The sequence below is a fragment of the Bidens hawaiensis genome, unplaced genomic scaffold, assembly GCF_021521415.1.
Source record: "Bidens hawaiensis isolate Kalapana, Puna unplaced genomic scaffold, B.hawaiensis_p1.1 tig00005142_1, whole genome shotgun sequence".
NCBI classification, from domain to species: Eukaryota; Viridiplantae; Streptophyta; class Magnoliopsida; order Asterales; family Asteraceae; genus Bidens; species Bidens hawaiensis.
In genome coordinates, this window is record NW_027491327.1 from 1043121 (window position 1) to 1115209 (window position 72089).

Consider the following 72089-nt stretch of genomic DNA (forward strand, 5'->3'; position numbering starts at 1 on the left):
GCAATAGTGAATTGTGGCAGAAATGAAAATAGGATGTTTGCAACCATATGGCAAGTAGAAGATGTAAACAAGGTGATGAAGCTTATCCCTATATGGTTAACATGCATCCTCTTTTGGGCGGTTTTACGCTACCGTGCATAGTTTCACCATGGCGCAAGAAACCACCATGAATCGCATATGGCACACCCATGACGCGACCTAATTTTCTGCTTTCCTATATCCTTTACTCTCCTATTTTCATCTCTTTATGAACATGTATTTGCTTGTATAGCACGTGATCGAAAAGGAATCACGAGCCTTCAAAAAACTGGAATTGCGCTTGTATTCTAAGTGGTAGAAATAGTGGTGGTTGCTCTATGTGAGAAGAAAAGAAGGAAAATGGCTTTGGATCACAGTGCCAAAATGAGTACTTTTGGTTTAGCATCCACTATAAACACAAAAACTCATGGAAAGCGGCCATAAAGACGTTGCCTGTGACGTGTAAGCCAGCGGGACGATAATTTTGTAAGTGAATGAGATCATGACACGTGTAAACAAATCACTGCGAGGCACCAATTTTACGGCATTTTCCTGGCAAAGCCGCCGGATTGCCAACCTAATCCCATCGCCGGCAACTATTTTTCATAAAAACACATTGGACATCGTTTCTCTTGTCTCCTCCTCCAGCCACTAGAGCCATCGTCTACCGCACCTCCAACAATTGATTACTAGTGTACCGTGCCGGCGTCATGGACACGGATGAAAGCTGTGAATATTGCAGCCATTGAGGTTTTGACGTTTTGTCATGTTTCCAGTGGTTTTTTCTCTTACAGATCTGAGCTTGCTTATGCTTTGGTTTTATCTATTTTTTTCCCATAATTTTTCCAAGATCTGAATCTTCTTAAGTCATCTTTTTGGTCTTGATTTTACATATCTGAGCTTAGTCTTGTTGGTTTCCCCTTTTTTGTTCACACAGATTTTACAAAACACCATTATTTTTTAATCAGATCTAGAAGGGTTGCACTTTCTTTTTTAGAGTGCATCGTTATTAAAAAATGTGTGAACTAGAACTAACAAAAAATTTATGTTTATGCTTATCTTTCACTTTCTTTTTTAGAGTGCATTGTTATTAAAAAACAAACAAACAAACAAACAAACACATGAATTTACATCGGAACAAATTTTAGAGAAGATTAAACAAGAACAAAAGATGAGTAAGTTGTTTTTTCGTTTTTGGATTTTTGATCTAGGATATATAGCAGATCTTCACTCCACTGAAGCTAAAAAAAAATAATAACAAAAAAAAAAGTAAAAAGAAAAAAAGAAGATAAATTACCTAATGGAGTGAGTAAGAAGGCAATTATGAATCAAAATCCCATCTGCTGCTGTGAAGGTAGCCAATGTGTGGAGTGGGGAAAAAAGGGTTGGTACGGTAGAATGGTGGTTGGGACAGAGAATAAACAAGTTAAATATGCTTTTAAATAATGTTACATTTGGGATACATAGCAGAAGTTCACTAATGCTTAGAAATTACATTAATTTTTCAAATAATGCTTTTAAATTTTAAAAGTATAACGATTTTTTTATTTAAAGAAAAGAAAACTTAAGCATTTTATTTTTTTAATGGTTTTTGTAAGGCATACTAGTTCGTGTGAGAAAATGGTTTCATTCTACGTCTTTCTTTATAATAGAGAAACGTGCTAAGGTGGGAGTAATATCAGGATGGTTGACCTCCAGTGAAGTCTCTACCTGGACAACCGAAAGCAAATCCGTGAGGCAATAGTGGTTCGTCCCAGCCAAAACAGACAATATTATGGTGCGGTGGCAGGCGACTTGTTACAATAAATAAATTCAGTATGATATAAAGGGAAAAAAAATCTTTGTAAGAGAGAAAAATTTATAGATGATTTACATTAATTAAGCAATGAGATTCGAAGTGTTACGAGTCGTTAGTGCTATTTTAACGAATCCTCTCAATTTCTTGAATCATTATTCAATGCAATTTCACTCTTAGTTTTAGAGAACACACTTTATAAACATCTATACTACTTTAAAAATAGTTTTAAGTATAAAAAATAGCTTTTACGAGTGCTAAGTGTCGCGCAGGATTGGGATAAAGAAGATGAGACCATTTTCTCGTTGTGAACATCGTTCCATCTAATCAAGAACATGGAAATGAGAAGTGGGGCCTGGAAGTTAAGCCAAAGAAGTTGTTACCAAACGGCTATTTCTCAATTAAGAAAATGTAATAATATATAAGTTAGATTTTAAATCATTATGAATAGCAATTATAAAAACCATTTTTACACATATTTTACATATAGTTCCTACACATTTCTCCCTATAAACATGGATACACGATAGCATGTAACAATCAAGAAGAAGTGAAACTGAAAGGTTTTGATTCATGTTTCTAAAGACGAGATGCCGAAAACCAACAAAGATCCGATAGTTCTTAGAAACAAGATGTTCAGTTGTTTGTGCAACAAAGTGGAGTAAGAAATCGCATCATCCGCCAAGTGATTAAGTGGAAAGATATGTTGAGGGATATTAACATATACAATCATACTAATGAAGATATACTACAATTTATATATGAAATCATAGGATGTTGGAAGTGGTAGTAGTATGTGTGTGTGTTTTTCATTTCTCGTGTATTTTTCACTATTGTTTTGTATGTTTAACTGCTGTAATTTTTATAAATAATAAAATGCCTTTTTTTAGTTACATTTTCAATTATTAAATAAATATATTTTTTTTCAATAAGTAAAATTGACTAATATCATATGGTAGAGAAGTTAACTAGTTAAGCACGACATGATTTAGGAAAGAGAAAGTGACAAAATATAGACGATGTTGTGATGATGTTGATATAAATAAGAAAAAAGATGCATGAAGTTAGGGAAGTGTAGGACGACACAATCCACCCCAATAAAAATTAGTTACATAAAAAAAATAATGAAATTATATTTCTATCCTCCCACCTTTTTTTTTTCCTGAATTGGAGTTTAATAGTGTACAAAATGCGTAGGCAACTAGGCATTGCATTTACAATGTTTAAAACACGAGCTGGATTTAATCAATTAATTTGTCTTTTCTTGAATTTAGACTACATGAAGTACATGGTTTCTGTTCGTTTTTTTACATGTATAGAGTAACATGATTTTCTCATGCAGTCATACTAAGTTACCTTTTTACAAGCATAATTTAGATGAAAAATTTAATTACTTACAAACAAGAATAATCTTGAAAGCGAATGCTTTGAGCTAATCCAAATTCACCCAAACCCCTTCCATTTCACCACATCTGCTAGAAAACTAATTAACATTTTCACAAACAAATTCTAGAAACAAGTAAAGATACATTAAGACATTAAGTTAACCACATATGTAACTAGAGCCCGCCAACCTTCATTTCCTAACTATTACGTAGTTCTTCAGCACAAGTTGGTTGCTAATTGGTAAGTGGGTTGCTCGTGCTACCTCCTCATCGTATATTATGCTTCTACACTATTTTGTCTTCAAATGAAGATACAAGTTGTCTCCTCTCCGTCATATTCAAATGGTTCTTCAAACATAAGCACATTTCCACTGAATTTGAAGTTTCATTTTGAAGATATATTTCTTAGGGGCGTCAATTTCTGACACGGCCCGAAATTCAACACGAAAAATATAGGTTTTGGGTCGCTGAAATCGATGGGCTTGATACCAACCTGTCACACCCCGACTTAGGGCCCTGGCATGTGGGTGATTGATGTCGAAAGGTCAATCAAAAACATTTATAAAATACCTTCACTAGCAAGGGCAAGTAAGGTGTCGAATCCACAGGGAATCAGTGGAAAGTGTCAATCAAGTCTAATACTTAATCAGTAATTATGCTAAGCGGACAAACGATATCAAGCGGTTTATAAGATTTGCTTAAACGAAACAACTATTTGATTTGTAATCAATGATGAAAAGAGTAACCAATCTCCAGGGTTCAGGTCTTGAAGTAAATTAGATTGATGATTAAACCTATTGAGTTATAACCTTTGTTTGAATCAATAAACCAAAAGACTAAATGTTTGACTATGTTGATCGTTAGAACCTAATCCAATTGATTGACACGGTTAAACAATGATATAATTGATTGTTAATTTTAGGTATTGATGAATTATTAGTTCTATGGTTAAAGATAGTTAGGTCAATGACACTGAGAACTTAATCCTAATTGTTGATGACCACAAATCGTTTAACTGATAAACTGTAAATCAATCAATAACCAAAAACACTTTCAAACACACAAACAAAATCCAAAAGTTAGGTTTAGAGTACCAACAATCCAATAAACAACTTAACCCTACACCCGGAGATGATCACGAATGGATTAGCCTTGCATCGTCATCTTCAGAGCTCTCTCGATTCTTCAATGGATGATGGCATGGAGGATTATGATGATTGAGATGTGTTAGAATGGTGAAGAATGGCCCCAAAATCGCCCCAATAGGTTAGGGTATGAAGCATAGGCGGCATAGGGTTGAACCGGGCTTGAATACGGAAGATAAAACCTAAAAATCGTGTTTTTTCACCCAGAAGACCGTAGCCTACGGTCTCCCCACTGTAAGCTACGGTGGGACCGTAGCCTACGGTCATCAGCCACTGCCTTACGGTGACTGCCCCTCCGCACTGTTTTACCCATAACTTCTTCGTTATAGCTCCGTTTTACGCACCGTTTTCGGCCACGTCTTCGTCTTCAAATTCTCTATCATTCCATGCAATAAAATCTCTATTTCCACTCCATCTCATATGCGCCAATTTAGCTCCTTTAAGCTCCGCTCACCTGTAAACATAAAACCACTCAAAGTAATCATGTCCAAGACATATAAACACATAAAATACACGATATAACTTACTTAACACACATTATTTCACCCACACATCAGTGGGCAGTAGTTACGGGTTTGTTTTAGCAGAAGTCTTTAATTTACTAAAATATTAATTTATATTGAAAATTTATTCGAGAGTTAAATACCCAAGTATTTGAATTTCAAAACACTATTTCAAATGATTACAAGGATTTAATAAAAACGAGTCATCCTCATATCGCGAGTGTCTAACTCCATAAGTGACTCTAATTCCTTGCTACTGCTGCTTAGCTTAATTGTCTGAAATGTGAGGAAAAATATGTCAGCGATATATTGGTGAAACGTTAACTGACTCTGCAACATTTAATAGATTATTTTAAATGACAAGAAGTTTTCTTGAACAAACTCAACAGGAACGTCTTTTATTCCTGGGATTGTGTCAATGCTATACACACACAATTCAAAAGTTCTCCGATCCACGTAGCTCGTTTGGAGAACTGGTTATGACCTATATTTAGCTTGCCTGCTTGGTCAGTTATGTTTGGATCCAAACACATGTGTAATCGATACGAGTTGCTTTTATTTTCTATCTTGTAAGTTAGAGATCAGATAATCTCTTATAGACATTTGATTAACTCTTTAAGATAGATAACCCGTTTATCTTATCGAGTATAAATCTGTTTGATTGATTGTAAAAGGTTTAACATATTCATCCGTGATTGTCTGCTCTGTATGATGTGGTGATTCCGTTTGAAAATATTTATGAATGAATGATGCTTTGTAACATCCGTATTTTAAGAATTAATAAATAATGGAAAGTTTTATTATTATCGGTGTGTCGTTAGTTTGGTTGTGTGCGTGTTTGTATTTGGATAAGATTGGAATGGAGGTGGATGGTGGGGCCCATGGCTCCCTATATAAGGTCATTCCCCATCCTTTCACCATTTCTTTACACAACACACACTCTCTCTCTAGCAATTCGGATTCGGATCCAAGCAAAATGAAGGAAGAATCTTGGGTGTAAACACCATAAAACAACAAGAAACACCACCAAGCTCCACGGATCTGTCCAAATCCGAACCCGATACCAGCAAAAGGTGAGTTTTGGTTTTAAAGGTTAAGTTTTAGGTCGGATTCGACATGCAAACCGATAGAAGGATAGATCGAGGTATATGATGGAAGAAAAACATGAACTTGATAAGTTATAACCCGACGAGGATGTTATATGGTAAAAATGTGATGTTCGGGCCTTATAAAACGCAAGTATACAAAGTTGGTGCAACCCAAAACCTTTAAAAAGGGTAAAATCGGGTCCTAAGGAAGAGTCACGAAGTAAAATGGCCATTAAATGGTAAAAACGAAGAAAAAGAAGAATTTCGCATCGCATTAGCCATGCGAAGCGAAAAAGGCTATTTCGCATCGCATGACCATGCGAAGCGAAAAAGGTAATTTCGCATCGCACAGTTTCATGCGAAGCGAAACGTTCCATGCGAAGCGAAACGGTTCTATGCGATATTTGACACTGCCCCTTGGACCCTACTAGGGGCTGCCGCCCCTAGACCCCGCTACCAGGGGCGCTGCCCCCGGACCCCCGTTAGTTGAGGGTGTCATTGACTTAGATGTAAGAAGTAGTAGTAATGGATATTTGACACTCGTAATGCGTTATACAGTTAGCCGTGCACCGCTAAAGAAGGGCATTACTATTAACGGCGAGAGAAACCGACTTCAGGTGAGTTTCTAGCCCCTTTATCTGTTATGTTTTTAGGGCTGTGTGCATACTCCTTTGTGATAGTTGTTAATATACTTAACTTAAGTGGTAAGTGTATGATATGTGTATGATATATGTATGACTAAGTATTGAATGTTATTATGGAATGTTTATATAAATGAATATGTACATATACGTATATACATGACCAGAAGATACGTAAAGTATGCATGAATGAAAATAAATGTATGATCGAGTGACGTGACAGGTATGGTTATTGGAGACAAAGGGACCAGACCCTAATAATATCTGAGACAGAAGGGACCAGATCCTGATAATATATGAGACAGAAGGGACCAAACCCTAATAATATCTGAGACAGAAGGGACCAGACCCTAATAATATCTGTGATGGTAGAGATAGAATAGCCTATGGTAAATCATAAAGCCTTATGAAAGAAAGTATGTAAACGCGTGTGCATGTATATAAAGTTTGTATGAAAGAAGTAAGAGTAAATAAGGTATGAATACGTATCTTCGGATGTGTATGAGTAAGGATATGAATGTATTGTATGTTAAATGATTAACTAGAACTCACTCAGTGTAGCTGACTTTTAGTATGCACGCATGCAAATAGATTGAGGCAGCTGGCTTGAGGAGGGACACATGGCATGGACAGAAGAGATTGGCATCTACAAAGAAGTGTCAAGATTGTTTTAATTAATCACGATTTGTATGTTAAGACAAGAATGAATGTTTTGTAATGTGATGTATGAAGTTTTAAATTATTACGTGAAAGTTTTAATTAACTCTGATTTTAGAACTGTGTTTATGAGTAAATCCAACACCAAAGTAGAGTTACCGGGAACGGGGCCTTACATGCTTAACCTATAATAAAATAGGTTTACATAAATACCCGGATCGTCGCTTGATCCAACTACATACCTTTAGTATGGTTTTGATAGTTTTAACCTTGATAAATCATTTGTTTGAATAAAATATTTAGACTTGTCTTTTTGTTTTTTTTACCAATTACATGCTATGTTTCTTCTTCATGAAGAAATGTCTATGTTAGGTTTCTTCTTGAAGAAGAAACGTCACTTTGACTATACCCCTTATGTATAAAACTTTATGTTTCTTAGTTATAAAAAACATTATTTTGACTATAACATTTGTATATGAATAGTTATGTTACACTTATATTTGATCAAAGTCTAGGCTATACCCCTGACTAGCGTACATATAATTAAATAACTTTAGCAGAACCCCTACCTTGCATGGATACTTGGAGTTTAATGCCTAAGGTTGGTTGGATAACACTTATGCTCTACGTCGCTTATTGAGGATTATACCGTCAAAACTTCGGGGCTCGGACTTGGGGAACCTATATCGAGGTTATGCGTGTGTTGGTGAAGTGTGTGTTGGGATGAAAGAGATCACCCCCGAGCCACCCTTTTATAGGCATATTTTGGGATCCGACGCGTATTGAGATGGATCCTTGGGCAGGCTGTTGCGTATCGCGATAGACAAAGTAGTAGATCATCGCATAGCACGATGCCCCTGTCACACCCCAGACTAGGGCCTAGGCGTGTGACCCAAAGTTGATACTTGTTTTGTAAATATATCAGAGTTTAAGGTTGTAAAGCGGAAGACTTGTTTAAAATATTATTATATTCAAAAGACAGGATTTAAACACCCGTTGGTTGGTACAAAAGTGTTTGGATGATAAAACCATAATTTTGCATTATTTTAATATCAAAATCTTCATACGAGCCATCAGATCATCTAATGGCTAGTCACCATCTCCAATCACCTATTCCTCATTACCTGTAAAACAGTTATAAAAATACGTCAGCAACGCATGCTGGTGAATACGCTGACACAAAACATTTAAATACTTAGTTATCCCCTCAGGTATCTTATGACCCGGCCCATCATGGCTTAGGAAATAACCAAGTCAAATTTACTATTACAAACATCCAGTTCTACTTGAAACCGCTCAGCGATACCGCAGCATCGAGGACTTAGCAACTACCAATATACACGAGATAATCCACTCTCGGACATTACTTAGGTCCGGCCCAACGTGGCGGAGGCATTAGCAAGTGTGGTGCGGTGTGCCCACCGTCTACCCATATATGTAAGGATCCAAACAAACGTATATAATAGCCTGAGGGCCAGTGATTACTTTTGTTTATAAAGTTTTAGGGATGCATTGATGGTCTAAAAGTAGTTATTAATTTATTAACTAAATAAATGCTAATCTAGACACTAAGTAATAATTCTAGACTCTTAGCTTAACTAAAACTACTAACCGGCAACTGAACCGATCGACTCTAGTACAGCTAAGTAAGTCCGGATATCGAACCCACATGACTCTTTAAATTACGTTAACTAGCTAAATTTAGACTTAACTACAAACACGACTATTTATTTCTTAGTATTTATTAAAAAGGGGGACTTACTAAAAACTAAAATTAAACTAATTAATAAAACTAAAGACGGCTCGACTTAGATCTTAGACTTAATGCAGATGATGACAAGCAACCACCTAGGCTAGAATCCCCTAAGTTTCAGTTATCAATTAACCGGGAAAATATTTAGTTATGGAACTGGGATCGTAAAATAGATGCTTAAAAGAAAACCCGAACAGGATCCCTGACCCTTATCAAGAAGACACCTAGGGGTTTCTAATAAGGTTTAACACTCACCAGTATTAAAAATCAAGTTTCCTTACTGTCACCTCATTAATTACAAACTAGTTTCTTTATACGAAAATCTATTTTCTTACTTTATATGATCAAGGTACGGGCTATTCCCCGACTAGGGTCTAAGCCATTTATAATATAATAATCGGGCCGAACCCCTACCTTGTATGACTCGTTACGTTATACGAAATGCCTAAGATTTACTCAGGCAATACTCCTACTTGAAAGTGGAAAGTCGAGAGAGTAACTATGCAGTATTCTAGCAAGCACTTTGAGGCCAAAAACATCGGAATATCAGCATATCGGGGTTGTGGCACGAGTACCGAGGTTGTGTGTGTGAGATTGGAGGTGTGAGGGATGAATGAGAGATCCCCCATGGCTCATCTATTTATAGGCAAAAAGCTGCAACTTCACGTCGCACGAAGATGCAGTAGGCTCGGTGAGTCCGCGGTGATGCAAGCGTGCGAAGTGCGAAGTGCAAAGTGCGCAATCAAAGCGCCACATTACTCCCATCGCCCGAGCCCATGCCCGTGCCCGTCGGGTGCTTCGTACCCTTCGCTAGGACTAGGGAGAGTGGTTAGCCACATAAGAATATTATCATGGAAGGTTCCTTCATTATAAAGTGCTTTCTTTTTCTTTCTTCCTCCTATGTGAGATGGAGTTTCCCTTTCTTATTTCCTTAACATAAGCTATTTCCATTTATTTGTCTTATTTTACCCATTATTTATACCATGAATATTTTTGTTCCCTTATTTTTATTATTTGTCAAAATTGGATCAAATTTTTCGTGATTACAGCCGCCCACTAGGGTTGTTGCGTCAACCCTATACTTGCCACGCGTTGCTGACTCATCGACATGTGTCATGCCGCCATGGAAGCTATGTCACGTACCACGATGGACTTTGGGTCTGTCCATCGCGTAGCGCGACGCCGCCCTATTCTTGGTTTTCTCCCAACTCCTTCGCGTAGCGCAATGGACTTGATTTGTGTCCATCACATAGCGCGATGGCACCAAAAATCAGATTTTCTTGTTTTTCGTGTTGGTTATCATCACACGTATAGTCTTCATTCCTAATTATTATGGGGATATTTTGCTCATTTAACTTTTCAAAGTTGAAAATTTTGACCCAAAATTTTCAGGATGTTACATCATCCTCAGCTTTAGAAAAATCTCGTCCTCGAGATTTGACATCTTACGTGTAAGGATTTATGTTTTCTGATTACTAAACTCTGGCCTTTCATTCTTTTTATGTTTTCGAGGTTTAACTCCTAAAAGTCTAGAGCTTGAAATTCCCAATTTGTTGTTAACTCTACACTTTTAAATAATGCAGACAATCAATAATTAAAAACATCATAAGTAATTGTAAATCGTTAAACACTGTGACCAATTGTGTTTAACTATTTACCTTACTTTCTGTGTTCTAAGTATTTACAGATGTTAACTTGATTGCACCTTGGATTCGGTCTATTGAATCCTTTCAACTGATTTAACTTGGTTAACCTTTCAAATACTCATACTTGAGTTATAATATTCTTTCTCAATGGTTTTAATGGATTTTGGCAGATTTCTTCTTACTTTTATCAGTTGATATATTTTATCAGTTACTTCTTTGAACTTCTTGAGTTCGTATAACTGATTTTCTTGACGAAGACATTTTTATTATGTCTTAACTAGTGGTTAATTCATCTTTCCTTTCTGTTCATCTTTTGAGGTCATAATTAAACACACATTCTTTTATGTTTCTAAATACTTGTCAGAATTGAGATTTATTGTTTCTTTTTCTCTTGAATGAATATACATTTTTGTGTAATGACACGATTTGTATGCCAATATTTTTCTTTACATGTATAGGGATTTAAATACCCTTTAATGTTTACAAAACTTCTCGTTTAAAAATGAGTTTACAACAGTTTACAAGAGTTAAATATTTATTTTTGTTAAATAGTGGTTCGTTTCCTTTATTTTTTTAAAGTGGTTTGGTTCGCTTATTTTTGTTAAGTAAGTGATTCGGTTCGTTTATTTTTGTTAAAAAAGTAGTTCGGTTCGTTATTTTTGTTATAAAAAGTGGTTCTGTTCGTTTATTTTGGTTAGAAATTTTTAGTTTTAATAGTTTTTTTTACCACATATGCGGTTCACCGCTATTTTTGTCACATCATCATCCACATCAACAAAAATTAATGAAATCTAGCCATGTTAGTGAAAAGCTCGTTAGCGGCCAATAAGTCAAAACTTGGGACTGTTATAGTATATTTTAAAGTTTGACCTAGCACCGGCCAATAGGACAGTGTTTGAATTATTAAAATCTAATATCCTTTATTTCAACGCTTTGCTGATGATGTCATGGTTGTGTTTGTTTTCTACCGTTTGCAGATTTGTCATTTCATTCTAAACTCAGCATTTGTCCTGTAATATGGTTAACAAAGCGCAAATAGCTTCGTGTCTACTATTATAACGAAGCAAAGTATCCATGGGTCAGCATGTGATGCATCTTTCTAGTGGGTCGTTTGATCCGAGTATCAGGGTAGTAAACAGGCTGGGTTCGAGAATGTAGAACATCGGGCTTCGGAGAAGGCAAGGTGGGTTGATGAAAGAATCGAGAATAAACTGGAAACCGAAGAATGAGAAGTATTTGGTTTTATATATTATTTATATAGTCTTATCTTTTTATTATGAGTTAAGTGCCATTTTAGTACCTGAGGTTTGTTCAATTACGCAACTTTAGTTCCGTTTTTGAATTTATTACAAATGGCTACTTCATTTTTCTAAAACTTGCAATTTTAGTACTTTTTTTTAACCCTGTCTATTTTCTCCATTAAGTGCCACTTTCATACCTGTGGTTTATTCAATTACGTAACTTTAATACCCTTTTTTTAAAAAAAATTGCAACTAGATAATTGGATTAGTTTTGGATTAGAGGTAAACCAAAAGAGACATTACATATTACAAATGCTATCTCTAACCCTAAATGAACAGGTAAACCAAAAGATACATTACATATTACAAATGCTATCTCTAACCCTAAATGAACAGATCAACCCCCCCCCCATGAAAAAAAACCATTGTTCATCCTCAACTTTAATCAATTACGATATGATGCTTTACCCATGTGATTTGTCATTCATCGTTCAAACATCTTGGACATCATTTAACTTTGGTTGATGTTTTTATAGTTGTGGTAAAAAAGTATATTTAAATACTAATTTTGTTCACTTCTAACCTAATTAATCGATGTTGGTCCCCAAATTTCTGACATAATCGATGTTATACTGAAAGGTGTGAAGTCGTGGGATTGCTATTTTGTAACATCTCGAAAATACCACATTCAAGTATTGGGCTAAAAGTGACAATTCTAAAACTTAAAGGGGCTAAAACGAAAAATTTGGGTTTCCAAACCCATCGCGCTACGCAATGGGTGGACAAATTTGATCATCGCGCTACGCGATGCTATTCCCTAGAAATTCTGAAAAAGGGGGAGCCACGCTACACGATGGTCCAGGATTAAAAGGGCATCGCGCTACGCGATGACCCCGTTAAGCAACCAGGGACACGTGGCCAATCACGTGTCAACACGTGGCAGCCTCTCATGGATTGCGGCGCCGCGCTACATGATGGCCGTAAGGAAAGCCCCATCGCGCTACGCGATGGTGGCCAAAACTCGCCTATAAAAGGGCAGCTACGGGTTCAACCCATTTCATCCTATTTTCACATTCACAAACACACACTTAGTGTTGGGAAGCATGCTAGCTTTGCGGATAAGTTCCGAGGTCCGTTTTCTTGAAGTTCGTGCAAGTATCGAAGTTTTAACGAGTCGTAGATCAGTTAAGCGAGTTAAAGAGAAAGGTTCTATCAATCAAGCCATCATTCTACTTTAGTAATTAGCATTTCCGAGCACTCGTTAAGGTAGGAGTTCTGTCCAAACATTTTTTATATTATATGGCTTAGACCATAGTCAGAGGTATAGCCCAAAACCTTGATCATTATTATTATAAATGCAAAGATTATAGTTAAAATAATGTTTCTTCATGATTAAGAAACATAAGCTTTTACATACAAGCAAATATAGTAGTTTCTTCATAATTAAGAAACGTAAGATTTTACATATCAGGGTTATAGTCAATTCAATGTTTCTTCTTGACGAAGAAACCTATCAATAGATATTTCTTCATGAAGAAGAAACTTAACATATGATTTGTAAACAAATGAAAAGATTACGGGTCTAAATATTTTATTCAAACAAATGATCAGTCAAGGTTTATAGCTATCAAAACAAGACTAAAGGTCTGTAGCTGGATCAAGAGACGATCCGGGTATTTATATAAACTTATTTTATTATAGATCAATCATCAATCATTCACAAGGGTTTTCAAACGAGATCACCACATCATTCAGAAAAGACAGTCACAATCACAATCACAATCACAGGTGAATACGTTAAATATTTTTCAGTCAGTCAGATAAACAGGATGTTTATCTTAAACAGTTAGTCAAATAAGAGATTACGTGATCTCTAAATTTTAAGGGATTACGTGATCCCCAAGTCATAAGGTAGAAAATAAAAGCAACTCAGACCAAGTACACGTGTGTCTGGATCCAAACATAACTGTCTAGTCTATCAATCAAGGCTACGTGGCCGCAGGCTAAACAGTCATAACGAAAGTTCTCCAATATGCATCAGTTATTGGAGAACCATAATTGTGTGTGTATGACAGTGGCACAAGTTCCCAGAAATAAGAGATGTTTCTGCTGAGTTTGTTCCAAAACTATCTTGTTAGTCAAATGTTTTCAGAGTAAACGATTCACTAGCATATCGCTGACGTATTTTCCCCCTCATTATAGGAAAACAAGTATAGCACGGACAACAAGGAATTAGAATGATTCATGGATTTAGACGCTCACAAGTGGGGATGGCTCAGTTTTAAATAAATAAAATATTGTGAACAAAAATAAACAAGGTTTGTAAACCAAATACTTGGATATTTATTATCCAATAGATTTTCAAATTAAATTAATATTTTATTATAACCAAAGACTTCCGCTAATAACCCGCAACTCTGATATATTTTCAAAACTGGATACCAACTAACGGGTGTCACGCCTAGGCCCTAAGTCGGGGTGTGACATATTTGGTTTGATCCTCCGATGTGTAGAACTACTCATGCCGATGTATTTAACGTGCCAAACTACTCGTCGAGATTAAAACACTTAAGCAGTAGTCGTGAGCGTTGTAAACGAGGCATGCATGGAACGTGCTCGTGGTGACTAAACAAGTATGGAACGAGCTCGTTTCGGGTGGTTTATGGCCACGTGGCGTGTTTTTATTGGTTTTGCAAACTACTCTTTTCGTTTAATAACCTACTCGCCCGGATTAGTTTATAATACATATTTTTCGAATTGTATAGAAAAGGCGTTTAAAACTTCAAATTATATTTCATAACTACCAAAATTTTGAGAATTTCCCCTAAATCAGCTCATAGATTAATCTAATCACAACTTATTTCTTATAGACTAGGTTATTAACCCGTGTACGACACGGGTGGAAATATAGAAATCGACAACTAAAGACATGATTTAAGATGACAAAAGTTTTCGTTATATGTTTATTGCCAACCATATCCAAATTTGTATTTTGAAGTTGGCTTGTAACAGAAACAACTTCATCTCCTTCCTCCCATGCATTTGCTGGTATATAGAGAAGAATTTAAATAATCATTATTTACTATAATACCTTCTAAAGGCTACAAATGAAAACAAAAAAAAATCTCACCATGGTGAAATACATTCACGATTTGTTCATCTTTCTATTGTTTATGTATGCGATAAGGATACCGATTTCAGCCTTCTTTGTTTTACCAAACGTGAAAATCAGTTGTTTCTCCTTCACCGTGTCATAAGAGGATTATAATGTAAATCTTAATGAGCTTATTATAATAAAAAGTAAAATATAGCCTAAATGGTTAACCTGCATATGAAGTCTTACCACAAAAAGTGATTGTTTCATTTCTGCTTCGTTTGTCATCATGGCTTCTAACTATGGAGAAACGTTGTATGATGTTGGAGGTCATAGATTGGTAAATTCTGTTAGGTATGTCACAATACCTGGTAAATAATAATAATAACAGTAGTGGTGGTCGTCGTCATAGTCGTAGTAGTGGTAGTAGTGGTAGTTGTATTGGTGGTGGTAACAACAACAATAACCTATCAGTCATATAAATCTCTAATCACTTTCATTTTTTTTTAATCTAATAGTGGATTTGGCCCCAAATTTATTAAAAACAATATTCTTTTAAACACATACCTTAAGTCTGACATATTAACCGAGATATGACTAAATATATTAAAAATAAGTTGAGTATTCAATATAGCCGTAAATTAAGCTTTCATTAAAAAAGATGTTGACCATTCTATTATAGCAAAAGTGCATTTATTTTTAGGAATGACATATTTCAAGCATTTCCTATTAAATTAATAAAGACAACCCGAATATTTGGCACTTCCTATTTGAGAATTTATGTTTCAAATTTTAAGTTACAAATACTCGTTTTTGTAAAGTCAAAATCAAGCCATTACTATTTACCAAAAATTGAGCACTCATTTTTAAACTCAAATTAAAATTATTCATTTCTAAAATCAAATCACAAATAAAAAACAATGAATATAAGTTAAAATCAAATTTAAACTTAAATATAACTAAAATTGTTGAACATTGAATAAAAATAGCAAATGGATTCCGAAAAACAACACCCTCATTTTCACTTTGTAATTAGAATCAAAACGCGAAATATAAAAATCAAGTCCTAATTAACTATGAAGTTAAAATTAAAAAGATTATTCATTCTTATTCAACTATAGTTGACCAAGGTTGATTCATAAGCAACAAATTATTCATCTTGAATGCTTGCTTAACTTTAGCATATTATGAATTGAAACCAATTTAAGGAGAAGCAATTATTATTTTACTCAAATATTAGGTAAAATGAAAATAACCTCCCTAAACCATGGTTGATTGTAGCAGCAAAATCATCAATCAGATCATTTATTTCATTTTCCTAGTATGCATATTGCATTGTAACAATCTAATAAACAAAAAAAAAATGGTATGTTACCGGGGTCCTATATCCATTGAGATATGAAGTGGTTCCATTTGTAGCTAGAAAGATGAGTTCAAAGCTACTTTCACCCAATATACTCCATGATAATGGTGCCTTTCTAAAATGAGTGTGTGCCCTTGTTTCAAAGGCTCCTCATTTGTTACTTGGGGGTTTCTTATTAAATGACAAAACATAAATAGTTGTTATTAAATGAATTTTTTTTTGAATTATTTAATTAGGAAGAAAATCAAAGAAGGTGTTGATATATATGGAAGCAATAGAGTTGGATCAATGAAAGGAGACCACCTGTCCATGAACTCTATTGATCTTACTAATATATTAAAGCAAGATAATTCTCTCCACATGTCCTTATTCTAGTCTATCCACAAAGGATTCCATGTAATCACATTTTCATATCAATAATTTCCACATATTCACATTATTTTTAATCCACTAAATTAAAATAAGCATTCCAATTTAATTCAATTAAATCTATTTATTCAAATTAATGCAATTAACTCCATGATTAAGTCTATTTATTCCAATTAATAACCACCTTGTCAATGATTGAATTTACTCTTGAGGAAAAAAGAAGAGCCGGTGAATGGTGATCAAACCGTATGTTCTTTAAGTTTTATTTATTTATTAAGAAATGACATGAAATCTTACTAATATATTAAAGTAAGATGATTTTCTCCACATGTCCTTATTCTAGCATATCCACATAGGATTCCATGTAATCACATTTCCATATCAATAATTTCCACATATTCACAATTATTTTTAATCCACTAAATTAAAATAAGCATTCCAATTTAATTCAATTAAGTTTACAATTAAATCTTTTTATTCAAATTAATGCAATTTACTCCATGATTAAGTCTATTTATTCCAATTAATAACCACCTTGTCAATGATTTAATTTACTTTTGAGGAAAGAAGAAGAGCTGGTGAATGGTGATCAAACCGTATGTTCTTTAAGTTTTATTTATTTATTTATTAAGAAATGACATGAAAAATGCTATAAAAATACAGATATCTCTGAAAATTATTTATAAAAAACACTCTAAAAGAAAAAAGAAAAAAACGTTCTTTAGAACAGTTAGGAACATCTTACTAATATATTAAAGCAAGATAATTCTCTCCACATGTCCTTATTCTAGCCTATCCACATAGGATTCCATGTAATCACATTTCCATATCAATAATTTCCACATATTCATAATTATTTTTAATCCACTAAATTCAAATGAGCATTCCAATTTAATTCAATTAAGTTTACAATTAAATCTTTTTATTCAAATTAATGCAATTAACTCCATGATTAAGTCAATTTATTCCAATTAATAACCACCTTGTCAATGATTTAATTTACTCTTGAGGAAAAAAGAAGAGCCGGTGAATGGTAATCAAACCGAATGTTCTTTAAGTTTTATTTATTTACTTATTAAGAAATGACATGAAAAATGCTATAAAAATATAGATATCTCTGAAAATTATTTATAAAAAACACTCTAAAAGAAAAAAGAAAAAAACGTTATTTAGAACAATTAGGAACATTTAAAAAAAATTAAATAAAGCTGTTTACAAAGAGATTTTCGAAAATTTAATGTGATACAGTTTAAAGTTGGTATGTATTTGTAAACTTAGTTTTCAATTAATATTACAAAATCTTTTACTAATATGCGTTTTTTATTTTTTTCAGGTCTAATGATTCATTTATACTATATTATTTCTTATTCATTGCATTGTTTATTTATAAAGTATTTTCTTTTTATGTTATAGATATAGTTTAACATCTTTTGTAACATCTGAGGGTAATAAACTTATGTCAAATATTTGTGTTGACTGAATGCTTAGTTTATATTTTATATTGTTTGTTGATATGTTTTTCACTCGTGTGTAACACGGGTTATTATCCTAGTTTAATAGTATAGGAAGATTCTACAAATATTGTGTATACACATGGGAAGCATTATTTATGCCAATGTTTTATGCTTTTATGCGTAAACGAATCACATAAATTCTACCCTTTACGTTTCCTTTATTTTTTCCAACCCCATGACGCCACCTCTCTCAGCCCACTTCCATCCAGCCAATTTTGTGGCATGTGGTTTTGTTAAGATGACTCATTTCTTGTTGTCGTTATTATGTCTATTTTATGTTTTCATTGATGATGTCATGGTTGTATTTTCTTTACTGTTTGTAGACTTATCATTTCATTTACATTTATTTTGTTAAGATGACTTATCTTTTATTGTTTGGTGGTTGTTTGTCACCTATTGTATCTCTTGAAATTATTTTTCTATAAATAGGATATAAGCGTTATTGTTTTGGTAGACTTTTTTCTTATTAACAAGCATTGTAATCGAGACCCTTGACATTTGACCCTTAGGCAGCATGCGTTTGGGTATTTAAAGCGAAACCGTCACAATTTTGTACATTCTCCTTGCCTACTTTAACCCGTGGCGAAGTACCGACCTTATTTTGACAATTTTTTTTCAAACAACAATTTAATTCTACTTCTTAATTACATCGGTTTTTATGCAATCCCTACTCCTAGTCCTATATTTTCAAACCCTTATTTTGGTAGTTAGTCCTATATTTTATGTCCTTATATTTTGGTAATTACCCCCCTCCAATTGTTTCCTGGTGGTAGAAGGTTTGGGGTTTTTGATTGAGACTCAAGTTCGATTATCACTTACGTCACTTTAGGTGGATATTGGCAATGAAGGATTTGAGCTAGAGTTTGTGCAAAGGTTGTCAGTTTAAACCCCGAGCCCACCCGGGTTTTCATACCACGTACCGCATGTTACGCAGAGAGTTCAGCTCTTGTGATGGCACAACAACTGCCAAGTGGCAGCCGACGGTATGGTTTTCCTAGGGAACACCCAAGCAAAACTCTTAAAACCAGCGTGGACCCGGTTAAGACAACATAGTCTGGCCAGAGTGGGACAACGGACTCTACAAATTTGGAGAGTGCAGCAACCTAAATACAATAAAGTCGTCGTTCTTAAAAAAAAAATAGAAAACTAATTGGGTTTGATCTATATTTAGCAAGAAAATGGTGACCATCTGTTGATTGTGAACCGAATTAGAGCATTAAAGAACAAATCAACATACCCACCAACAGTTTTTTTTTTTTAAATGGAGTTTTTGTTAATCATGCAGCCAATGTAGATATTAGAAGATTTCTTTCTCATTCAAATCATCTCCCTGAAAAAAGAAAATGGCCCATGCAATTCCCATCATCTCCGATCGCTCATCGACCGATACCTCAAAGAGTAACAAGAGCACCGACCTGTTATTCGTTATCTGTTATATCCCTTATATATGCTGAACCTCTTGAAATTCTAACTTTTGGTTGAAATTTTGAATTTTGGCAATGTAGGTTCGACATCCGAGGGAAGAGAAAGAAAGAACAGTTCGCTGGTGTTATGTTTTGGGGAACTATTAATTGACTTTGTGCCTACAGTCGCTGGAGTTTCGTTGGCGGACGCTCCAGGTTTTAAGAAAGCTCCCGGCGGTGCCCCTGCTAACGTAGCTGTTGGTGTCTCCAGATTGGGTGGATCATCAGCTTTTCTTGGCAAGGTACATTCTAATATATTGTGTTGTTTTTGCCACTTGCAAGTTATACGTGCAGTATGACATTTTCGTCATATCATACGGGACATATATGCAAGCCCGATTATGGTTTTATACAAGCTATTATATGGGCCATGTAACTTTTCTGAATATACCATAAGCTCTACAGCCTGAATGATGTAAAAAATTGTTTTATTCGGCTCATATGATGTGACATGTCTATGAAAGTTATATGAGCCATATATATAACATCATATGGTGACAAGCAATCTGGTATGTGAAAAACAATTCATAACTCAGAAAAATAAATCAAGATTTTCTTTTACCAATTTAGGTTTTATTTTTAGATTGTTGGTTTTTATTTAAACCTAGGTGTTGGTGAGGTTGTCTGATATCAATATTTCGGTTATGGTCTTTTATTTCATATAATGATATGTCTCTAGTTAACACTTAGGTTATTTTGACATACAATAATGTTTTGGTTATTAGCGTAGTCTATAAATATAGACTCATTTGTAAAGCCAGCACCCCCCCCCCCCCCCCAAAAAAAAGCAACTTCTGATATCATAATGAAATTACCCCGTTTGGGTTTGATTTAAACATTTGCTAAAGCGTATAGCACTTTTCCGCTTCATTGCATCACCCTTTCTTTTAGTAAAAATGTAACCCACTTAAATCCAAATGCTATATCCAAACACCCCCAAAGCCAAATCGTTGAACGTTAGTTTTAGTATGATTTTGTTAAATTCTACTTACTATATAGTTCTTTGTTTGTCACTAGGTTGGCGACGATGAATTTGGTTACATGTTGGCCGACATCCTTAATAAAAACAATGTGGATAACTCAGGAATGAGATTTGACAAAGAAGCAAGAACTGCATTAGCTTTTGTTACCTTGAGGGCCGATGGAGAACGTGAATATATGTTTTTTCGTAATCCAAGTGCTGATATGCTTCTTACCGAAGCAGAACTTGATAAAGATTTGATTAAGAAGGTACCCTCTGGTCATTACAACTTATGATTCACCCAATATCAGATAAGATCAGTTTGACTTTATAGTTGTCATATATCGATTAATATGTTCATTGCGTGTTGCTTGACCAGACAATGATCTTCCATTATGGATCTATAAGTTTGATTCATGATCCATGCAAATCAGCTAACTTAGCTGCACTGCAAGTTGCCAAAAAAGCAGGCTGCATTCTGTCATATGACCCTAATCTGAGACTTGCTCTTTGGCCCTCAGCCGACGCTGCCCGAACAGGCATCATGAGCATCTGGGAGCTAGCTGATGTTATCAAGGTACAACCTTTCGTAGCGAGTTGATTTTGTAGACTTAAATCTTGAACATGTTACTTTTGGGAAATGCAGATTAGTGAAGAAGAATTGAGTTCTTGACCCGAGGCGATGATCCCCGTGATGACAAAGTTGTGATGACCAAGCTTTTCTACCTGAATACTCAGCTTTTGATAGTCACCGAAGGTCCTAATGGCTGTAGATATTACACCAAGGTTAGATTACCTCATTTGTTTCAAAACTTATTTAATTTGGTAAACTTCATGTGATTTTTCATAGTGTTTTGGCATCGGGATATAATAACTTGAATAAGTTTTGCAGGATTTCCATGGGAAAGTTGGTGGTATTAAGGTCAAGTGTGTTGATACAACAGGTGCTGGTGATGCTTTTGTTGGTGGAGTACTAAACAGTTTGGCTTCAAATCCTCAACTCTTTAAGGTAACTTCAAAACTTGGGCACCTTTTGTTTGATACTTTCCTGATAATCCTAACTTGACCGACCCGCTTAAGCCCAAGCTTGTTACGATCCAATCTTCCCAATATAAGTGATCAAAAGACAAATGAAATGCTAAAAAAGAATCCATATAGTTTCTTTAGAAACTCATTATGCCCCTTTTTTTAGGATGAGAAGAAGCTGAGGGATGCACTAAAGTTTGCGAATGTTTGCGGTGCCATCACCGTAACAGAGAGAGGAGCAATTCCTTCATTACCAACAAAGGAAGTTGTTCTTAAAAAGCTGCAGGAAACCGGAGCCTAAATATGTTGTATCATACTGTTATCTACTTCAGAAAATTTATAGTTAAAACAAGAAACAAAAGCCAGCTAAATTTTGCATCATTTTTGTATGTCTATATATTTGTACATTTAACATGATGTAAATTAAAATGTTATTTCTTTCTTTCACATGTGCATCTATTTTCTTCTTATGTGCATTTAATTTCTTCTAATAGTATGATCATCTAACAACACATGCCACTTTGGACAATATAATACGCGCGTGCACGCACAAAAACGATTGCATTTCTTAAACTCCAGAAGTTAAAAGATGCAACCAGCCAACACACAATCATGAAAGCCATGACATGGTCACCATCAAATATTCGTATGTACAAAGGACAGAAGAATTAGATTATGTTTAGTGTAACATGAACATTGTTGCAAATCAAGTAACCATAAAACTTAACACAAATAAGATCTATTGCGCGCATAATAGATCCCCATAGATATATAAATACGTAGTTTAGGCTGGTATTAAGTGTATTCATTTTTGTCTATCTTGCCTCATCCTTTTTTCAGGTAATCCAATGAATAATTCTGTTTCAACATCAGAACTCTCACCACAGTCCGCAGTTGGTAAATTTGCTTCCATCTGTTCTTTAGTTTGGCCAAGACACTGCAACAAATTTGAGGTTAGTGATTAACTAATTAACTACACCATTTTCAATTTAATATACAGCTAAAAAGACTATATGCATATATAATTGCGTATAAATAACTGTACTTTAAATAAATTCATATAAATGAACATACATACCTTTCCATTAAGCATTGCATTTTGATAAGCTAGCAATTTTTCCTGAAATTTTTATAAAACAATGACATTTTCATGAATTTACTACGTTTATACAAACATGTACAAAAAAAGTAGCCATCATTTTTTTTAACTCATTAATTGATATGCTGTATAGATATCAATGTGTGACTAGCAAGTCTATTTATATTGAGGCATGCAAGTGAAAATGTTGTAAATAAATACACATATATACAATCTAAAACTTCAAGATTGTACCTTTGCTTGTAGCTCCTCGATCTGTTCATTGTAAACTTGCATCTAAAACACCACACAGTCAAAATAAGTTGGAAAATTTTCAACTTTAACATATTCATAACTAGTTCTTGAGAATCAAAGTTCTATATTTCATGCGTAACCTTTCGAGCTCGAATGATAGATACACTCCTCTCCAGTTGCTGTTCAATCTGTAGCAGTTCCTCAATAGTGGTTGATCCCAGACCTTCTCCCAAAAGTTTTCTGTCAATTTTAAGATATTAATTACAAATGTTTTCTTGCTGTGTAAGAACATCCATCTTAGGTTTACAATAGCCTAGGAATAAGAACACAGATCCAAACCTTTTTGCGAGTTCTAGGGACTCTATCTTCTTTGCCATGCTTGCTGTTTCATCCTTCAAATGCTGCCACTAAATAAGCATAATACTATCAGTGTCACTTTATAAGACTAAAATGCTAAAGCAATGGTTTAGAGTGTAGGAACACAAAAGATCATGTATAAGAAACCTGAGCATCTTCTACACTCGAAGAATTTTCGGTTTGAACTTCTTTTACGTGATTCCTATATCGTTCAATAGTCTCCTCCATGCTGAACAAATTCAACACTCAAAACGTTAGACAAATATTGATATTATAATGTTATATCTATTTTTGAGAAAACATTAAGTTGGAAAATATTTCGAAACTAGGAGTGATATGTGTCCTGAAATAAGTGAGTTATTTAGTTGGTTCAAAAAGTGACCTTGTTTATCTAAAGCCTATCAGAAAAATTCTCTTGTTTATTAATTTCACTCTTAAGGAGCTGGTTGTTGTAGGTCCCGACGCGGGTGAATCTAACAACAATCTTTGGATCAACCAAACTTAGTGCTAGCGGAAATCACACTAAGTCACCTAAGTGGTCTCGGATCTTGAGAGTTTATTTTCGGATATGGAAAGTTAGAGTGAGAGAGTGAAAGCTAGAGAGTAAGTATGTAGGTAGGATAGAATTTTGGCAAAAGGTTTTCTATTGATAATCAACAATTATCTCTCATGACATGCTTCTCAATTTATAGGGAAGCATGCATGAGAAACATGTCACATCATATGCCCAATGGGCTTCTTTACATTATTTTTCTTGGGCCATATTACATACAAAATAAACTACTAAAGCCCATGAGAAAAATATATTCAATGCAAAAGACTAACATAAACAAAATGGATCTAACAGTTGTCATTTAGAAATCAATTGTCAAAGTGTTTTGTTTTATGGATAGTAGCAAATATTTATAACATGTGTTTAATCATCGAATATATATATACACACACAAACACACACTAGATTTTATCTCCCGTATTACGGGGGTTGTTTTACATTATTCGTTTTTAATATTTATATATGTATATTTGGATTTTAATTTTATTTATTGTAAGAAAGTTATAATTAATATACTTGAGGTTTGATGATGAAATGGTTTCACAAATAAATGATATGTTATAATCCGGTTTAAAAGCTATCTGGGTTTGGTGATACCCATTACCCGTTTATTTTCTTTATTAATTATAAATAATATCTTTTTTAAAATAAAATAGGATATTAATTTTTAATATATTCCTATTTTATAGGATTTTCATATCAAATATTTGATGAGATTATTTTTTAATATAATGAGAGCTATCTGGGTTTGGTGAGACCTTTACCCATGAATTCAGGTCAAATGCGTGAGAAGCCTTCATTTACAAATAAAGTAATCTAATGGCTTGAGAGAATGGTTGTTTTACATTTTTCGTTTTTTAATATTTATTTTTTGGATTTTAATTTTCTTTATTGTAAGAAAGTTAATAATATACTTAGGGTTTGATGATGAAAGGGTTTTATAAATAAATTATATGTTATAACATGTTTAAAAGCTATCTGGATTTGGTGACCCATGACCCGCTTATGTTTTTTTACTATAAAATTGTTTATTAATAATAAATAATATATTTTTCTTTTTAAATTGGATATTAAATTTTAGTATATTCTTATTTCGTAGGATTTTCATATCAAATAATTGGTAAGATTAATTTTTAATTTAATGAGATGTTATAACCCGTTTAAGAGCTATCTGGTTTAGTAAGACCCATACCCATGAATTTGGGTTAAATTAATGAGAGGCCTCCATTTAAAAATCAAGAAATCTGGTGTCTTCCATAAAAGGGGAGAGCGACCACATCGCGACACATAGGATTTTTGGGTTTTCGTTTATAATATATATATATATATATGTGTGTGTGTGTGTGTGTGTGTTAAACTATGCATTCTAGCGAATTAATATTAACATGTCGTGTCGAATTGCCGCAAATGTGGCCGAGATGATAGCGGCATAAGCTATATAAACACCGCTCTCTGGCCAAATTCGCACTGATTAATGGCGCTTGTGGGTCTCTCCATGCAACGGTGAAAGCATTACTTACAAAAAACTAATTTTTTAAATATTATACCGTTTTAGTAAAAAAAATTAATTAAATTAATCCTAACTATTTTATAATTTTCACACAAAAAATAATCATATTATTTAATATTCCATCGATCTTCTCATACACGTACATCCAAACCAACAAGAAAACTCGTACGTTCCAACCCGAAGGATATTGATCAAAATTCGAACCCTCGATTTGGGAGCAAGTCCCACCATTTCGATTTATACGACTGCCCGATGCATAACCACTGCCCGATTCGCAACCATCACAACTACCCAAATCACAATCATATCTTGATACACAAACAATACCCAAAACCCAAGAAGGAACATCACGACCCGTTAAGAAAAACAAGCAAGCGAAAAAAGGACTCTCAACATTGGTCGAACAGAGGAAGAAGCTTTAGCAAAATGTTGGGTTGATGCGTTAGAGGACTATCAGTGATGAGTTTCCTTCTTAATGGTGTCAAAAGTAGTATGTACAGTTGATGTCATGTTTCAGAAATGCTCACTCTGGTATTTGGGGTTAAGAAAACGTATGATCGATGCTACATTTAATAATGCAAAGACTATGTATAAACTATGCATTCTCTTAATTTAGGTTTTAAAATTAGTTATTAGCTGTTTTTGCAAATTGTAGCTAGGTTTTCAATTCATCAGCTAACTAAATCAAAATTACCCCATGGAGAGGTTTTTAAGTCTTATTAGAGAGGCTATTAGTTATTACCTGTTTTTGGGTGGCTATTAAAAAGCTATTACGGTCAATTAGAGAGGTTTTTAAGTCTTGTTCTTATCTTATGTAAAAGAATGAGAAAGAATAGGGTTGTAAACGAACCGAACGAACACGAACAAGATGTTGTTCATGTTCGTTCGCTAAGAAAATAATGTTTTAACGAACACTTACCGAATGAGATTTTATGTTCGTGTTCGTTCATTAAGGAAATTAATTTGTTCACAAACGGTTCACGAACATAAAAAAAATCGGCAGAGTCTAGAGATTGAGACTAATGCATTCATCATGTAAATAATGAAAGCCTGTAAACGAATCGAATGAACATGAACAAGGGCATGTTCGTGTTCGTTCATTTAACTTTAAAAGAACACGGATACTTAATCAAACAAATATTATGTTCATGTTCGTTTATTTAGAAATGGACATTTATGTTCGTTTGTTTAAAATCTAAATGAACATAAGTGAACAAAGATAAATGAACATGTATGAATAAATATAAATGAACACAAATATAAACGAACTTAAATAAACACAAATTAAGAAATATAAAACCTTTAAGCAGATTACATATCCAGATAATATTTAATTATTTTCTATTAATACATAAACGAACATCAATAAACAGAAATAAACGATCATAAACGAACGTTCATGAACATAAATGAACAAACGGAACATGTGTTCATGTTCGTTCGCTTAATTAAACGAACACACATTTTTTTCATGTTCGTTCGTTTATTAAATAAACGAACATAAACGAACTTCCCGCCGAAAGGTTCACGAATATTTCACCGAACGTTCAGTTCATTTATAGGTCTAAGAAAGAACAATTAGCTAGAACATTACATATAGATATATGAGGATTATATATGTAATTAATCACGGAATATTGTTTTAGATGTAGTATTGTAAGGATTAAGGTTACATCATACAGTTTATATAGATCATAAATTACATGTCTAGTCTCAAATGTATCACATATTAACTAATTAATGGTCTAATTAATATAGGTGAATGCAAGATGTTCTATTCGAGTGTACGCTGATAGTGCTAATAATACTATTGTCTATTTTGGTATGAATTCATGACAAGTCGTCAAGTACATCAGTACTGAAAACCATTTATAAGACTAGAAAACAATAGTATACTTTTTCGTACTTTTTTTCTGTATATATTTAGAAAGTTAGACTAAGTGAAATCTATCTTTGTTTGTAAATTTTGAAGCTAAATTTGGTTGTTTTATTATTATAATCATTAGAACATATTGGTTTTGGTGCAAAACATTTACAAATATTAGAAGATATTAATAATATAAATGGGTATATATTTCGTACTATGATCACAATATATATTTAGAAGTTGATTCTTTTTATGGCAAAAATCTGAAGAAAAGCAAAAGCTGATGACTTTCTCCATATGTAGAAAAGAAGTTGGAATATATGAAACAAACCACTTCATGTTATAATCTGACTGAAACATGCCTGCAAAGAGTGTGGTTGTTTGTGACAAACTACATACAATATGTGAAATACTGTCAGAAGTATTGAATACAATACTGATTGTCACCTAATTAAGTTACTGTAAGTTTTTAGTAATTTGATCTCAATAGAATGAATATTGTGCAAGTTAAATGATGAAGAATCCTAATAGACAAAAAAATGTTAGGTGCTGTTTGTTTTTCCTCCGAAGGATTTCTCCACCTCTTTTGTCTGCACTGAGAAGAGGGCGCGCAGACGTTGGGCTCTGCAGTGTGTTTGTTTTTTCGAAGACGTTTCATTAAAAAACGTCTGCGCGCCCTCTTCTCTTTCAGAAGTGTTGGTATTATTACTTCTTTAACCTCTTCTCCCAGAAGTGATGAGCCAAGTTGCTACTGATGACTCCACTAGCAATTCTTCACTCTTCATTTTATTCTTTTCATTTGTTGTCACCATAATCTTTGTTTATGGCTGTGTTTTTCTATCGATTGCCGCCATCATCGCCGATTGTTACCGGGTTTGATTTACGAACCCTAGGCAGCGATCGTGTGGTGGTGGCAGCTCTCCGATGTTGGGAAATTACGGTTGTTAAATCTAGGGTTTATGACCTCTGATTGTTACCGGATTCGGTGTGGTGGCTGTACTCCGGCGTGGGGAAGTGATGGCTTTTAAATCCACGGTTTCTGACGCCGGTTGCCGCCTCTGTCGATGTCGATTGACATTTGATTTGGGTTTTTTGGATGGTTGTTTGAAATATGAAATCAGGTTTGTGGCTGTGATGATCTAATGTTGTTCGAGTTAACATCAGCTCAGGATATGTGCCTGGCGTGGCAAAAATGCAGGATGGCAGGTACCCTTGCAGCCATGGCACTTTGAACCTTTTGCACCAATGTTTCGATAGGTCTGAGCCTCTTTATAGTGATTATTAAATCATTGATGAATTTCAAGTTTTAGTTTCTTTTGATATTTATAGATGATGGTATTTGAAGATTTTTGAGTCATATATTTCACCCGAACCATCATCGTTTATACTACTTATTTTTCTTTAATTATTTAAATTTCAGCTTATTTTAGCAGTCTGCAGATGTTAAAAAACAAACAGTTTTTTTGTTGCAGACTGCAGAGTTTTGGTCCACCTCTTCTGCTACAGATGTTGGCAGATGTGGTTTCGCAGTCTTCTGACATTTTACCTCTGAAAAACAAACAGCACCTTAGTGTGCAGATAGATCCCATTTAGTAAACCCTAATTCCCTAAAAGTGAGTTAAAAACAAGAACAAAGTTTCAGATCTAAATCATGTTATGTGTTAGTGAGAGAGAGAGAGATATATATGGAGGGGAAGGAGAAGAAACCCTAAAACTAGAGTACAAGTTATATAGCACATATATATTACTAGCCATGTATATGTATATGTATATGTATATGTATATGTGTATGTATATGATGCATATCATGTATATGCATGAAAGAAATCAAAAGGAAGAACCCACAAATTTAAAACAATCAAGAATCAAAAAGCTAGGAGTGAAAAAGATTAAACCTTGAGCTTGCAAATTCACATAGCTTGCCTCTTGGTGAGAAGATAATTAAAGCAACTTCAGCATCACAAAGCACAGAAACCTCAAAAGCTTTCTTCAATAAACCATTTCTTCTTTTGGAGAAAGTAACTTGTCTACTTGTAGCATTCTCTATCCTCCTCATCTGGGTCTTTCCTCTCACCATCTTAGTTTTCTTGAAAATTGACCTAATATTTCAAGAAACGAGAATCCATAATCAAGATCCATAAAAAATCAGTTCTTTTGAATCAAACAGAAGTTCTCATAAGTGTAAAAAGATGCAAACTTTGTTACTAAATATGGGTATTCCTATAAGGAGAAATGTTTAGAAAGAAAAAGAACTTACAAAAGAAGCAAAACACTAGATTGGTTTTCTTTGAGAAGAGAGAGTATGTGTGTTTGTGTGTGTAAGAGAGAGAGTATGTGTGTTTGTGTAGAAGTAAGGTGTGATGATCAGGGTAGGAGGGGTATGCCTTATTATAATATAAAGGTTTGTTGAAGTAATTTCTTGATTGGTTAATCTCTTCAATCCTTAAGGACAAACACCTTTTCTAGACTGAGGTATTTCAATTTATATGTACAAATGTTAATGCATTATTTACAAGTCTTAATAATGATGTACCAAAAAGTCAATAAAACAATATAAAAAGGTTATTTTAATTTTAACCACCTTCTCATTTTTATATATCCGACGCATCATCCTGTCCGTCAAAAAGGTCTAAGACCTCGTCTTCCATAAATCCGTGCACACCCGTCTCCGGCTTCGATGCTCGTAACTTCGACCTCATTGATGAAAACAAGAAAGAGAATTAGGGAAGGACGACGTACAAGAGTTGCCCTAAAACCCGGGAGACAAAGTAAAAATAAGGGTAAAAATATGGAGGGTTCGTCGTCAACACGAGCCAAGGAGGGGACTTGCGAATACGTGGAGCGACCACAAGAAAGGTTCATCCGTTTTGAGACCGAGATTATGGACCGTCACGCTACCATCCGTGCTAACATCAAAGCAAATGTATGGTTTGCCGATTCATATGCATTGCGACAAATGAAACGAGACATCCAAATCATTCGCTCAATCGACGAAATCAAAGCGATCATAGAGTTGGAAGAAAAATGAACACAAAAAGTACATGAAGTATAAGACCTACTACATTAGTTTTTAGTTTTAGTGTTTTTAATTTTAATATATTTTTATTTATTTAATAATTTAATGAAGTTTTATTTGTTTATTTTAATTATAAAACGAAAAAAATATGACGTAACAATGTGATTGGGCAATATTAGACTACATATCACTACACCTAAATAAAAATCACTCTCCCCAACTAACATGACGCAACATGTAAAAAAATGCTTCATAACGTAGCCTCAAACTACACAGAGCGTTATTGTTTAAAGAAAATATGATATAGGCATACATATGTGTGCACACGTGATTCCACAGCTTTGGTCATATACAATGAACCTCTCCCAAGAAATAAAACATGTAATAATGATATCAGACCTTAATATTATATTAGATGTGGAGAACTTTGCCTCACTCTTTTGCTTGTTTTGGTAATTACGGAATTTGTCACACCCCAATTAAGAAATATGTTATCGTATCTCGCATTATAAATTATTAGATTTAATCATGACACATGCTAGGACGTAATTCACACATTATATTTTTTTATTAAAAGAGTACTTTAACACTCGTTAATTAACTAATTCTAAATGCAAGGGTAATGAAATTCATTTTTCCATTTAAAAAGTAGTAGTTTATTATTATATATTATTTTATACTTATTAAGAGACTTAGGGTCTGTTTGGTATGGGGTAATGGAATGAATGAGTTAATGGAATGAATGAGAGAATGGAATGGAATGGATCATTACCATTCCATTGTCTTGTTTGGTTACCATATAGAAAACTAAAAATGAAATGAATAATTAATTAATGTTGTTAGTTAGGAAAAAAAAAAGGGAATAAAATAAAACTGAAGGTAAGCGGTGGTGATGGTGGCGGTAGTGGTGGTGAGCGGTGGGCGGCGGTGGCGAGAGTGGGAGGCGATTGGTGATGGTGGTTGGTGGTGGTCAGAGACGGTAGTTGGCGGTGGCAGGTGGTATGGCGGTGGCGATGGTTGGCAATAACGGCAGGCGCGGTGGTGGGTATTAGTAGTGATGGTAGCGGGAGGTGGTGGGTGGGTTGCGGTGATGGTGGGTGGAGGTGGTGGTTGTGGATGGTTAATGTGGCAGTGGTATTCGGCGGCGACGGCAGTGGTCGGAGGCGACGACGGTGGTCGGCGGCAGAGGCGGGGGTGGGGTTGGTGGTGGGAGGTGGTGGTGGATGTGGCGTTGGTGGTGGGTGGCAGTGGTGATGGTGATTGATGGTAATAGTGTGAGGGTGGTGGAGATGAGTAGTGTGAAAGAAGGGATGGAATGGAAAAAAAAAAACAAGGGGTAGATGGAATGAATTTGGGGAGTTTTAGAGGGAATGGAATGGACATGGTAATTGGTGATTCCATTCCTTTAGCCAATCAAACACACTTTTCTTCATTCCTTCGTAGAGGTCCATTCCATTTCACTTCCCATTCATGCATACCAAACGCTACCTTAGTGTTTCATGCGACTCATGTTTGATTCATGCCCCATCATTTAGTTTCAGATGCACCAGGGTGATGATGGGAGACTAGACGAGTATGTGGTTTTCACATGTTAGATTCTTAAATTGAACGAGTTTTATCTCACCACATGGTCGTGCTTTCAGACGAGTGTTCATGGGCATTTGCCTTAGGTGAGAATATATTCCGAATCGAAAGACGAGTGTATCCCAATATGATGAATTTAGCAAGCAGTCTATTTGAAGAATTCGTTAGCCATTTAAAAAGAAATGGATAGTGATAGAGCAATTAAATGCTTTCATCTGTCAACTTTTTTTTTCTATTTTTAAACAACTTTTTTTTATTTATTATATAACAATAATTAAAAATGAAATCGAATATATTACACATATGCATTACTAAAATATGATATTATCTATAGTTTATTAGTATGAGCTCATAAGAAACCTAAATTTGATTCATGGCTCATAATAATAAACCGTAAATAATAATATATTTCAGTATGCACATGTATACAATATATACTGCATAGGCAATGTTTTGTTATAAGTCATACGTAAAAACTTTGAGCATGTATTGCCTTGTTGACACGCAATATTTATCCCCTATATATGTACTCCGTATAGTTGACAGTGTTTCTAACTTTAGTTAAAGACATAATTATACCTTGAGAGCTAGATTGGGTTCTAGCGTTACAATGTGAGTCTCACATTTTGGAATCGAACTTTAAATTGTAGATATGGTATAGGTTCCAAGTGTCAATGAATAATTATCTAAACATATAGAAAATGACATCCAATGTTGCTGATCAGCGGAAGTAGATATCGAATACAGTTTCATATAATCTTGTACCTTTCTAGTCACTTGAATTCTTGTAAGGAACATAGTAAGGTTAGCTTAATTGAGATTGAGTTCACAACAAACTTACGAGTTACTGGATATGCATATGATAAGTAGTATCAGAGCTCAGTTAATTGAATATAAATGTCAAATGCAACCAACAAGATTTAGCTACAACAAGTGGTATGAGTGGTGACAAGAACTCGACAATATGGGTCTCAACAAAGGGCTAAGAAAAGTGGAGACAAATCTAAGGATATGAATAACCAGTATAAAATGGATAAGATGCGTCGTAGAAGTGTTGATTGGTATTCGGGTTTTGGGTTAACTAATTCAGGTTATTCTGGTTTTTGATGTTTGAAAGTCTAACTGATACACGATCGTAATATCACTTGGTTTAATTGGTTTTCAAGAAACAACTTTGTTCGAATAAAAGTTCAGGTAAAATCGAAACATGCCAAAGTTTATTTGTTCACAGTTATATATATTTTCACTATAATGGTTAGATTAATATTATTCAATTTAGAAAAAAAACATATATAGTTATATATGCTATAATTGTTTTTAATTAAAATAAACTTCATCGTATAAAGTTATTTGAAATTTTTTTATTAAAAACTTGTCAATTCATATACTAAACTGTAAACTAAAAATGGAAAAAAGAAATATGGAGTTTTGACTGCATAATATTCAGATTAAATATATGTTATAAATGGTAAAAGAAAAGAAAAGGGCAAGAAAGGAAAATGGGTATTGTAGAGGTGTTCAACAATGGTATGGTCCGTACAAGGAAATAAATTGGAGAATCTAGAGGACAGAAGCAACCAATCACAAATCGAAAACGCATCTGAAACCTTTGGATTTTTTCTTTTAAGAGTTAATCGTCAATTTTGTTGTTCCTGTAGTTTGCTGTTTTCGCCACTTCATTTCAAAGTTTGAAATTTTGTCAATTTAGTTTTTATAGTTTTAAACATTAGCCAATTACGTCCTTCCGTCTAACGGTATCCAACTAGGCCGTTAGTTTAAGGGGTATTTTTGTCTTTCTTCTGTTTATTTTTAGTTAATAGTAATTTTCGTCCCTATGGTTTGATACTTTTGCTATTTTAGTCAAAAATTTGAAAATTTTTCAATTTTATGTTTAATTGAATTCAGTTTATTTTGCTACCTTTTCTACTTAAGTCCATAATGGAATTCATTGGTAAAGTGGTCAGGGTAATTCCCTAAAATCGAACTATACCGAAAAAGCTAAAATCGTTTTTTTGATTGATGCATAATAGTTAGGGTTTAGAGTTAACATATCGTAGCAAACATCTGGGTTGACATCAACATCAAGAGGTCGAATATCCCGCATTTCCATGTTTGCTTAAGAAATCGATGCACTAAATTGCATGTGTGTTCTTCAAATCGTGGTATTGTTCTTGAATTCGTCAAATTCAATCACAGAGTTGTTGATGTAAACAATTCAAGAACAATGCTACGATTTTGAAGAACAAACATGCGATCTAGTGTATCGATTTCTTGAGCAAACATGGAAATGCGGGATATTCGACCTCCTAATGTTGATTTCGACCAAGATGTTTGCTACGATCTGTTAATCTCCAAACCCTAACTATTATGCATTAACCAAATAAACGATTTTAGTTTTATCGGTATAGTGCGGTTTCGGGTAATTACCTTGACCACGAGGGGGTGATTTTGTTTTGGTCTATAACCCCTAAGAGTATAATCCAAGCCTAAAACCATCGAGCATCGACCAAAACAGGTCTACATTTACTCTGTCGACAACAATAATCACCCCCCTCGTATTTAGTTTCTAGCCATTTCATAAACTCCCTTCCCCCCCCCCCATGGTGAAATCGATACACTAGATTGCATGTGTGTTCTTCAAATCATGGTGTTGTTCTTGAATTCTTCAAATTGACAACAACTCTAGGGTTGAATTTGACGAATTCAAGAGCAATACCACGATTTGAAGAACACACGTACGATTTAGTGCATCAATTTCTTGAGCAAACATGGAAATGCGGGATATTCGACCTCTTGATGTTGATTTCGATCAAAATGTTTGCTACGATATGTTAACTCTAAACCCTAACTATTATGCATTAATCAAATAAACGGTTAGCTTTTTCGGTATAGTTCAATTTTAGAGAATTACCCTGACCACTTTACCAATGAATTCCATCATGGACTTAAGTAGAAAACGTAGCAAAAAAAATGAATTCAATTAAACATAAAATTGAAAAATTTCAAACTTTGGACTGAAATAGCAAAAGTATCAAACCACATGAACGAAAATGACCATTAACTAAAAATAAACAGGAGAAAGACAAAAATACCCCTTAAACTAACGGCCTAGTTGGATGCCGTTGGACGGGAGGACGTAATTGGCTAATGTTTAAAACTATAAGGACTAAATTGACAAAATTTCAAACTTTGGACTGAAGTGGCGAAAACAGCAAACCACATGGACGAAAATGACCATTAACTCTTCTTTTAAAGGCTAGTTTCACTAAAAAAGAACAAGAAAAATAAAAAAAAATAGAAAGAAAACGAAGCTTAGCTCACTTCACTTGTGGTCGAGTTGTAGTTTGGGTCCTCAGTGGAGATTTAATGGTGTCATTTTTTTATGGATTGTGGCAATAAAAGATTTGAGCTATATCTTATGCAAGGTTGTTAGTTTGGATTCCGAGTTTTCTTCTCACTGTGTGTTACACCAGATAGTTATGCTTTTGTGACGGTATAACGACTGTCTAGTGGCAGTAGGCGGTATGGTTTCCCGGGGGAACGCTCAAGCCAAACTCTGAAGACAACGTGCGCCCGGTTAAGACAACCTAGTCTGGCAGAGTGGGGCATTAGGGCTCTCGAACCTTGGGGAATACGGTAGCCTAAATACAAAAAAGTTGTCATTTAAAAAAAATCTATAAACTAACCCAGAAGGTCTCGGGATTAAAGTATAGAGTAAATTTGATGTACTTCAGGAGTAAGTAAAGGCGGAGGCAACATTTCTGTTAAAAAAAATGAAACTAGCATGGAAACCCAAAGAAATACATGGTCTGTCATCAAGAAATAAAACAAAGTTTGAGGAACAATCATACCATTTAAGGGATTTTGTTTATCCTTATGATTGATCCAAAGGAAACTCAGGTGTTTTATCTGTATTCTTCTAGACAAGTGTATAGTTTGTCTATAGGCTACACCCCATCTTTTTCAAGACCTATTAATAGTTTTATTATGAATGTGATTTTCCTGGTTGTAGTTGTTGTTATAGTATATGACATCTACATTACAAATAAACTAAAAGTTTAAATCATTTTTAATAAAGAAATTAAGTATATACTGTATGTATTTTCAGAGTAATTTACAAACGCATTATATACAATGTACATCATTCTCATACTTGACTTGATCGGTAGAGTGTTGATTTAAAATACATATAGTTTGATCTTACGTAAATCTTTCTAGCCACCTCAAAACCATCATAGTATCACGCTAATAGAGTTTCACTGCTTTACTACATGCGGTAATTCATGTATCTTATCAAATATTTATAGCAAATATCAAGAAAATAAAGGTTGGATATCTTTCTAGCCACCTCAAAACTATCATAGTATCACGCTAATAGAATTTCACTGCTTTACTACATGCGGTAATTCATGTATCTTATCAAATATTTATAGCAAATATCAAGAAAATAAAGGTTGGATAGAGTAGGGAAACTAGTTAGAACTTGCCGATTTAAAAAAGATTAAATTTGGTTTAGATCAAAATGGGTTTTGATTAACACAGGTTAGATTTATTATACAAGCAGAATTAAACAGACTTTCATTAACTGATTCACGAAGGATTTTATGCCTAATTTTAGTGACAACTTTGTGTATCAAAATTGTCTTGAACTAATTATATATTATTGAATCATTTATCGATAATTTTGTTTCCCAAAACTTTTGATGCACAAAATTTTGTACGAATAATAATAGAACAACATGAAATATCTATTGATAGAAACTAAAGTTGTTTTGTACTTATGTCTACTCAACCTGCCACACCTGCTGAACTATATAATCTATTGGTACGATATAAGTAAAAAAAACAGGGAAAATTCTTAAAATAAACATTTATGAAAATAAATTTTTAGTTTTATGTATTATTTGTAAAAAAATTCTAGAAATATGTATTTTAAACTAGTCGTGACTAAGACTAAAGAACTTATGAATTGCTCGTGGGCGTTGATTACGAGGCATGAAACTTATTTAGTCGTGACGAGTAAATGATTAGTGAACGTGCTCGTTACGGTTAGTTTAAGGACACACGACAAGTTTTAATTGGTTCTACAAACTACTCGTCACGATAGTTTATAATACCTATTTCTGAAATATTTTACAAATGGTATACCTAAAACTAGAAATTTGTTTTCATAAATGCTTATTTTGAGAATTTTTCCGAAAACAAACTGTAGTAGCAATTTTGTGTTTATGCGGGGGCTTTCATCGACACTAAGAGCATTCCCAGCCCGTCCCCTATCCTCATCTCTATAATTACACTAAAAACTACTACATTTCTTTCTTCTGTTGAATTAAATAATATTTTTTTATACATTTATCATTCAGTTTTCTCTCTCCTCTACTCATAACCAATTCAACAAATATTAAAAAATAAATATGGGCAAAAAAGTTTCCCTAGATTTACAAAAAAAATCACTATATTTTCTCTCTTCACCATATAATTTACACTCACAATCACTCAAAACCCTATCTTATAATTTGCAAACCCCCCTCATATAATTTTAGGGGATGGGCTGAGAATGCTCTTAGGGTTGTTTGGGTGAGCTTTTAAAACTTGTTTGTTTGTTGAAAAGCAAAATGTGTTTGACAAAGCTCATCCAAAAGTTTCAAATTGAAGTTTTTCAAAAGTAGCTTTTATTTTTCAAAAAACAAATAAACAAAAAAAAAACAATTTTAAAAGCTCGCCCAAACACCCCCTAAGTCTCCATCAGTCTTCTACTATCATATCATTTTTACTTAAACTATATTGAAAGGGAGCTGTTAATAAGACACTCCGCTCAAATACTCAAAAAAAACTCTTCATAAGACTCGTATATCTTATACGAGTCCCATATGTTGTCCATACTTGACATAAAAACAACTTTCTAGAAGACATGTTTGACTAAAATCATAAACGAGTCGTAGGGATGAGATCGGTACCGTACTGGTACTGAAAATCCGATCCCGAAAATCGCAAATTCTTGATACCGTACCAGTATCGAAATTTTTAGTTCGATATTAGTTCGGTACCATGACGGTACCGTTATTTAACATAAAATTCAAGAAATACTGGTACCATACCGATACCGAAACTCAAAATTTTGGTATCGATTTCGATACCGATACCAGTTCGGTACGTATACCAATCGGTACCGGTGCTGAATTTGCTCACCCCTAACAAGTCGTATGACTCTATTCTACTTGGTTTGTATACAAATAGTATGAATCTATATGATTTGTATATGCAGCTATGGTTGTCTAAATAGCAAAATGGGTATCTGAATAGCTAAGGCATGTTGAAATACCTTAATTGATGACAGCACTCTTTTCTAGTAACATAAACCATTTTTTTAATAAACTCTAATTAAAATTCATAAAATACAAATTCATAAAAAATTATTAAAAAGATAAAATATAATGCTAAATTCATTAAACAATAGCATACTAATTTTAAAAAATAATAATAAATCTCAATATCGAAAGAGCCAGTGTTGGATCATCATGTTGCAACGAAACCTCTTGAATGATGATATGATTTTTCAAAACGTCCCACACCGCCAAGTGATTTAATCCATGCATGTGGTGGTGACTTTCTAGAACGTTCGTTTTTTATATGCGTTGTTGTAAAGTTTGTTGAATATGCCCTCCACTTTAAATTGATTTGGTGTGCTGTGCGAGTTGCATCACCAAAATTTTGTCGGGATGCCGCTAAAATTGTCGTCCAACATTGTCCCTTTACGACCTTATGTTTATCCGACGAATTCATCCAAGCCGTTTCCAATGCCATTTCTTCATCGCCCACACCCTTGTTGGTATTTTAGGAGCCATTTGTTTTGTGAAACTGAATTTTAGGATAGAAAGGATGAGATTTTTAGTTAAATGATTAAATGCAGTATATAAATAGTTAAAATGATAATTTTTTTTATTATTAACGGATTTATAGCTGCCACTCAATGTTCATCTTTTAATGGGTATCACGGCCTGCATCCGCATCTTTCATTAGGTACCCGCAACGACAGCGGCAGTGTACCTACTTAGCTTTATGAAGTACGCAGAAGAGGTACCCACATGGTTCCCCAACCTCACTTACTCATTCTGTTAGTCTGTCCAAGTTATAGCCAATCGTAGGTGTTTTTTAGCATAAAAATGTTCATAGGGAGAGAGAGAGGGGGGGGGGGGGGGTATGAATGGGTCACAAATTCAAATTTATGTAAATAAGACAATGAGAGGATAGATGATATCCTTCAAGAGGGGTCTCATGGTTTAGATGGCAATATTGTAGATGTTGCTACAACAAGGATACGACTTACTATGGGTTTAGGATATCTCTAGCTCAGAGCTTCTCGGGCCTGCTAAGAACAAAGAACACCGTTAACCTCACCACAGCAGGGGGTCTCATGCGATCAGCCTCTGACGTGAGAGTAAGATACTACATCGAGAGGTGATAAATAAGAAAGATGATTAAGTGTTATAAAGTATAGAGAGGGGGAGTGAGAGGAACCGAATGAATATTACCATGTGTTTGGGACTCCTTTTATAGGTGAATCAAGAGCTTCATCGGGTCAGTCTGGCTTCTATACGTGGTAAAGAGTAATTTCTCCGGCTTAACTTGTGACACTGAGTTATCTCCCTTTTGGTGAAAGGTGTAGTCTGGTTTTTGTTTAGATGCCCTTATAAGTCCTCATAGTTAATTTCAGCAGGCTTTTGCGTTATGGCTTGTCATAGTTGAATTTGTAGACTTATTGTAGCAAGATGTTACTAAGCTTGTGAGCTCCAAAGTCATTGTTATGAAGCTTTTAGCTTATCAATTTCTTTACACGGGAGTTGATGCTTATAGAGTTGTAGCTTCTTAGCTTATGAGCTTTATGTATTTTTGTGGTTATGAGTGGGTAAGACTACTCACGTCACCGGTAGATGTTTTAAGCTCCTATCACTTTAACTCGTAAAGTATATAACTAAAACTAGTGACGGACTTAGTATATGAGGTGCAGGGTCAAGTGGCCCAACAATTTATCTTTTTATACATTATGCATATTATCGTTCTTAGATAGACCTAAACTTTTGACCGCCACTCCAAGTTTTTGAACAACGACCTCAAAGAAAAAGAATTCATGGTTCATCTTAATTTTCTTATTAAAAGAATGATAATTTAGTTACTTTAAATGGTTATAATAATATAATAAGTGCTATAATTTATGAATGGGACATGACCCTTCTCTAAATGTTCCCTTCATTCCTTTTATGGCTACTTGCGGGGTGGGGTGGGTGGGACTAATGACATGAGATTAGCATTATATAATATAACCACTAAGAATGTACACGTAACCATGGTTTAAGTGCCTTTATGATTTGATTTGGCATTGCTACTTAATTAATTTAATATTTAGAGTTCATAATTATGATAAAATCAAAGATTATTGTAGATCAAATTCAATGTATTCATATAACACATAAATGTGGCACCCACTAATTGCCAATAATAGTTATTGACTTTGCTAGAAAAGCAATTATATTGATATATAGTATAGAAAATATTGTTGTATATAGTTTAGACAAATAAAGGACATGATACCTTTGGTTAACATATCATTATCATTTGGGACCAATGCTTTGATTAAATATATATATATATATATATATATATATATCATCATTATATATCTTATAAACTGAGTGTATTTATGTACACCATTAAAGTATAGATTCTTGATAGTTCATTTGAGCCTTTTTCTCATGATCCCAAATTTGAGTTGGGTTTGGAGATGACGAAGTGGCTTGCGACTGTGCAGAAAGTTTCACTTGGAAGGGAATTTTGGGTAGGGGAATGATGTTTTGGGTCAGTGTCGATGGTTGTCCAACCCGTTATCTCGATTTGATCCTGTTTTTAGCAACAATTTCTTCTCATCGGTTTGTCCAATCCGCTATCCCAAAATCACACCTGTCACCTCATCCTTTTCCCATCTTTCCTACCACTCCCTCAACGTGGCAAGTATCGTAAAGCTTAGAATTAAAACTACATTATTATATGAAAAACACATGAGCTTTTTATAAAGTTAGTTAATGAGTACAATTTGACTATAAAAGGTTGTTGTTAGTGACATAGCAATGTAGCATAGATGATCCGCAATACCAAATTCCAAATTCTATATAGTAATTTTCACGTACCTTGTGATGTGACAAATATTAATCTATAAAACCTCATATGTTTTTCTAACAAAAATTAAATTTATGGAAATATAACTCGTAACCAAGTTGAATATATTTTAATCAAAAGATATATAAAGTTGCAAGTTGAGACCGGTCATACCTTTTTTACATATAATACGTTACTCCAGCTGTAATAACAGATGACAGATTATTATTTAATAAAAGGTTATCCAACTAGTCTTCTCAATATACCCATAGATCTTGTATTGGTATCAAAACTTGTATGGAAGGGGGACCATTAGGCGTGCAATACAATTATCCCATAAATAATTAAGGTTTTGATCTTTTAAACTTGATTAAGATGTGGTCCTTGGATCATTGATTAGAGTGGAAATTTTGAAATCAATTTCTTGTTTCCTTAAATATTTTTATTTATTCCCCATATTTCTAGAATCATATTCCAAACAAAATCCACCAATTATTTATTTATCATGTTTCTCTAGTATTTTTTATATTTTGTTTGCTAAAAATTCCCTTTCTTGATTTGGAATAAAGCTAAAATCATTTTTTTATTTTCACAAGTAGCAGCACTTGTGATTTCCATATCTTGTTTTAGTCTCTTAGCATAATTTCCGATATTGAATTAGTGACATAATTAGACATCCCTAATCATTTATTAATTTTATTATTATTATTATTATTATTAGGGAAGTAACGAGGTGGTGATTATTTGGTGAGTGGCCCATTTACTAAATAGGCAAAGAACCAGAATTTGGTATGTTGGGCTTAAAATAACCCAAAATTGTAAAAATGTTATTAGTTATTTTTTGAGTAAGTATACCAAGAATTAGAGGTGTACAAAACCGGTTTTAAACCTAAACCGAACCGGTTTATAAACCAAACCGGTTTGGTCAACGGCTGGTCAAAACCGGTTTGACTTAAACCGGTTTACACACAAGATAGGCCGGCCTGGTCACGTCGGTTCGGTTCGGTTTATAAACCGGTTTAACCGGTTTTAGCCGGTTTTAAACCGGTTTTTCTCAAACCGGTTCGGTTTTAAAACCGGTTTGGTAGATCTTAAGGGGAACCGGTCCTAAAACTGACGGTTTGGGTCGATTTGAAAACCGGTTTGGATGAAACTGGTGTTAAACCCAAACCGGTTCGGTTCGGTTTGCCTGAAACCGGTCCCAAACCGGTTTTTTGTACACCTCTACCAAGAATTATGGATTCAACCTTTTCAAGTTTGATTTTAAATTGATTTGAGCGTTCGTTTTATTAAAATTGATTTGTTATTCTATTTTATTAGATACGCAAATCATCAAACTACATAGGGTACTACATAAATGTATTAAAACTTCAATGCCTAGTAATAATAGCTTAAAAATCATTAATTCTTTTAAACAATATTCCAATCAGAAATAAAAAGGTTCAAATAATCTATGAGCAGGGCCAGCAGGGTTTTTGAGACAAGGCTTTAGCCCAAAGTTTTAACAGCCCTAATTCTTTCACAATTCTAAAATTACTTAATTTACTTTTCTTACTTCTTATGAATCTTTATCACTAATAGACGGGTTTCTAACCAAGGTTATTTATATAAATTACTAGTTTGAGTCCTTCCGTGTTACGTTTGTTTAGGTTTTGTTTTTACTCGTTTTGCTATTTTATATTTTGTAATGATTTGTTTTATTTTTAATATAGTTTTGTTTAGATTTAATACATATATATTTGCTTGTTAGGTTCATTAATTTAACGTTGCGCTCTTTCAATTGAGATGTGCAGGTATTTTAGATTTTTTTAACGAGCGAACATAAACGAACACGAACATGTTGATTTTTTAATTGAACACAAATTTTGTTTTATAAAAAAGGGGTGGTTGACGATGGTGGTTGATGAATGAGAGAGGAGGTTGACGATGGTGGGTGGTGATCGAAAGTTAACTGGTGATGGAGAGGATAGACTGACGACGAAGATATGTAAATGAGAGAAATTAAATTAAGCTTTGATGATGAAAGTGTTTCACAAATAAATGAGATATTGTAACATGTTTAAGGGCTGGGCTATATGGGTTTGGTGAAAGCCATTATCTGTGAAAATTATTGTTTGATTATGAAAAGGTTTCATAAATAAATGAAATGGTAACCCATTTAAGGACTATCCGGGTTTGGTGAGACTCATACCCATGAATTCAAGTCAAACGCATGAAAAGCCTTGAATTACAAATTAAGCAATGTGATGGCTTAAGAGGTGATGAGGAGCAACCAGAGAATGGCACATAGATATATATTTCAATCAGTTATCTAACTACAAAGCTAAGGATGAGATTGATATCGTACCGATATATACCGAAACCAAAAACGAGTGAATATTTCAAACCGAATACTGACTAATTTGATACCTTTACTCGGTAAGATATAGGTGTAATGTTTTTTCATCAGAAGTGTAAAGTTCGAATTTTGCTTACCATAGGGTTAAAAAATACCAATTGGTTTAAATAAGCGCCTTTTATAAAAAGAAAACTGATTCTTGAACCTCTTTCACGCCTAAATCATGGATCAACTAAGTATTCTCGGGGACTTTAGATATCATGTACAAAAACTCACATAGATCAATATCTTTTAAGTGTTCACATAAATAAAACACAAATTACACATAGGAGTAATAACTAACAGCATAAATTCAACCCCACAAAACCAACAAAATTACACAATGGCACATATATGAGGGGATAAAACACATCACACTGTTTCCTCTAAAACACCAGCAGATGCGTTCGGGTCCGAGTCGTTATGCAAGAAATGTGAAGAAAAAAGTGCTATGAGCAACGGATTCCTTTGTAAGCAATTTACAAAATCGCCATTACTAATCCGACCATCACCATCTCCATCAAATAGATCAAACAATCCATGTACCTACAATATTGCCGTCACCACGTTAGCGTTTCAGTGGCACTTTAGGTATTTGAAAATACTTGGTTTAATGACTCACCTCATCATTACTCAAGCTTCCCATGGCTGGCATCAATGAAGCACCAAGCTGCGGCAAATTCAAGAAAATGGTTATAGCTTGGGTCAAAGGTTAAAATGGGAAATTTTTCAAAAACTAATAGATTATATTATAAATATTTAGAGAAAAAGATTACTTCTTCGATGGAAATGTAATAATCTTGATCACTGTCACTTTCGGAGAAGGCTGCTTCACAAGCACGCCGGAATAATGGCTGGTTGAGAATATGAGCAGATCCTACCAAGAACTGCAAGATTCGAAAAGATCAACGAATTTTGATGTAAAATTACAAAAATACCCTTTGAGTCACACACGCTTACCTCTTTGAACATGACTTTCCCGTTCTTGTCCACGTCAATGAACTCAAACATCTGTTATAAAAATAAAATTAGAAAACTATTTAATAATTCATATGTGAAATACAAGGGTAATTAGGTCACTTTAACTTGTAACCGACCTTCTGTGAAAGACTGCAAGGCTTTAATCTTAAAACCCTCAAGAAATCTTGAAACTTAACGCTTCCGCTGTGAATATAATAGTAGATAGAAAAAAGATTATTACAAACAAGAATGTAGAAAGAGTTTTGCAAATTGACTCTTTATTATAAATTATTACTATTTTATTTTTATTATTACATATTTATTTATTTTTGTGCTCTATTTTTTCTTTTCTTCGTTAATTTTCTTTCGTTAGTACTAAATATTACACCTTTTTAAACCCTACTTTATAGTTTACTTGTTTTATGGCTATGCTGTTTTCTTTGAAGCCGGGGATCTCGTTGGAAGCAGCCTCTCTATCCCCAAGGATAGAGGCAATGTTTGCCTACATCCCGACCTTTTTGTGGGATTTACTGGGTATTGGGTATGGTGGTTGTAGAGATATAAATCTAAATAAATTGTTCAATATTATAAATATCATCCATCTAATCTAACTATATATTAAAGCAACATGATTTTTCCACCTAACATCATTCTAGGGCTTCCACATAGGATGCCACATAGATGCCATGTGAGCAGTTTCCTATTTTATCATCTCTTCTTCCAAACACAATATCCACATAGGATGATGCCATGTGAGCAGTTTCCTATTTTATCATCTCTTCTTCCAAACACAATATGGACAACCATCTTCATATAAAGATAACATTTTGTAAAATTTTGAAAAATAAATTATTGTGTGATACAAGTCTCGAACCCAAGACCTCATGTTTCAAACTATAGATGCTTACCAACTCCACTTAAGTAGTTATTGTGTTGAATTTCTTGACTTCTAAATGATATATTGTTAATTAACTTCTAATTAATGTATTACATATAATAATTTTTAATTTTTATTATATTTTTCAACAGTGTGTAACACGGGCTCTAACCTAGTTATTAATAATTAAAGAGGAAGATCTTGTCACATGCAGGATGAAGATGTTATAAGGGGCAAATCAGTAATTCTATAAATTTTCTACGTAAAATACCATATAATTTGTTTTTTTCACAAACAGTATATTCTATAAATAGAATCACCTTTATAACAAAATTAAAAGCATACCTTGAATCTGGATTCATGGCAAGAAACCTGTCCAAAAAATCTAATGCATCCGAAGAGTTCAAATGGTATAACTGGGCCCACAATAAACACATAATTTCTTCTCAGTTAAGGTATTAAATAAGCATTTCCAAAACAGAAAAAAAGTAAATGAAATATTACAAACACGAATTGAAGATATAAACTCACTTGATGAATCTTCGCCATTTCAACCACAAAGAGCGATGGATTTTCCTGCAAAAATAAGTTTAAAGAAAATAAATCATTTATAAAAGTTGTAAAATTTTGCACACATGACAAAAGGCAGGCATTATACATGTCCGGAATCAGCCGCCTTTGAAAGAATCAAGTAATCAACAAACGAATGTGACGTTTGCACAACATTTAGAGCACGAGCCATTGCTCTACCCGTCTACATTAATAATTAAGCAAACATCTAGTAAATATTAATTCAAATATTATTATTATTATTATTATTATTATTATTATTATTATTATTATTATTATCATTATCATCATCATAATCATCATCATCATCATTATTATTATTATTATTATTATTATTAAAAACCACATAATAAACTCACTTTCTGAGCGAAACGAATAGCACTTTCTTTATCAAATTCCGAAGGTGAAACAATTGGGAGATATTCAATCTGATAAGTTCCAGCAAAACGTTACGACCTTTTCTAAAAACCAATGCGCATATTATATTAAACGAAAGCATATATATACCTCCATGAAATTGTGAAACTGTGTGAACATTCTAAACATGAGTTTCCCCAAAGATATATGACCCCTATAAAACATGTGAAAGCACTCATTTAGAGTAACTTAAATTGATAAAGTAAATTCACGACTAGTGATCTTACCATGATTGATCAAAATGTACATGTGGATAACGAACCACTATCGGTTGAATAGGATAACCAGGAATAAACGCGCCATGTTGGAAAGAAATAAGCGACCTTCCGTTGGTTGTAGTTCCCTCGGGGAATAAAAGTAGTCGTGGAAATTTGTCACTTGAGGCCTTTCTCTGTATTTACATCCTTAAAGGCACATTTCTGTATCAAATTGCTTATACAAATCGAATACAAAATAAATTATTTTTCTAAGTATTTCACGGGAAAATACTTCATTTACAACCGGTTTTCAAAGGGTGTTTGAATTTGCATTTTGGAAGTGATTTTATGTATAAATAAACAGATTTTTGCTTCTCAGATTTAGTTAGATATTTAAGGGTAAACCAAAATAACTTATTTACCCTCTTTTGGTTTTAAATCCATTTCACAAACAGTCAAGATCACACATGTCACATTATACGGGCCGTATAATAGGGCGAAAAATGCCATCTGTGTCAATGGTCACAACAGACGTATCTTTGTGAATCAAAACATCATATGTTTGGCCCGCATATGACCTATGTGATAATGTGACCATTTTTCTCTCTATCATAAAGCAAGTATGACTATCATACGGTCTGTTTGACCACTTTTACAACTCGTTTGACTACTTTTCGCCCTATCATACGGGCATATACGACACGTAAGTGGTGTCTAGATAGTGTGTCAGACTGTCAGTGGTGTTTTTTATCACTGAACTTAAATAGTCAAAATTTGTAAAGCATTGTCTGACTTTTTTTCCTTGCAAGAGAAGCACACCCCAACCAGTTTTCGCCGCCATTTGTAGACAGCTGCCTACCTAATTCTTTTGATCATTTAATATCACATAATATGTTTCAAAACGTGGCCCAAACACAAACTAAATTTGGAAAGTCCACATGTGTCTCATAAAAACTCAAACATGTGAATGGAGAGATCATTTAAGTCAGTATACCTTTATCTCATTTACAGCATGCTTCCGAGACTGATGCGAAAACCGATTTACATATATCACCTACATATTAACAAACAGAATAACAACTATGCATTAGCATTTACTATATTTATAAAGGCACGGGCCGCACGGCTGCATATAGCACACAATATGCACAAACCTGCATAGCTCTAATAATAGTACCAACAAAGGGCATGGAATCATGGGACTCAGATGCAACAATTGTTGGAAATAATTCATAAAAATAGAATATCGGATCTATATACGACACATGATTCGACACAAGGATCGGAGCAATCTCCCGAGGAGCCGGTTTTCCCTTCCTATTAATCCAATGATACCTGAAAACAAAGATAATTATGATACCTATAAATATTATTAAAATTAGGTGTGCAAACGAGCCGAGCTGAGCCCGACCAGGTTTATGCTCAAACTCGGCTCGTGAAAGTTTTTCAGGCTCAAGCTCGGCTCGCGTTCAACTCGTTTATTTATTATTAATTATTTTACTTATATTAATACTTTTTTTTGTATATATTTTAGTTATATACTAGCTTTAAGCGCGGGTGTTATATGAAGTGAAACATGAAAAAAAAATATAATTAACAGGTCATATATGTATCAGAATACATTAAATTACATGTTAAATGAAACGTTACAATGACAACTCACAAATTTGAAAATACTTCTTCGATAAGAGAGTAATCAAAACATCAATATGTAACATAACATATATTATTTACTTAGTTATTTCAACTTTATATACAATATTAACTTTTATCAAATTATATATAAATATATTAAATAAAAATTATATATATAGTAGGCTAGTTTAGGCTTGGACTCGTTTATTAACCAAGTTTACTTTTAGGCTCGAGATCGGGTTCAAGCTCGCTTTACGAGCCTACCACGAGCAGCTTGACTCATTTACACCCTTAACGGAAATTGATGCATACAAGTACCAAAAAAGGTTAATTAAGCATACCCAAATGAAAACAATATGCCCCGAGTACACATTCGGGTGATCCACATAACCCGACACCTCCATTTAGGCATAGGATTCTGCTTATCTTTCCACCCTTCTAAAGCAGTCTTTGTAGCCACATACCCAATTAATAAACACAACCCAAATAATAACAACCGAACTAAAGCTATAGGCACACATAAAACCACTTTAATCCACTCATAAACCCCTTCAATTTTGGGCGTCTGGTTCCTAAACGGGTCCACGGTAGTCGACCCGGGTACGTCAAACCGGGTTGACCCGAGAAACCCATATGGGTTTTGATCAGATTCCAACTGGGTATTGGTCGTAATCGAACAATTGTCGATATTTAGGATGAATTCGGGTACAACGGAATCTGACGTCGGCGGCGGTGGTTGCCGGAGAAGAGGGGTTTTGAGATCGGTGACTGCCGACATAAAATTGAGTGAAGAATTGGAGTTTTGGGGGGTTTGAATTTGGTGGATTAATGTGCTTTTTTGGTGGATTTATACAAAGATAGCCTTAATTTCGGGATTTGAGGGTGTAATTGAATAGAAGAGTTGAGCAATTTAGGCCGTGAAATAAAAGGATTGCGTGGCTATAATAATATTAATAATTAATAATAATATAATGTTGCATTAAATGTGGACAATTTGATGGTGTCATCGCTGTTAGATTTTGGGGCGTGGTGAAGGCGTGACTGTTTTGTATTGGGTCGTGTATTGTGTACCCATCATATGAAAGTGAATAAAAGATACATATTTGCAATTTAAAAAAAATAAATAAATATTTGAGAGATATTTTTTGTGTTTAATCTTTTTGATATGTGTAGGGGTATGGTACTAAACCCGGTTTTACGATCCTAAATTTATTATGTTTGGCTTATTTTATTATATGGACTAATACAATGTTATTGGGTTGAGGGGGTTTTGTGGAGGTAACCCTAATTGGGCTAGGCCCATTAGGGTACCATGATGGTGGCCATGAGACTCTCTATATAAGGAGGTCTCCACCTCCTTATTAGGGGTCATGCTCAATAAGAGCCACCACCACTTTTTTGTGTCTGTAAACAAGAAATCCTCAGGATATCTTAGCAGTCACCTCCACACCCCCGAAAACCATTGCAGGTCTCAGGCGCAGCTGGAGAAGAAGATCAGGACGTGGTTCGTTCATCTCGAAAATCCGTGGAAACATCGTCATGGATCAGGTCAGATTCATTTCGTGCTTCGACATTGGCACCATCCGTGGGACGGCAACGAACTACCCTTCGATCTTCATCTCGGCTGTCAGATCTCTCCCAGGAAAAACCCAGATCTGGAAGTTTTACAGAAAAAGGCTTCAAGGCTTGTTCTATTAAAGCTCAAAAAGATCCATATATCTAAAAGAGGCTTCCAGATCTGCGCAAAAAGAAACGGCCTGATTCGAATGATCAGGTCACCGGATCTGTGATGGTTTTAAATCTGCTCCGGGCTTCAGATCTGTCCAGATCTGATTTACAGATTTAGGTCTAGATTACAGACCTGGATTTTATGTCTAAAGTTGCAGATCTGACTCTAAAATTGCAGATCCAGAAAGTACCAGACTTCCGCCGCCATGTACGCGCGCCCGCGGATTCTCACTCCACAGCCGTGCATGTGCCGCCGCGGAAACCACCATCTGGGCTTTGCGCAAGAGACCTCCGCCATGCACGCGCACACACGAGTCACCACTCCATCGCCGTGCATGTGCGCATCAGGCGACGCGCCAAACTTCAAGGTTGGGAATCCTCATAATATCCCGTATGGCTACGCGCCAAACTTCAAGGTTGGGAATCCTCATAATATCCCGTATGGCTACGCGCCAAACTTCAAGGTTGGGAATCCTCATAATATCCCGTATGGCTACGCGCCAAACTTCAAGGTTGGGAATCCTCATAATATCCCGTATGGCTACGCGCCAAACTTAAAGGTTGAGAATCCTCAAAATATCCCGTATGGCTACGCGCCAAACTTCAAGGTTGGGAATCCTCATAATATCCCGTATGGCTACGCGCCAAACTTCAAGGTGGGGAATCCTCATAATATCCCGTATGGCTACGCGCCAAACTTCAAGGTGGGGAATCCTCATAATATCCCGTATGGCTACGCGCCAAACTTCAAGGTGGGGAATCCTCATAATATCCCGTATGGCTACGCGCCAAACTTCAAGGTGGGGAATCCTCATAATATCCTGTATGGCTACGCGCCAAACTTCAAGGTTGGGAATCCTCATAATATCCCGTATGGCTACGCGCCAAACTTCAAGGTTGGGAATCCTCATAATATCCCGTATGGCTACGCGCCAAACTTCAAGGTTGGGAATCCTCATAATATCCCGTATGGCTACGCGCCAAACTTCAAGGTTGGGAATCCTCATAATATCCCGTATGGCTACGCGCCAAACTTCAAGGTTGGGAATCCTCATAATATCCCGTATGGCTACGCGCCAAACTTAAAGGATGGGAATCCTCATACCACATGCTCACGCATCACATATGCTCACGCATATCACACATGTTTACGCATCACATGCTCACACATTTCACAGTCTACGCGCACGCGCATGCAACATCTGCGCGTGGCGCATAACACCAAACCAAAGTCTACGCGCACGCGCATGCAACATCTGCGCGTGGCGCGGGACATAAAGTAGCTCGTAAGCCGCCTCACGCGCAAGCTCCACTATTATTACAGCTCGTAAGACGCCTCGCGCGCAAGCTGTTATTATTCTTATAGCTCGTAAGACGCCTCACGCGCAAGCTTTTTATTATTCTCAAAGCTCATAAGACGCCTCTCGCGCGCAAGCTTTATTACTCACAGCTCGTAAGCCGCCTCACGCGCCAGCTCAATTATTATTCTCAAAGCTCATAAGACGCCTCTCGCGCGCAAGCTTTATTACTCACAGCTCGTAAGCCGCCTCACGCGCCAGCTCAATGATTATTCTCAAAGCTCATATGACGCCTCTCGCGCGCAAGCTTTATTATTCTTAGCTCGTAAGTCGCCTCTCGCGCGCAGGCTTTATTATTCTTAGCTCGTAAGACGCCTCACGCGCAGGCTTTATTATGCTACAGCTCGTGAGACGCCCCTCGCGCACAGGCTTTATTATTCTCAGCTCGTAAGTCGCCCCGCGCGCCAGCTTAATTATTATTCTCAAAGCTCATAAGACGCCTCTCACGCGCAGGCTTTACTATTCTCATATCTCGTAAGGCGCCTCACGCGCAGGCTATATCATTCTCAAAGCTCATAAGACGCCTCTCGCGCGCAAGCTTTATTATTCTTAGCTCGTAAGTCGCCTCTCGCGCGCAGGCTTTATTATTCTTAGCTCGTAAGACGCCTCACGCGCAGGCTTTATTGTGCTACAGTTCGTAAGACGCCCCTCGCGCGCAGGCTTTATTATTCTCAGCTCGTAAGTCGCCCCGCGCGCCAGCTTAATTATTATTCTCAATGCTCATAAGACGCCTCTCACGCGCAGGCTTTACTATTCTCATAGCTCGTAAGGCGCCTCACGCGCAGGCTATATCATTCTCAGCTCGTAAGACGCCTCTCGCGCGCAGGCTTTATTATTCTTAGCTCGTAAGTCGCCTCTCGCGCGCAGGCTTTATTATTCTTAGCTTGTAAGACGCCTCACGCGCAGGCTTTATTATGCTACAGCTCGTAAGACGCCCCTCGCGCGCAGGCTTTATTATTCTCAGCTCGTAAGTCGCCTCGCGCGCCAGCTTAATTATTATTCTCAAAGCTCATAAGAAGCCTCTCACGCGCAGGCTTTACTATTCTCATAGCTCGTAAGGCGCCTCACGCGCAGGCTATATCATTCTCAGCTCGTAAGACGCCTCTCGCGCGCAGGCTTTATTATTCTTAGCTCGTAAGTCGCCTCTCGCGCGCAGGCATTATTATTCTCATAGCTCGCAAGTCGCCTCACTCGCAAGCTTCATTATTATTACAGCTCGTAAGCCGCAACTCGCGCAGGCTCTGTTATTATAGCTCGTAAGCCGCCTCACGCGCAGGCTTCATTATTTTTACAGCTCGTCACCATCATGAAGAAAATCTCCCAAAACTCAAAGACAATAAAGACAAGGCCAAAGAACAGGGAAAAAACCGCCTCATAGCCTAACACACCTCATAAAGTCCAGCGCTCCACCTAGACGCTTGCGCGTCCAGGAGCAACACTGGACTTGGGGAGGCTTGTAGGGGTATGGTACTAAACCCGGTTTTACGATCCTAAATTTATTATGTTTGGCTTATTTTATTATATGGACTAATACAATGTTATTGGGCTAAGGGGGTTTTGTGGAGGTAACCCTAATTGGGCTAGGCCCATTAGGGTACCATGATGGTGGCCATGAGACTCTCTATATAAGGAGGTCTCCACCTCCTTATTAGGGGTCATGCTCAATAAGAGCCACCACCACTTTTTTGTGTCTGTAAACAAGAAATCCTCAGGATATCTTAGCAGTCACCTCCACACCCCCGAAAACCATTGCATGTCTCAGGCGCAGCTGGAGAAGAAGATCAGGACGTGGTTCGTTCATCTCGAAAATCCGTGGAAACATCGTCATGGATCAGGTCAGATTCATTTCATGCTTCGACATTCAGGATGCCATACTTCACATTAAAGTATGAGTTTTCAAGAACATTCGGTTATCATTTTGTAAAAGTTAAAAGTGGTGTGAATGCTGAGCCCTATCTGGATATATATTGGATTAGTTATGTGAAAGTGGTAAGCAAATTCAAAGTTAATGTTTAAAGTATTAGAGTTTGAGAATGAGTCGGTTATTTAAGTTTATCAAGTGATTTGTGTTAAAGAATATCATAGAATATATATATATTACTAGAGTTTGATTATTATACTATTACAAGATTCAGGAGATTTTTCTTTTATTTTTTTATTATCTCATTGTATTCTTATATATAGTTGATTAATAGAACATAACACCTTACAGGATTTTCATTATTCATTTAATAGTTAAAGTCATTATCATTATTTTGTTATTAAGATAAATTTATAAGAGTTTGAGTCATAGTTGGTTTAGGTTTGAGTTTATTATAAGCAGATTGGTAAGGCTAATAATTTATAAGTGGATCTGTTTATATTATTAAAATAAAGGAAAAAGTTGTTCAAATTGTTTTTCCTTATTTGATTATTGGGGCCTGATTTCCAACACAAATAATCGAATTATAATTGGGTTGTAACATAATTAACCAACTTAGCCAATTAGCAGAACTAAGCAATTGATATATGGTTTGGTTAAGCCATAACCAATTAACCGGAAATTACAGTTCGATTATGGTTTTTGATGTGTGGCATAACCAAATTAACCAAACCAAAGTTGTCTCTTTTAGGACATTTTATGTGCATATCTTTGTATTGTAATATTAATGGTTCAGTTGTAAGACCAATCGCCAATGATTCCCAGTCCAGTTGGTTGTAGGGCTTTCACTATTATCCGAAACCCAACCCGAGAAAACCCGAACCAAAACTAACCTGATCCGAAAAACCCAAAATCGAGAAAAGGCCAACCCAAACCCGAACCGAAGTAATTCGGGTTGGTTCTCGGGTCTGATTTCTATGTTTCAGGTCAACCCGACCCGAACCGAATAAACATGATATTATTATTAGGTATGTACACCGTATATGGACTCTACATATTTCACTTGTTCATATTCCACCTATTATGGTTGATCGACTAGTTATTGTATATATATCTTTCTATTTATTACTAGAGTTAACAACTTTAATAGAAGAATATGTTCTTTTACTAGGTTATGCATATTTGTTTTGTTATTTGCTTATTTACATAATGAGTAAAGAAAAGTATCTTGCTTTAGTTTTCGTGTTGTGCCTTTCCTTTACTCCTTTTATTTTCTTTTTTCTTATTAGATATCTGAAACCCGATTAACCCAACCCGAAAAAGCCCAAACCTAAATAAACCGAACCCGAAAAAATCGTGAGAGATTTGGGTTGGGTTTCGGGTCTAAAGTTAAAACTTTAAAACTCAAAAAACCTGACCCGAGAAACTTGAAACCCAAAAAACAAACCCCAAGACCACCCCTAATTGGTTGAAACAAGGCACCAAAAAACTTTATTTAAAAGGGGGGAAGGGGGCATTACGTTCAAGTCCCACCTGTGACAACATAGGGCTACAGGTTAGGCCAGGGGTTTCTCATCTAAGGTGTGTTTCCTCCTGAGAGTGGTCTCCGATCAGGAATGATGGGGCGGACTAGTGTACGAGCTTCTCTTTGGAGACGTGCCATCCTAACACCCCATGGTTCCGTACTCGGGGTACTTGATATGATCAGGTGGGTCAATAACCTGCCAGTGATCTAAATTTTTGTGAAAAAATTTGTAATACCGAACGAGCATCATTATTCATTATATATGTACCTATTCAAGTAATTATTCGTCACCATTAATTGCTGCTAGATTCCCAGCTAATTGTTATGGGCAGACAACTAGGTTACAAAAAAGGTTTTGTTGAATCCATATAAAATAATTTGTTTTTTTTTGTTTTTTTTTTGTTAATTCATAAAGCGGGTTTGAGGTTTGACTTGCCGTCTCCACAAAAAAATCAAAATGACTTTACTAGAGGTGAAAACGAATTTTACATGATTTTACTTGTTTATAAATAAATTAGACAGAATTACAAATTTTGTCCTTTAAACAAAGCCAATTTATGGATCATGTCTCTTTTTTAGTTTTCTTACAGGCAGTGTTCTTTAAACATTTTTTTCCTACACGTTATGTCCTTTACGCTAACTGGGTTAAAAAAACTCAGCTAAAAAACGTCACGTGAGTCGCATGTGAGGGCTATTTGGTCTTTTCATCTATACCTGCAAATGTATGTCAGTTCCCTCCTCTTTTAACCCCCCCCCCCCCCGATTAGCCTTTTGGACAGGGTGCATCTTCTATAGCAATAAGCGATGTGTTACACGCTTTTTTTAAAAGGCAAATTGGAAATAAATAATCTCTTCATTTGTGTATTGACCAATAATAATCTCACACTTAAAAATCACTATCAACGGTCCAACCTTTCAACTATTTTGTCTCAACGGGCCTCCTTTAAAAAACACTTCACGTCGTTAAGTTTTTTCCGAGTTTCAAACCGTTGTTTTAGGGTTTTTGATCGGAAGAAGGATACGAGTCAACTGATGTAAAACTTATCTTAAAACGGTGATTCAATGGCTTGATTTTTGTTAACTAGGAATTCAAACACCTAATGAAACACTATTTTGTCGTTTAGATCACCATTTCGAGATAAGTTTTATATCAGTCGACTCGTATCCTTCTTCCGATCAAAATCTCTAAAACACCGGTTTGAAACACGGAAAAAAACATAACGACGTTATGTTTTTTTAATGGAGGTCCATTGACAAAAATAGTTGGACCGTTGGTAGTGATTTTTAAAAGACATAATTATTATAAGCCAATACATAAAAAATGAACAAGTGTCCTATAATCTTAATAATGTTACTGAATGATTTTTTTGTTAAAACTAAAAGTCAATGGCCAAACTTGTTAATTTTCTTGGTCAAAATAGCTATTTTTTTTATTTTTTTTTTTGTGATTATCCCTTTAATCAAACACTTAAAAGAGGGCAATCTAGTGTTATTAGAGAAACAAGTTGTAATTGATCAAAAACCTGGTTAAGTTCATAAACAACTTCATTGTAAGTCGTTTGTTATTCAATGAATTATTCTATGGTTAAAAAAATAAATAAATAAAAAATAAAAATAAAATGAAATAAACAACACAAATATTAAACATTCATAAACAACATAAATATTAAACAAACAAACACATATAATCAAACAATTGTTACAAGCAAAACAACTAACTGAAGTTACCTTTCGAGTCCTTTGAGCTAAGAATGATCAAATTGCTTGAAAAGAAACACTAGAAAAGAAATTTTGTGATTCGATCTTATGGTGGAAAATTGGAGTTTACTCAAGTCAACGGGAATATTAATATATTATTATGCCTTACAAAATTCATTAATGTTTGACCGTTAACAAAATACAAAAAATTTTAAGTTTTCACTAATACTATCAATTAGAAAACGACATGTGGAATATATAAAACTGAATGCTTATACGTTGGCGGGCTAGACTGACAACCAAAACATGCCATTCGCCATCTTTGGGCATAATATCTTGCCGTTAACCCTAATACGTCAGGGAAAAAACATTTTTAGACATAAAGCGTCGTCTACCCTTAAATCTTTAGGAGAATTAAAGGGCCGGCCATTTAATAAATTTACAACGAATGTATCTTAAACTTTCTAGTACTTGCTTACTTTTTATATTCTTCAAAACTTCTTTTAATATTGTAATTATGAGCATCTGATGATGGTGTTGTTGAGGATGTCCGTTTGACTACAAGACATGATATACTTTACATTACTTGTTATGATTTGATAGCTCTTATATTAAAAGAGATTGGGTTTAAAATGTTTACGATAAAAGAGATAGGGTTTAAAATGTTTACGTACATGCGCCCCATTGATATAGTTGGCGACAATAATGTTTCTTTTGTTAAGTGTTGTAAAAACGAACGCGTGAGATCTTTACATTGTTTGTTCTTCAAGAAATCGATTCATAGCCGGATACCCGTTTCTTCACATAGGTCTTAACATGTAAACATCGTCTAATTTGCTCATCCTATAACGTGCGGACAATGGTATCGTTTGAGAGTTGATAAATGGTTATGTTTAACAATGTTAAATAAAATAAGTAGTACAGTATAAGCCATATAAGAAAAAGAAACCGCTTAGGTTTGTTTGTCGTTTTCTTCGCATTTCGGCACAAAACATTTCTATAAAACCAACCAAACCATGCAACAATCTCATGTATATCAACCACTGATCCATTTCTTGGTTATGGCTCTCCGACGATTTAGGGACCAAATGTTAAATGGTTTCCCAAAACCAAAACTATCAGGAAACTTAGAAACCAGACTTTTTTTATTCCTTTTTGTGCGGATTCAACTCACGAAGTCAAACAACAGTCTTAAGTCAACACGAATCAAGACCGAAGAAGCTTCTAGTACCAGAAGCTATTTACTACTAAGTTACGCTACACAAATAAAAACGCATTGTACCATGTTCACCACACTTCTCAAACCATCTCGAACTCGTCATCATCGACCCATTCATATTCAACGCCATCATGATGCGCTTGTACCATGTCCAACAAGTCTTGTAAATCGCCATCTTTGTGATATGGGGATCTTATCACCAGGATCTTCGGACGAGTTATTTTTCCTGAAACTGAAGATAACTTGGAAGTCTTTAAAGGCTTCGTACGGCTGGGTTAGGCCAGCTGGCGGTGGCCTTTAGTCATTGGGTCACCCCGTACGGAGTACCTAGTCATTTTATGTTTGTTGACCGTTCAAAAAAAAAAGGTATCACGATCTTTGTGGTAGCCGGGTGCTTCTTATAGGAGGGTTATTGGTTTGTGGTAGCCGGGCTGCGTTGGATGATGGTTTTACCTGGTTGTTAGAGTTTTCGTCTATGGTGATTTTTGAATTTTACTTGAGCGCTAAATAAATAGGGACAGTTAATATCCTATTAAAGGTAGACACGAAAAAAAATATTTTCAAAAATTTATTAAAAACTTTGATTTTGTGATAAAAAAAACAGAATTGGGAGGCGGTTTTACCCCGGTTGTTAGGGTTTCTGGCTATCATCGGTTTTCAAGTCGGACCTGAACGTCAAATAACGAGGACAACGTCAAATAATTGAGGACCATTGAAATTCCGTCACATTTGTTAACTTGAAGAAAACACTCTTAAAAATATGTTAAAAGGTGATTTTAAAAAATAAAATAAAATTTGGAATGACACTAGTGTGGTTAAGTACTTGTGTCGGTATCCTTTGAGGAAAACTTAACGTATGTTGACATGTAGCGTATATGTTTGTTGAGATGTAGCGTATATGTTAGTTAGTTAGCGTATATGTGTTGATAACGCATATGTACATATGCGCTTGCCTATTTAGCATATATGTTTAGTAGTTAGCGCATAAGTCTAGTTGCCTATAAATACTAGCTTGTACACACTTTTAAATTACAAATGAGAACCATGAGTTGAATGATTTCTGACTTATCCATTTGCTTGTTCTGCTTGATGATGAATTTTGAGAAGCGAGGGTTATTGTCCACTTGCATTATTCTAAAGGTACTATAAGTTTTATATTTATATAATGATGCTATATTTGGAGAAAGTTAAGGATCAAAAAATATGTGTTAATTATTAATGAATATAAAGAAAATAATTTACTTGATGAACAATAAAAAAAAAACGAAAAAGTAACTTAACTCCCACCTAGAAATTAGAATGACGGTGATGTTTTTATTGGTGGGGTATTTTTTGGTTTTCATTAATCAGAAATCAGAAAGAAAAATATTAATCTTGTGAATTAAGTGACTCCATTAGCTTTGTCGTGTGGAAGTTCCACTGGCGTTCTTCAACGTGAGAATTAATATGGGCTGAATCAAGTAGTCTTAGGTATACTTTGGAGTAAATGTCATATTCAACTAAGACATGATGGTTGGTGTAATGGGATATATAAGTAACCATCGGGAGAGTGGGAGTCGTCGTGATTAATTTTGTGGTTCTCTTCTTTGATGTTTTTGATATAGTTGGCGACAATAATGTTTCTTTTGTTAAGTGTTGTAAAAACGAACGCGTGAGATCTTTACATTGTTTGTTCTTCAAGAAATCGATTCATAGCCGGATACCCGTTTCTTCACATAGGTCTTAACATGTAAACATCGTAATTTGCTCATCCTATAACGTGCGGACAATGGTATCGTTTGAGAGTTGATAAATGGTTATGTTTAACAATGTTAAATAAAATAAGTAGTACAGTATAAGCCATATAAGAAAAAGAAACCGCTTAGGTTTGTTTGTCGTTTTCTTCGTATTTCGGCACAAAACATTTCTATAAAACCAACCAAACCATGCAACAATCTCATGTATATCAACCACTGATCCATTTCTTGGTTATGGCTCTCCAACGATTTAGGGACCAAATGTTAAATGGTTTCCCAAAAACAAAACTATCAGGAAACTTAGAAACCAGACTTTTTTATTCCTTTTTGTGCGGATTCAACTCACGAAGTCAAACAACAGTCTTAAGTCAACACGAATCAAGACCGAAGAAGCTTCTAGTACCAGAAACTATTTACTACTAAGTTACGCTACACAAATAAAAACGCATTGTACCATGTTCACCACACTTCTCAAACCATCTCGAACTCGTCATCATCGACCCATTCATATTCAACGCCATCATGATGCGCTTGTACCATGTCCAACAAGTCTTGTAAATCGCCCCAAGCTAGCTGTCTAGGCGGTTGTACCGGAAGTAAACTCGTACTAAGAGAACTATTATTTCCATTTTTCATAATATGTCCGAATTGCTCAGCATCGTATTTCAGAGTTACACTGCCGGACGGTTCAGAAAAGTCGACACTAAACGCAGGCGATAATTGCCGCCCTATTGCTTGCACGTGAGCCACACTGTAAAAAAGAGAAACTTTAACCGACTACTCGAAAAACTTACTTAGTAATATAGGTATTCAAAATATTATACTGACCATATATAATATTTGCCATCAGCTGCTTGAACTTGAACCCGACCTAACAACTCGATTTGCAAAAAACCACCGATGCAGACTACCGGCTCGGGCAACTTAAACCTTTGTAACCGATTCTCCTGTTGCCATTAACTTTGTTAATGATTTTTTTATAACCCTTCAACTTCTACGAGAATAATAATAAACGGAACAGAACTCACCCGTGCAACGGGAAAAATCGGTGACATGTATGTCCAAATAAACCTGTCATCTGCACATTCTTGTGCCTCCATGAAATCATAATCCAACTCACTCCAAGATTTCGGATGACCCATTCGGAACCGCACGGCTTTCGACGAGTATATTGGGAAATCCATCTGAAACAAAGCTGTGCACACAAATGCCAGTTAAAAATATATTAAAAGCAAAGAAATTTAAATAAATAAATAAACAAACCTTGGAATGGATGCAAGTCTATTTCTGTTATAACACAAAGTTTAGCTGTTAAATTATATATCAGTGTCTCGGGTGCTTCCGGATCATCACTTCCTTTACTAGACCAATACGATTCCCGATGTAGGATTTTGTCTCGCGGGTCGAGAGTATTCATGATGCTTTCTTCTGGGTAGTTGTCGGTGCTCGACGCACTCACTGGATCAGTAATGCAATAAGTTTGTGGGAATGATTTGAGGGCCCGGAAAAGGGAAGCGTAGGCTCGGTGCTCTATCTCCCCCGAGTTGTGACTCAGTTCGACTACACGAGTGATGGCAGCGACCTGAGGATATTTTCTAACACAGAGCTCCTTGCTAAGTCCGTTAGAGACCACTTCAAATAGAGATAGTGATCACATCATATCATATTATTAACTGTAAACAACAATACGAATGAATAATGAATAAGATTATGTGTGTGTGACGATACTCACCAAAGTTTTGCCAGCATCAAGAAACAGCAGACGCACGAATGAGGTCAGCTGAGTCATCCAGACACGTGAGAATCTTGAGCGCCATGTCAGGTTCAAGCCATTGCAAGAAATCAATCTGAGTCTCCATGTTCTGTGGCAAACCAATAACATCACATACTATTATTAATCGACATAATTTAACACCCAAGGTTTTACTTTTAAGCAGATAAAGGGATTCTAGTACAGAATCATTAGCTGTAACCATATTACATATTCGCATTTGACTGAAAAAAATAAATGAATATTCCGCATACACAAGCATAAAAAAATAATTACATAAAGTTTTCCGCCTTTTTCCTATACCTGCAACAATATGCTAACATCAATCACTAAGAAAATACGCTCCGCGTGTTGTGTTCCTCTAAGAGACAATTTATCAAACACTTGGTGGGCAATCTCAAATAATCTAAATTCTAGTTGTAACTGATCAAAAAGCTGGTTAATTTCATGAACATACATTTTCAACAAACAAACATGTATTCAACAAAAAAACTAATTGAATTGATGTTCATATAATCGATTCCGAATGCCTAAACCATAAACCATAAAATACCCACCAAAGATATGTTAGTTAATAATCAATCAGCGTTAAACCCATTAAAATTAACAAGATTCACACCCATTTCGATACTAATTTCGCTTCAAAATTAAATTTTGTGAAGGATCGATGACATTATTATTAAATTAGAGAAAACCCACATACAGATTATGGAAATAACCAAAATTACATGAAGAAAATAGATGTAAAAGAATAAAACAATTACCGACTGCGAGAATAGAAACCCTAGACGATGATTCGATTGATTGGCCGACGGAGGTAATGGCGTTTGCGGGAGAGGTCTAGAAAACTCGGGTTATTATTTGTTACCAACTTTTTATACACAAACAAATATTTTGTGAAAATAAAAATATATAATTTAGATATCACCATCTTTGTGATATGGGGATCTTATCACTAGGATCTTCGGACGAGTTATTTTTCCTGAAACTGAAGATAACTTGGAAGTCTTTAAAGGCTTCGTATGGCTGGGTTAGGCCAGCTGGCGGTGGCCTTTAGTCATTGGGTCACCCTGTACGGAGTACCTAGTCATTTTATGTTTGTTGACCGTTCAAAAAAAAAAGTATCACGATCTTTGTGGTAGCCGGGTGCTTCTTATAGGAGGGTTATTGGTTTGTGGTAGCCGGGCTGCGTTGGATGATGGTTTTACCTGGTTGTTAGAGTTTTCGTCTATGGTGATTTTTGAATTTTACTTGAGCGCTAAATAAATAGGGACAGTTAATATCCTATTAAAGGTAGACACGAAAAAAAATATTTTCAAAAATTTATTAAAAACTTTGATTTTGTGATAAAAAAACAGAATTGGGAGGCGGTTTTACCCCGGTTGTTAGGGTTTCTGGCTATCATCGGTTTTCAAGTCGGACCTGAACGTCAAATAACGAGGACAACGTCAAACAATTGAGGACCATTGAAATTCCGTCACATTTTTTAACTTGAAGAAAACACTCTTAAAAATATGTTAAAAGGTGATTTTAAAAAATAAAATAAAATTTGGAATGACACCAGTGTGGTTAAGTACTTGTGTCGGTATCCTTTGAGGAAAACTTAACGTATGTTGACATGTAGCGTATATGTTTGTTGAGATGTAGCGTATATGTTAGTTAGTTAGCGTATATGTGTTGATAACGCATATGTACATATGCGCTTGCCTATTTAGCATATATGTTTAGTAGTTAGCGCATAAGTCTAGTTGCCTATAAATACTAGCTTGTACACACTTTTAAATTACAAATGAGAACCATGAGTCGAATGATTTCTGACTTATCCATTTGCTTGTTCTGCTTGATGATGAATTTTGAGAAGCGAGGGTTATTGTCCACTTGCATTATTCTAAAGGTACTATAAGTTTTATATTTATATAATGATGCTATATTTGGAGAAAGTTAAGGATCAAAAAATATGTGTTAATTATTAATGAATATAAAGAAAATAATTTACTTGATGAACAATAAAAAAAAAACGAAAAAGTAACTTAACTCCCACCTAGAAATTAGAATGACGGTGATGTTTTTATTGGTGGGGTATTTTTTGGTTTTCATTAATCAGAAATCAGAAAGAAAAATATTAATCTTGTGAATTAAGTGAATAGCATCATCTTTCTCGTCTCCATTAGCTTTGTCGTGTGGAAGTTCCACTGGCGTTCTTCAACGTGAGAATTAATATGGGCTGAATCAAGTAGACTTAGGTATACTTTGGAGTAAATGTCATATTCAACTAAGACATGATGGTTGGTGTAATGGGATATATAAGTAACCATCGGGAGAGTGGGAGTCGTCGTGATTAATTTTGTGGTTCTCTTCTTTGATGTTTTTGACAAAATATTACTATATGTTTTTGACGAAATATTAGCATAAAGCATGGGTAATAGGTCTTGGATTGTTATAAGGTGTTTGGATTCATACTTGTGAGCTTATTGTAGCTTGTATACGCTCTTGTGGTTTTCAAAGTCTGTAAGCCACACTGATACATTCGTACAAAAAGATATGTACAAGATTAAGCAGTCATAGCTACGGATTTGTACTCACCTAATCATCAAAATAATACTTCAAACCAACTCACTCATGTACACCGTATATTACAATTTCACCGAGTATAATGAATGCTCAATCATAAAAAATGGAAAAAATAAATAAATACATACATAAATTAAAAAAATGACCCTAAAAATCTACACTAAATTTCATCCAAAGAAGAACACCTTCAAACTACACAAATCTTATAATAAACCTTTGAATCCTTGTGCCAAATTGGTAGGACATATAACAACCGAATCTATAGCAAGACCACCTTTCGTATGAGTGCAATCAATTTGTGTCAAAGAAAACTTCACCTTAGTTGGTGTGTTTGATTCATAGACAACAAACTCTCCAACACGATGGTATTCCCACTTGCCGGTTGTGCTTGTCTCCAAAAATTGTTTGGAGACTGAACGTTGTCCGCTGCTAGCGGTCAGCTTCAGCTCCACGGGTTTCACACCCCACCCATGGACGTCATCAGTGCTACACACACGACGTCCATTTCGTTTTATTATTTTCCCTAGGCGGAGCTTGTACAACAAGGTGTAAGCTCCGGCTGGAAATGGGAACTCAACTTCGCCGTCTACTTCGACCCACCAGATTGTTTAAGGTATGCAACTGTAGGGAACTGTGACTCGTCTGAAGGAATATGGTTCCAGTATCTTCCATCTTCGATTCCGGTGATTGTTAATCCCTTTGAAGAAATTGATACGCAAACGCCTCCGGTTATCTTGTCCATCCGAAATTCCTGAAACATAATGGCAAATGTTAAAATCTGGCTTCAAACTACAGGAGTGCATGAAACTGAAAATACTTATCAAAAACCGAAAACCTGAACTGAGACAAAAACCAATGGTTTAGTTTTATGTTTTTTTTATAATAATAATAATAATAATAATAATAATTTTGGTTACGTTTTGATTTTGCATGTAATAAAAAACCATAAAACGGAACCAAATATATTTATAATAACAATTTTGGTTCCGTTTTGATTTTGCGTGTAATAAAAACCCATAAAACGGAACCGACCAAATTTACAGATTTTCCATTTTGTAATTTCTATTCTAAATAATTTATATTAAAATTTAACAAACATGTAACTCAAGTATTTTAGTCATACTACACAATATACAATTAGTTATTAATTAATTAAACAAAATGATTTAGACCCGGTAGAAATTAATTTCATCCCAAAAGTTTCAAGCTTAGATGGAAAAAACCGAAAAATCCGAACCCAAACCAAAAATCAAAACTGAACCCAAACCAGAAACTCAAACCAACCAATTTTTAAAAAAAATCAAAAACTAAAGTTTCGGTTTTTGTTTCAATTTTAGCCAAAACCAACCCAAACCCAACCATAGAAATAATCGAACCTTATTTCCACCATCAAACAACACCGGTCTGCTCAACCTTGCAAACACCTCCTTTTTGCACAACTTCTTCTTCTCATCAACCAACAGTTTTCCCGCCAGCTGATGATAATTAGCCGGCAGTTTATCGATCCATATGAAATCAGCAGATGAAGCTGCTCGAAATGTTCGGTTAATTCGAGCTAGCTTGCATATCTCTGGTGGTTGTAAATAAGACAAAACATGAGCTATGCAGTTTTCTGGTATGTCTCCGAGGTTAACCTCGGATGATGTTTTCGATCCGTTTGAGGTATCAGGAGTTAGTGATGACGTGTTGGCACCCATGGTTTGATGAGACAAAGGTGGTGGTGGTACGGTTGAGAGTTATAAGTGGGTGAGAATGAGGTGGAACAAGAAACTGGTGAGGTGTTCTTTGCATTTATCCATTACAACAGGGTGGTGACGTGGATTTATGGATTTTGTATTTAGAGAAAGGACTTTATATTATGAGGCTTGTATTTATTATTTAAATCTACTTATTATTTTTTTGAGATAAGTGCATTTTTGGTTTTGTGGTTTGATTGAATCTATGTTTTTCGTCAAATGGTTTTGTCTAATGGTTTTGTTCAGTTTTCACTTGTAATTGAACCCCGTCGTATTAACCTCGTTAATTTTGATCGTTAAACTCATCAACGTGTCCTATGCGTTAGAGGCAATTTTATCATTTTTCTCCCCAAATAAGCTCCAGCCCTAATTCACATATCCCATTTTCATCTTCGTCTTTCTTGGGTCCGTCTTCCACAAACCTACACGAACAAACGAGGATTACGATTCATCTCTGGTGGTTTGTGAAAAACAAACTCAGGAAAGATGAAGATGAACATAGGATTTAGGAATTAGGGCTGGGGTTTATTTGAGAGAAAAGGACAAAAGTGCCCCTCGCATGAGGGACGCACTGATAAGTTTAAAAGCCATAGTTAACTAGATTAGCGGAGTCGGGTTTAATTGCAAGTGAAAACAAAACTATTAAACGAAAACCGAAAATTTGAAACTATTGTTTTAAAACTGCATATTTGATCAACCCACAAGACGAAAAGCGCAGTTCTTTCTTATTTTTCTTCATGATAATCATTGTTACAATGTATTCGTATAGGTGAGGGTTCATGAGTTTTGATTTAGTGGAGTCATGTGTTTATCCTTGTTAAAGTGAAGTATCATCGTCATGACGTTGTAGTTGTCTGGATATATCATTGTAATTCATTGGTTCATTCATGCGTCTGACATGTACAATTTAGAGCACCGTTGTGTGTGAATGGTTTAAACACACCGTTATAATTAATTTTGTTGTGTTGTTATAACTGGCCAGCTTAGATATACTTTAATAACTAGTTTACACATGCCATTTGTGATTGCAACCCATAACCTGTTAATATTAAAAAGAAATAAAAGAAACGGTGTCATTTTTAAGGATGATAAATTCTTGATATTATGTTTAACTTTTAAAAAAATATAATCTATCTACGCTAATAAAAAACTACTCATTCTTACCACTTGTCAATCTCATAGCTCTTCTCACCTTTGTTTTCCAACTCATTTCAATATATAGTCCTTATCTTTTAAGTCATTTCAATATATGAATTCAAGTTTATTTTTTATTAAACGTAAATCCTAGCCGATTCATTCATTAACATTAATATGAAATAAGAAAATAAGGAATATCAAAATTGAAAAGGATTGGTTTAAAATTTGAATTTAAAATTTTCTCATATGTATTTGAACTCAAGAAAATGTGTATTTTCTTAATTTTCTCCAAGCATTTTGTATAAATATTACAAACATAGAGAATACATGTTATAAATATCTTGGTGTTTAGCATTAAATCATTAAATTTGAATATTTTATAATTCATATGTATAACGATTTACTATATGAACTATCTGTCATTTATTTATATGACTTTTTTTGTGTAGTATAAATGGTTTTAGAAATAAGAATGTAACATTTAGTTGTCAATATTTTATTTTATAAGTCATACCAAAATGCTTCAGAAACATATATTTTATGACTAGATATATACTTTTTATACATTTAAATATATTTAATTTAATATGTCTTATAAGACAAATTACTTAATTAAAAACATTCAAAATTTTAAACCAAAAATCTGTTTTAATCCTATCCCGCTATTTTCGCTTTTCGAAAATCATTTATGATATTGTAACCTATAATATCGTCTATGCCAGTTATTTACATAATTTCAATATTATATTAACTTATTAATTTTATTTTTATACAAATACAACGAATTGGGTTATGATAGTGCTACATGTTGGTTAGTACATAATTAAAGTGTTTATTATGTTTTATATTCAAAATAAGAAAGCAATACACAAATTTTTTTTATAAAAAAAATACAATTATAACATTATTATTAAAATATGTTATTAAAATTCATTAAGCTTACCTTGATTATAATGTAACTTAATAGAAATATTTATTATTTTTATTTTTTTATTATTTGTAACTTAATCATGCTCCTCATTAAATTTTAAGGATATTCCATTTTCACATTAATTTTAAAAAATAGTTAATCCGGTTAAAAGTCATTTACCATGCTTCCATAAATTCCTAAGTCTTTTCTTCTTCTCGTTTGTTTTCTCTGTAAGTTGTATATATATATATATATATCGATTAATTAAATATTTTAACAACTTCCCATAATATTAACTAATAACACAGGATTAATAATTAAAATTTAAACATTCCTTATCCAATACACCAATACTTTCAACTATTATAAATAAGAATAACTACATTCACTTTATGCAACTTTAAATCTTTTAATATTCTGGCTTTAAGGTTAGTATGTCTTTGTCATTTTCATGACAATTACATTCATATGAAATGAAACAAATCATTTTGTTATATTTTAATTTTTGGTTTTATACGTTGCCTGATTGTACAATTTATAATTTTATCATACACAGAATATTAAGACAAGGTGTACTGGCCGACAAGGCGACAAGTTTGGCGATTTTCGACGACATAGGGCGAGAACCCCCCCCCCCCCCCGACGATATGTGGGGCGATAAGTGGGGGTGGACATGGATTTGTCGCCATGAGTTTTGTTTGGAAAAATTATTTTATTATTATGTGTGTGATATCTATACTACATATATTATAATAATACATATGGGTAGGGTAAAATGGTAATTTACCAAAAACTCTTAAAATTAAGAGTTTTACTACTCTTAATGCCTAATGTACAACTTTGTAATGTATGCCTTCAAACCCACAATATCCCGCGCCTGTCATATGATATGATGGGGCTACAACACCATTACACCCTAAAATGAAAATCGTCCCTCTGGTGACGTGACGCTACGTGTTGAAAATCTTCCCCATTTTGTAGTCCTCCACTACACATAGCCTAATGGCAACAAATTTATCATGATCAATCAATTACAAATTCTAACGATTCTAAGGATGATTATATCATCAAAGTTCAAGTAATCTTTTTTGGGATAATCATGTTTTTTAGATAAACATGAGCAAATGATCTCAAATGACATCATATTAATTAATCAGAATGTATGATATTTTATGTGTATGAGTATCTTTTTTGTTAGTTTCATGGATATATTGTCATTATTTTTTGTATGTACTTGAAAGAACCTTACTTTTCACACGGACAACTGTATATGGCTATATCAAGAGTTACAAGTAGACCTGTATGTTACCTTATTAAGAGTTACAAGTAAACATAGACTAAAGATTTTGATTTTTAGTAAACAATGTATACCGACCAATACAATCACAAATGTAGTGTACAAGGAAGTTTTTACTTATTTATAATATAGTTGTGTACTCTTAGTTATGTAATTTCTATAATTTTAATGTAAATTATAATTGTATTGACAATATATGATATTTTGTTAACTGCATTTCACTTAATGGTTAAAGTTTAATATTTTCATCAGTTATTTATGTAAACGGGCCTCAAAATAGTATAGTATATATGTGTTGTTTAATTAGAAAAATGATGTAATGCATTTAAACAAAAACTTAGCAATATAATCTTTTTTTTTTTTTTTGGTAACTATTTAAACTTAATATTATTTTAAACTTTGTTTTATTCTCAATCTAAACTATTTAAGAAGTTTTATGTAATGGTATTCAATTAGAAAAGTTTGATGTGACACTATCCAAACTGAGTATGAAAATTTCACTTGTATTTGATATCTATAATTAGGCTGAGGGGTGTGGGGGGCGCGAGAGGGGGCGCGAGTGGGGGCGCCATCCAATAATATTGTGACGTGTGGCAGAGAGAGAAGCTTGATAAGATGGGTGTTGGTAGTGGTGATAGCGCCCCGGGGCATGGTGTGGAGGGGCGCGAGAGGGGGCGCGAGCGGTTTATTTTTTTATTTTTTTATAAATGTATTAAAAAAACGTATTATTAAAAAAACAATAAATTATTTAAAAAAACACACATTTTTTTGAAAATTCATAATAAAAAAAACATACTAAAAATTAAACAAACAATAATATTTAATAATAACACTAATCTAATACAAGATCATCTGGTCTCCTCGCCCACAAATGTTCAACCAACTCATGTCGAAGCTCCCCGTGTATCTCACGGCTCTTGATATTTGCTATGTTATGAAGTTTTTGTTGATCACTGATTGTGGACGGTTGTGGCGGAATGTCACCTTGGTAGTTTTGGCATATAGCTTTGCCCTCGTCTTCTAACGTCATGTTGTGTAGGATAAGACACGTGTAGACGACGTCCATTATCCTCTCCCGAGTCCAATAACGTATCGGGTTCGCCAGAACATAATATTGTTTTTTTATAGCTCCAAAAGCTCTTTCGATATCTTTTCTAGCAGACTCTTGCTTCTTCGTAAAATACTTCCGTTTGTCGGCGATTGGATCTGTAAAAGCTTGAACTAACACAGCCCATTCGTTGTAAATACCATCGACCAGATAGTACCCGTACTTGAAGAGTTCTCCATTTGCAACAAAAGATTGAGGTGGTTCAACCCCGTCGATAAGGTCGTTGATCAAATGTGACTGATCGATAACATTAAGGTCGTTATTTGACCCAGCAACACCAAAAAAAGCATGCCAGAACCAAAGATCCTGTGACACCGCCGCCTCAAGTATGAGGGTCGGCCCTTCATGATCACCACGGTGGAACTGACCTCGCCAGGCCGTTGGACACATAGCCCATCCAACATGCGTACAATCGATGCTACCTAGCATCCCAGGAAAACCATGTTTTTCTGCGTGCACCTCATATATGCGTTGGATGTCATACGTTGTAGGTTTACGCAGATATCTCCGAGCGTAAGTCGATATGACTCCTACGTACAATATATATTAGAAAATGTAATAAATATTTAGTAAAAAGTAAAATTAATGTTTTTTACCTTGGCAGAAAAAATGAAGGGATTCACGTGCAACCCTTTTCGACATCTGTAAATACTCATCCAAAGCGTCCGACGAGATGCCGTACGCTAATTGACGGATAGCAGCCGTGCATTTTTGAAGAGGTGTAAAACCGGGAAGACCCCTAGCATCCTCCCTTTGTTGAAAAAAGGGATACCGTGCCTCTAAATCACTCGCTATACGCGTGAACAATTGCCTGCTCATTCGAAAACGAGTTCGAAAATCCGACTCCGCGTATACCGGTTGAGGGCTAAAATAATGCCTCATCAAAGTTTCGTTAGCACCCGATCGATCACGATCACGAGGTGGTGCTCTAACCCTCGGGAGTCGGGGTTGATGGGCTTGATTTTGCAAGAGATTGACCACGGCTGCGGTCAAAACTCCCCCTACTTGAAGAAGCAAATCATCCTCTTCTGAGGAGTCGGAATCAGACGAGTACGACGACATTATTTTTAAAGGTTTCGAAGATAGGGTGATTTTGGGTTTTGTGTGTGGTATGTGATATTGGTTTTGGTTGTAGTATGTGAGAATGGTTGGAGTTTGATATGTGAGAATGGTTGGTGTTTGATATGTATTGTGATATATATAGATGATTTTATTAAAAAAAAAAATATTTTTTTATTAATTATTTAAGCCTCCCAACGGCTCTTTCCTTTTCCCACAGCCCATAACGAGCGCTACCTCCCTTGCGCCTGCCTCGTTTTCCGCTCTCGCGCCCCTCTCGCGCCCCACTCGCGCCCCGGTGGTGTGGCTCTCGCGCCCCGGGGCGCTATCGAACGCCTTCTCGCGCCCCTCCTAGCGCTCCGCACCCCTCGGCCTTATATGCAAATATATACAAAGTTCATGTTAACTTAAAACACTGTTTTGAAACAGACTGATATATTTTTACAGACCAAATACTAATGCTCAAAGACGTAATCTAATTATTATTGTCTTTATTAGATAAATCTTAATTAATCTATTTCTTTTATTGATCATTGTTGTAAATCATGAAGAACATCTAACTAATCTATTAAAGTAAAACATGTTTTTCACATGGCTTTCAAATATGTCATCCATTTGAGATAACAACTAATCAATTTTCATTTATACGCATTTCACCTAATTAACTAATTTTTTAATTACCATTTCTTCAATTTAATAAATTCTTTATGTTAGATGATATAACAATTAATGCATTTATTACTATTTAATATTTATTAATTACATCAATTAAACCAATTATGAATTTCTTAAAATTATATTGTTAACAATTTCTAATTACCTCAATTAAGTTATTATCTAAGAAAGAATGGCTGGTTTCAACAACTCGATCAATTGGCTGAATTTTTTGATAGAGATTGACGTGAGGTCGAAGACTCACTCAAATATAAACCAATTACTAATAAATAAATAGCGGTAAGTGAGTATCGAACACGAGGAGTTTGTGGAAAGTGTGCTAATAAGTAGCTCAACAATTAACTAATATAACTGTAAATGACGAAAAAGTAATTTCCAAGTTGGTTTTGATTTGATTTTATAAACTAAATTAAACTAACACGAAAGTTGTAAACGAATAATTAAACAAGCATTCCTCTCGGGGTTCGGGTTACTACTCAACACTCTTGTTAATAATCAATGGATAAACCATAATATCTCGGTTTTGTGTACATGCAATTGTTTGTGATTAATCAAAAACTAAGTACCCGGATTCCTAGAATGCGAGGTTGTTACTCAACAATCAATCAATACGATTATCCCTAATTCCTTCTACT

At 34.8% G+C, this 72089-nt stretch overlaps 2 protein-coding genes and 3 pseudogenes across 4 annotated transcripts; 1 reads left to right on the forward strand and 4 right to left on the reverse strand.

The window, feature by feature from the left end:
- Positions 1-15255: 15255 nt before the first annotated feature.
- LOC143629040 (putative fructokinase-7) lies at positions 15256-21963 on the forward strand (annotated as a pseudogene).
- A 436-nt stretch (positions 21964-22399) lies between these two features.
- On the reverse strand, positions 22400-29440 carry LOC143629042 (MADS-box protein SOC1-like). The gene is made up of 7 exons (XM_077098427.1): positions 29178-29440; positions 23500-23581; positions 23335-23402; positions 23136-23235; positions 22996-23037; positions 22741-22782; positions 22400-22599 (listed from the first exon to the last, which is right to left on the reverse strand). Exons 1-7 carry the CDS (start codon positions 29357-29359, stop codon positions 22468-22470), a joined length of 648 nt encoding a protein of 215 aa, XP_076954542.1. The 5' UTR covers positions 29360-29440; the 3' UTR covers positions 22400-22467.
- A 14273-nt stretch (positions 29441-43713) lies between these two features.
- On the reverse strand, positions 43714-48843 carry LOC143629021 (lysophospholipid acyltransferase LPEAT2-like). Its single transcript, XM_077098416.1, has 14 exons — positions 48407-48843; positions 47585-47765; positions 47425-47484; positions 46461-46624; positions 46324-46387; positions 46176-46244; positions 45905-46000; positions 45778-45822; positions 45592-45662; positions 44507-44573; positions 44370-44420; positions 44186-44296; positions 44032-44079; positions 43714-43955 (listed from the first exon to the last, which is right to left on the reverse strand). Exons 1-14 carry the CDS (start codon positions 48841-48843, stop codon positions 43782-43784), a joined length of 1638 nt encoding a protein of 545 aa, XP_076954531.1. The 3' UTR covers positions 43714-43781.
- A 10666-nt stretch (positions 48844-59509) lies between these two features.
- LOC143628966 (F-box protein At4g00755-like) lies at positions 59510-61049 on the reverse strand (annotated as a pseudogene). Its single transcript, XR_013152854.1, has 5 exons — positions 60923-61049; positions 60454-60822; positions 60219-60385; positions 60019-60137; positions 59510-59941 (listed from the first exon to the last, which is right to left on the reverse strand). The product of XR_013152854.1 is annotated as an F-box protein At4g00755-like (transcript).
- A 2635-nt stretch (positions 61050-63684) lies between these two features.
- LOC143628968 (F-box protein PP2-A13-like) lies at positions 63685-65231 on the reverse strand (annotated as a pseudogene). Its single transcript, XR_013152855.1, has 2 exons — positions 64909-65231; positions 63685-64283 (listed from the first exon to the last, which is right to left on the reverse strand). The product of XR_013152855.1 is annotated as an F-box protein PP2-A13-like (transcript).
- Positions 65232-72089: the final 6858 nt, after the last annotated feature.

Excerpts from the sequence above, each read along its gene's own strand:
- LOC143629042 (XM_077098427.1), bottom strand. The coding sequence starts at position 29,359 with ATGGTGAGAGGAAAGACCCAGATGAGGAGGATAGAGAATGCTACAAGT. Across the intron at positions 23,403-23,499 it reads CGAGTGTAGAAGATGCTCAG|TGGCAGCATTTGAAGGATGA; the intron begins GTTTCTTATACA and ends ATGCTTATTTAG. Across the intron at positions 22,600-22,740 it reads ATGCAATGCTTAATGGAAAG|TGTCTTGGCCAAACTAAAGA; the intron begins GTATGTATGTTC and ends AATTTGTTGCAG.
- LOC143629021 (XM_077098416.1), bottom strand. The coding sequence starts at position 48,843 with ATGTCGGCAGTCACCGATCTCAAAACCCCTCTTCTCCGGCAACCACCG. Across the intron at positions 46,001-46,175 it reads CTATTCGTTTCGCTCAGAAA|ACGGGTAGAGCAATGGCTCG; the intron begins GTGAGTTTATTA and ends TTATTAATGTAG. Across the intron at positions 45,823-45,904 it reads AGGCGGCTGATTCCGGACAT|GAAAATCCATCGCTCTTTGT; the intron begins GTATAATGCCTG and ends TTATTTTTGCAG.